The sequence below is a fragment of the Mobula birostris genome, chromosome 16 (assembly GCF_030028105.1).
Source record: "Mobula birostris isolate sMobBir1 chromosome 16, sMobBir1.hap1, whole genome shotgun sequence".
Taxonomy (NCBI): Eukaryota; Metazoa; Chordata; class Chondrichthyes; order Myliobatiformes; family Myliobatidae; genus Mobula; species Mobula birostris.
Genome location: NC_092385.1, coordinates 33,447,856 through 33,519,944, shown reverse-complemented (window position 1 = coordinate 33,519,944; position 72,089 = coordinate 33,447,856). Strand labels below are relative to the sequence as shown.

The 72,089-nt window shown below is 42.4% G+C and overlaps 1 protein-coding gene across 3 annotated transcripts; it reads right to left on the bottom strand.

Annotated features, from left to right (window-relative positions):
• Positions 1-41,720: 41,720 nt before the first annotated feature.
• Positions 41,721-59,047, bottom strand: kbtbd8 (kelch repeat and BTB (POZ) domain containing 8). Of its 3 annotated transcripts, none has more exons than XM_072280531.1 (4): positions 58,950-59,047; positions 55,373-55,580; positions 53,444-54,561; positions 41,721-46,308 (listed from the first exon to the last, which is right to left on the bottom strand). In XM_072280531.1, the coding sequence occupies exons 1-4, from the start codon at positions 58,963-58,965 to the stop codon at positions 45,845-45,847; spliced, it is 1,806 nt and encodes a 601-aa protein (XP_072136632.1). In that variant the 5' UTR covers positions 58,966-59,047; the 3' UTR covers positions 41,721-45,844. The 3 variants fall into 3 exon arrangements, with proteins under 3 accessions (XP_072136632.1, XP_072136633.1, XP_072136634.1); XM_072280532.1 differs by having other exon boundaries at positions 58,784-58,972; XM_072280533.1 differs by lacking the exon at positions 58,950-59,047 and having other exon boundaries at positions 55,479-55,561.
• Positions 59,048-72,089: the final 13,042 nt, after the last annotated feature.

Here is a 72,089-nt window from a genome sequence, read left to right as displayed (position 1 = left end):
GTCTGCGTCAAATCTAAACTTAAGTCGAAATATCCTTAATCTTTTTCTTGCTTTATAAGTAACTTATTTGTATTTTATTGAAGATATATTGAATTTGTGATCACACATGTAGAGCAGTGCCATTGAATACAGTCTAAGGCAGGGGTACCCAATCTTTTTAAGCCATGGATCCCCATCATTAACCAAGGTGTCTGTGGACCGTAGGTTGGGAACCTCTGGTCTAGGGAGAAATCCTCAAACATATATGAAAAATAGAATTCAGTTAGAACCCAATGTACAGTTTAATGCCATGAAACAAAAAGATGGACCAAAATAGAAGTCACTAAGCTATGGGGCTGCTCCATCTGGTCCGGGTTTCGTGTCTGTTGAATCATTTTCATTCTTGGATGTTTCCATTGCTTACATGATTTGTGTTTTCTTCCTCTCTCTGTGCATTGGACGTTGTCCTTTTTTTAAATTGGGTTCTTTCTGGTTTCTTGTTTTGTGGCTGCCTGTAAACAGACAAATCTCAGGGTTGTATAACTTATACGTAATTGATAATAGGTATACTTTGAACTTTGAACTTCTTGAACTGTTCCGTTCAGCTATGCTACAACAACAGAATTTTCAATAATCTTGGTGTATGAGACTTCGTAAAATCAGATTAGGAAACAGAGACTCTAATTTCCAATATGCACAAATGGATGAACTCAAAGTCAGGCAGCATCTATGGAGGGAATTAAATAGAGGATGTTTCAGGCTAAGACCTTTCATCGGGACTGGAAAGGAAGCCAGAATAAAAAGGTGGGAGAAGGGGGAGGAGCACAAGCTGGCAGGTGAGAGCTGAGTTGAAGTGAGGGGGAAGGTAGGCATATGAGGAAAGAGGGATGAAAGGAAAAGATGTAAGTAGGAAGTGACAGGTGGAAGAGGTAAAGGGCTAAGGAAGGAATCTGATAGGAGGGGAGTGGAAAGGAGAGGAGTGCTTACTTGAAGTTAGAGAAATCAGTGTTCATGCCATCAGGATGGAGACCTCTAAGGTGGAATATAAGATGTTGTTACTCCAGCCTGCATTTCCCTTCATAGGTGCTGCCTGACCCATTGAGTTTCTCCAGCATTTTGTGTGTTGCTCAAGGTCTCTAGCATCTGCAGAATCTCTTGTGATTCTTATTTCCAGCCTGTGCAAGAGATACAACAAAAAAAACACAAAGACAGAAAATCATTCATTTTAATTTGTGATAAATAAGTTAAAGGGGAGTGTGGAAAAGGAGGATGACCAATTGGAATGAGTAGATCAAAGGTTATAGAAGTGAAATATGGAGAAAAAAGCAGCAAGGAAGGAATAGAAGCAGAAGACGTAAGATAAAGATTTACATAAAGTCACCAAACACAAGGGCAATAATCTTCAAATTTTATCTTTAAACCCTATGATAGTGCCTGTTTAAAACTTTCATCTCCTAATATAAAGCTGTGTTCTACAATGAACTAGAAACCTGTTCTCCAAAACAAAAAATTAAAAAAGGATCCTTTAATAACCAGTTGAAAATAAAAGATTTAAACACAAAGCTGCCATAAAGAGAAATGGTTATTGCACCTTAATTGGTAATTTCTAGAACGGTCGGGATAAAAAAAGCAACCTTGTTATTACAAAATAACGAACTCACACATAGTTGGACTAGAGAAATCAGTTTGTAAAATAATCAGGCCAAGAGCCAATAACCAAGGTTATCATAAAGAATGAAGTCTTGGTTGTTTAAACCATGGAAGTGATGGTCTAAGGAACATGCTAAAATATGCATGTGTCACCAAGCTTTAACTTGCTTCAAACAACCTTGGTGGCAAAACTTGTTAACAAATAGAACCTGCTGTAGTTTTAAGTCAACAGCACAAGCTCAAATTAAACTTTACAAAAAAAATTAATTTCAGTAATGAAGGTCACCAGTATTTTCATTGTCATATAATAGGGTTTAAATAAAAATTGCTAGTTTCCATAATTATTTGTAGACAATTATCTCAGTGGTTCAATGGAGATTGCCTGCCTAGGCTCACTGAAAGCACCTCCACATTCTTTCCAATCAGTAAGAAATGTTTGTTTTTCTTTACGTCATGTCCTACGATGAAGGTATTTAGAATATTTACAATCACCTGTCCTCAATCAATATCATTAAATCAGACAGTCACCAATTGCTGCTTGTCAAATCTTATGGTTTGTATATAAATAATAATAACCTCACAGGTAAAATATTTCATTGGCTGTGGTGTGCATGGGAACAATCTGAGGTTGTGAAATGCATTTTATAAATCCAATTCTTTCTTCCATTAATTCTTTTAACATCTCTAGCACTACTCAGCTCTGGAATTGATGTTTAATAATTTCACAAGTGTCATTGTTGCTTACTGAATTAGAATAATTTATTTCAATTTCCAAATCGTTGCCTTCGTCTAAAAATACGGAGTGCGACTCTTTCACAGAACTAGTGTTTTTATGATGAGGCTATGTATCAGAACACAGGAACTGGGAGCATGAGTAGATCATGCAGTAGGGTCTGTGGAAATCCTGCAAAGACAATCCCTGAGGTTAGAATGCAACATGGGTACCTGGAACTTTGAGACAACAGTACTAATTGCTGCATCACAGTGCTACCCATAGGTTATCTGTGGGACAAGTAGACAGAACATAGAAAGGTTCAGTCATAAATTAAATAAAGGCTGTGAAAAACTAAATAACTCATTAGAAAAATAAATAAGACTATCTTTGAGACAGAATAGTCAATTAAAATAAATGCAATATCATAATGCAAATACATGGAACTAGGGCAACCAAATTACAAAACTGTAAAAGTATTTTTAAGATATTTTTGAGTAACATCTGAAGCTTTCATTGTTGTATTCATAATCTGCAAGTTTAACATATTGTACAGAACTACTTTGTCTCAATCAGGGGCTATACGTGCAGTTTATCTGGGTACGTATATTGTACTCCACTTCCAAAACTAATTTCTATTTCAAAGTCAATAGAGTGAATTTTCAGAAACAGAATATAGGAATTACTTTGCAGTGCTACTGCAGTGCATGCAAATGACATGCTTGTCCACTTGAGCTAGTTGTGAGTGATTAGAAACTCGATGCTTAGAATCTTAGCTCAGCAAAGGATGTAGACATCCTCCTATTCTGCCAATCAGTATGGAGGATTTTGCAATGAAAGCACTGGAAGTATTCCTCAAGCAGTTTAAAATGCTTCTTATAGGTTGACCTTGTGTCATAAGGGGGTGGCTGGGAACGGACCCAAGTGCAAGACACAGACACTGAAGTACTAGGGACAGGACTAGGATACAGAGCGATGGCAAGGACATGGGCAGGAAAACCAGGAACCTGGAACAGGACTGGACAAAAGAGCTAGGAGCCCGGGCTTGGACTCTGAGCCAGAGACTGGACAAGGACCCAATACCTGGGTCTTGCCTCTGGCTCAGACCCCAGAACCAGGCAAGGACAAGGCTGGAGTCTTAGAGAATTGAGGTGAGGCTTGGCTGGAGGCTGGAGGCAGGAGACTTGAGGTGAGGCTTGGCTGGAGGCTGGAGGCAGGAGACTTGAGGTGAGGCTTGGCTGGAGGCTGGAGGCAGGAGACTTGAGGTGAGGCTTGGCTGGAGGCTGGAGGCAGGAGACTTGAGGCGAGGCTGGGCAGGAGGCTGCCGTCCTCAGGCTTGAGGCTGGGCAGGAGGCTGCCGTCCTCAGGCTTGAGGCTGGGCAGGAGGCTGCCGTCCTCAGGCTTGAGGCTGGGCAGGCTCCTCTGGGGCAGGGCACGGATCACCTGGGCAGGGCGCGGATCACCACCCAACGGAGGCATGGGACAGGAAGGGACAGAACCAACCGCAGGTAACGGCGAGACGGCCTGGCTTACCCGACAGAGGGAAGGGACAGGAAGGGATAGAACCAACCACAGGTAATGGCGAGACGGCCTGGCTTACCTGACGGAGGCAAGGGACAGGAAGGGACGGAACCAACCGTAGGTAACGGCGAGATGGCCTGGCTTACCTGGGCAGAGGCAAGGGACAGGAAGGGAGCTAGGTACAGGGTGGCTCCAGGACAAGACTGCAGGCGAGACGAGGCGAGAGTTACCAGCAAGACAAGGCAAGGCTTCAGGCAATGCAAGGCGAGAGTTACCGGCAAGACAAGGCAGGGCTTCAGGCGACGAAACAGAAGGCAGAGGAAGGGATACAAGGAGTAAGGACAAGAACAATCCAGCAGCCACACCCTGGTCTCTGAAGGTATTTATGCAGCCAGCCCCTATGAGCATCAGCTGACTCAATTAGAGCTCAACAAGCCAGAAACAGGGTAGACAGGAAAACCTGGAGCAAGGGTCGATGGACCGGACCGTGAACCGGAATACAGACTTCACAGACCGGACCTTGACACCTTGATTGTAAAGTTTATAAAGTAGGAGGTCAGGGATAATTGCTACATGGTAAACAACAAGCAAAATCTATTGGAACAAATTAACACATTGGAGAGCATCTGTGGAGGGAAATATTGATATTTTTCATCTCTTGCTTGAAGAGTGCCATCGAACATTTTCCCTAACACAGATGATAAGCTCATTGACTGTCATTCCCTCCGTTCTAACTCCATCTTGTTTTGAGTATGAGAGTTATATTTTCTGTTTTCCAGCTTCATAGGATCTTCCTTGAATTGAGAGAATTTTAAAAATCAATTAAGTCTAAAGCATCATCTATCACACTAGCTGTAACTTGAAGTTCATCAGGATCCCAAGTCTTGTCAGTACACAGCTCAAATAAATTGCTTAGCACTAATATCTTTACTATACACCAAACTGTTGGAGCTGACTGATGATATTTCAGCAAGGACGGCCACTGTACGGAAGGCTCTTGGAATGAGGACTCTATATTGAACTCCATCACGGGAAGAGATCAAAAATTTGCTTCAGATGTTTCTTTTGAAAAAGTGATTTATGGGGTCTCTGGCTGCTGAAAATGAAGGAGAGAAATCTGAAAAGCAGCAAGCACTTTGAACTTCAATGATGGGAGTATAACAATACCCCAAAAAACCTTACCTCATACATAGGGAGCTTCAGATCATGCAGGTTAGGAAGAACTTGGCAAGGACCTATATTTTAAAAAAGTTAGGTTTAAGTGGATGAGCTATTGTGAGAGTGGCCATTGTGTGAGTGGGCCAGAGTTAGAGTATGGAGCTGAGGTTTTTGCTCAAGAGGCTTTGGCGAGAGAGGCAGAAGCTAAGTTAAATCTCTTTCTTTATTTCTTTCCTGCTGCATAGTTAGAGCAGTGGGAATGACAGTTAGGACAGTGCAGTGCTCACTTGCAGGATGTGGGAAGACGGGGAGATGTCCAGTATCCCTAATGACTACACCGTCAATAAATGCATCCAAATGCAGCTTCTTACAGACCCTGTTAGGGAAATGGAGCTGGGGCCGGATGACCTTCAGATCATTTGGGCAATGAAAAGTTGATTGACAGGAGATACAGGGCGGTAGTTACACCTAAACTGCAGGACACGGATAACTGGGAGTGTCAGGAGTGGGAAAGGGGATAGGCAGCAAGTACAGGATACCACTGTGGCCATTCCCCTCAATAACAAATATATTGTTTTGCATACTTTGTGGGGAGATGATCTAGCAGAGGGAAGCCACAGCTGTCAGATCTTTGGCACTAAGTCTAGCTCTGTGACTCAGAAAGGAAGTGGGTGGTAAGAGGTAGCAGAAGTGGCATTGGTTAGGGGGACAGATAGGATATTCTTTAGACAAGAACTAAATTCCCAGATCGTATGTTGTCTTTCAGGAGCCAGAGTGAGGGACATCTTCAGTTGAGTCCAAGCATTCTTAAGGGGAGGGTGAGCAGCCAGAGGTCTTGATCCACAATGGTACTAATGATATAGGTAGGAAGGGTAACAAAGTTCTGAAATGTGAGTTTGGAGAGCTAGATGCTAAGCTAAAAGACAAGACCTCTAATGTGGTGATCTCAGGATTGCTACCTGTGCCACATACTAGTGAGGCTAGAAATAAGAAGATAATAGATTTTAAAATGTGGCTAAGGAGATGCTGCAGGATAGGCTTCAGATTTTTGGATCATTGGACTCTCTTGCAGGGAGTTGGGACCAGTACAAATGGGATGGCTTGCACCTGAACTGGAGGAGGACCAATATTCTTGTCAAACATTTGCTAGTGCTGCTCTGGATGTTTTAAACTAGAGTTGCAAGGAAAGAGAACTAAAGCTATAGAGCAACTAGTGGAGTGGTTGTGGGGAAAGTAGATGTTGAGCCTACATACAAAGACAGGAACCAAAAGCTTGAACAAGGTGAACATGATACTGGATCTCCTTTTAGTGAACAAGATAGGGCAGGTGACAAAAGTGTATGTAGGCGAGCACTTTGGATCTAGTGATCATCAAATCTTTTCTGGCCTACCTGGGAAGTTTAAAGCCTGGGTGTATCAGCATGGCATTCTTCCCAGAATCCCGTAGCCCCTCCTCGTCTATGCAGTTCCGATATCGACAGTTGAAACCTTAGAGAGGAGGGTTAGCGACCACCTCAGGAGATGGATGGGGCTGCTAAAGAGCCTGAGCAGCATCGCACTCTATGGACACCACAACAAACTGCAACTGCCCTTCAAATCCTTGGAGGAAGAATTCAAGGTAACAAGAGCCAGAGAAGTGCTACAGTATAGGGATTCAAGTGACCCGAAGGTGGCTAGAGCAGGGATCCAAGTAAGTACTGGCAGGAAGTGGAGGGCAGAGGAAGCTGTTCAGGAGGCAGAAGCGAGGCTGTTTTTTCTCAGGAGGCTGATGGGAGTGGTCACACGAAGCTGAGCTGGGCTAGGATCCTTTCCAACTCCCCAAATGGACACCAGAGGGAAGGAAAGGCGTTGTCTAGTTCAGGAGGAGATGAGAGCAATAGTGGAGGAGATGAGAGCCTGCAAGGCGGTGGGAATGAAACAACAGGGAGCTTGGACAAGATGGGAGAATGCGGTTGAGAGGAAAGTGACCTGGGCTGATCTTTGGAAAGCTGAACCACACCGCATCCAATTTCTCATCCAAGCAGTGTACGATGTGCTTCCAAGCCCTTCAAACCTGCACACATGGGGCAAGGCAGAGTCATCTGCGTGCCCACTGTGCTCCAAGCGAGGAACCCAGGAGCACATCCTCAGCGGCTGTGCAAGGGCACTTGGTGAGGGACAGTACAAGTGGAGGCATGATCAGGTCCTGAAGGCCATCGCTGAAGCCGTCAGCACAGGAGTTGAGTGGGCGAAGCGGTCCCGACCCTCCAAGCAGACCATTGCCTTTGTCAGAGCTGGGGAGCAGCCAATACCTGCCAAAAGAACATCTGCAGGCATTCTGACCTCCGCAAGGGACTGGCAGCTGTTGGTGGACCTCGAAGGGCAGCTGAAGTTCCCCAACCATATCGCAGCCACCACCCTGCGACCAGACATTGTCCTAGTGTCTGAGTCGACTAAGCAAGTGGTGCTGCTGGAGCTGACAGTCCCATGGGAAGATAGCTTTGAAAAGGCCTTTGAAGGGAAGCTCTCCAAGTACGCAGGATTGGTCAGCAACTGTCAGCAGGCTGGATGGAGAGCGAGGTGTCTCCCAGTGGAGTTTGGTTGTAGGGGATTCATAGCCCGTTCTTTAGTTAGAGCCTTCAGCATTTTGGGCATCGATGGAGAGAGGAAGAGGAGAGCCATCCGCAGTACCACCGATGCGGCAGAGAGGGCCTCAAGATGGCTGTGGCTCAAAAGAGGGGAGCCATGGAGTCACAAGTAGCTAGCCATCTGGACACAAGCTGGGGTCTGATCAGCCCCGGTTGGGTCACCTGGAGGAGGTTGCATGATGTTGAAAGACCCAAAACACCCAATGATTCCAGGAACATCACTGAAGATGTGTCCAGAAGCATCAATAGATGTATGTACACAGCAGTTTCAAAGTAATAATTGAGAAGGATAGGACTAGTCCTCGGATTGAGATTCTAATTTGGAGAAAGGTCATTTGTGATGACAGATGTGGATGTGGCCAGGAGATCTTGGTAAGTGGGAAGCCTTCAAAAGTGAAACACTGAGAGTACAGAATTTGTATGTTCCTGCTAGAAAAAAAGGCAGGGATAACTGGTTTAGGGAACCTTGGTTTTCAAGGGATATTAATGCCCTGGTTAAGAAGAAGAATGAGATGCATAGCAGGTATAGGCTGCAAGGAACTAAAAAGGTACTTGAGGAGTATAAGAAAGACAAGAGAACACAGAAAAGGGAAATTAAGAAGGTTAAAAGAAGGTGTGCTGCTGCCCTGGCAGACAAGGTGAAGGAGAATCCTAAGGGCTTCAAAAATATATTAAGAACAAAAGGATAGCAGTAGGTCCTTTTGAAGAACAGCATGGTTATCTATGCATATTCAAGAAAGTCTCTAAGAATAAGTCAGAAAATTATAGACCATTGAGTCTGACATCAGTTATGGGTAAATTATTGGAAGGTATCCTAAGGGTCCGGATATATTAGCTTTCGGGTAGATAGTGCCTGATTAGGCAGGCAACATGTCTTAGTGTATGGTGGATTGTCTCTAACCAATCTTATAGAGTTTTCGAGGAAGTTACCAGAACAGTAGATGAAGAAAAGGTAGTGAACATTGTCTGCATGGAATTTAGAAAGGTCTATGACACAGTCCAGCATAGGAGGCTGGTCAAAAATGTTCAATCGCTTGGCAATCAGGATGAAGTACTGTGGTAAATCAGATTCAATATTGGATTAGCAGAAAAAATGCAGAGAGCGGTAAGAGATGGTTGTCTGGAGGCCTGTAACTAGTGTTGTGCCGCAAGGATCAGTGCTGGGTCTGTTGTTGTTTGTCATCACTATTAATGATTTGGATGGTAGTGTGGTAAATTGGATCAGTAAATTTGTGGATGACACCAAGACTGGAGGTGAAGTGGACAGAAAGAAAAGCTATCACTTGGAGTGCTGTGCTCAGTTCTGGTCGCCTCACTACAGGAAGGATGTGGAAACTATAGAAAGGATGCAGAGGAGATTTACAAGGATGTTGCCTGGATTGGGGAGCATGCCTTATGAAAACAGGTTGAGTGAACTCAGCCTTTTCTCCTTGCAGCGATGGAGGATGAGAAGTGACCTGATAGAGGTGTATAAGATGATGGGAGACATTGATAGTGTGGATAGTCAGAGGCTTTTTCCCAGGGCTGAAATGGCTGCCACAAGAGGGCACAGGTTTATGGTACTTGGGGGTAGGTACAGGGGAGATGTCAGGGGTAAATTTGTTATGCAGAGAATGGTGAGTGCATGGAATGGGCTGCCAGCAATGGTGGTGGAGGCAGATACGACAGGGTCTTCTAAGAGACTTTTGGATAGGTACATGGAGCTTAGAAAAATAGAGGGCTATGGGTAACCCTAGTAATTTCTAAGGTAGGGACATGCTTGGCACAACTTTGTGGGCCGAAGGACCTATATTAAACTGTAGGTTCTCTGTTTCTATGTTTCTAAGTGTGCAGGACGATCTGGACCAGCTGAAAAAATGGGTTGAAAAATGGCAGATGTAATTTAATGCAGACAAGTGTGAGGTGTTGTACTTTGGAAGGACAGACTAGAGTAGGACATGCACAGTGAACGGTAGGACACTGAGGAGTGCAGTAGAACAAAGGGATCTGGGAATATATATCCATAACTCCTTGCAAGTGGCACCACAGATAGGTAGGTTATAAAGAAAGTTTTTTGGCATATGGGCTTTCAAAAGTCAAAGTATTCAGTACCAGAGTTAGGATATTATGTTGAAGTTGTATAAGAAGTTTGTGAGGGCTAATTTGGAGCATTGTGTTCATTTCTGGTAACGTAACTACAAGAGAGATATCAATAAGATTGAAAGGGTACAGAGACATTTTACAAGGATGTTGCTGGGACTTGAGGACCTGAATTATAAGGAAAGGTTGAATAGATTAGGACATTATTCCCTGGAGCAGAGGAGAACAAGGGGAAATTTGGTAGAGGTATATAAAATTATGGGGGCAGGGGTGTACATGTAAGCAGGCTTTTTCCTCTAAGGTTGGGTGAGACTTGAAATAGGGGTCAAAGATTAAGGATGCATGGTGAAATATTTAAGGAAAACCTTACAGGAAACGTCTTCACTCAGAGGGAAGAGCAAGTGTGGAACAAGCTGTTGGCAGAAATGGTGAATATGAGTTTGAATGCAGCATTTAAGAAAAGTTTGGATGAGTGCATTGATGCGAGGGGTATAAAGGGTTATGGTTGAGGTGTGGGTCGATGGGACTAGGCAGGGTAACAGTTTAGCATAGACTAGATGGGCTGAAGGACCTGTTTCTGTGCAGTAGTGTTCTGTGACCTTATTACCTTTTAAACATCACCTGCTTCACCTGTGACACGTACTAAAGACCTCACATTGGACTCATCAGCCATATCAAAATCCACAGAACTAAACTGAAAACAAGTCTGGTAGCCCACAGCCCATGAGTTCTCCCACCACACTCACCCAAATCCATCTACCTATCTTGCTTTTCCATCTGATTCCTCCTATGATCGATCAGCTTCTAATTCATTCCCACCCCACGTAAGCTATATGCTAACAATTTGTCCTCTTCTCTCTGAGTCCTGATTTGAAATGTCAACCTATGCAGATGCTGCTTGATTGGGTACATCCAGTGCTCTGGTTGTTGTTCCAAATTCTAGCTTCTGCATTTATTGGAAGCAAGTCATCCTGAAGTTTGCCTAAGATGGAAGCGAGACTCTAACCTCTCGCTGAGGAAGGAGTGATATCTGTCTCTCCCTTGTTGGTGAGAGAGAGAGCCTGAGGGGTGTTGAAATGTTGGAGAGAACAGTTAGTTTTTGATGCACTGTAGACTATGGTCTCTCTTTGGGGACTTTGCCGTCACTTGCATGGTGGATGGTGTGAATGCTGAGGCATTATGGGGGGAGTGTTGATGCAACTAGTGCATGGAGTGGGCTTTGGTGTACTTACATTTCTTTTCTGTCATTCATTCTTTGGGGCTGTTTCTTCTGTTTCGAAGATGTCTGTGGAGAGTGAGAATTTCAGGTTGTATACTATATACATTCTCTGATATCAAATGGAAACATTGAACCATTGAGAATAAACTGTATAGCTGCTACCCACTACTTTATTGAGCATTTAAGAGATGTGATTGAGGATGAATCTCCTGGTGTTTTTATTCTCAGAAGATGTTAAATCAAGCTTTCACCAAATTCATTCAATTTAATTCATTAAGTTCCACAATTTATAATAACTACAGTACACAAACAAGATATTTAATTTCGCACAAAGGCTAGATACATGGGTAATGTTGGTTTTAGATAAAATGGATGCAATGGCCCAAAAGGACTATAAGCTTAGATGATTCATGTTGGATACATAGTTATCCTATTTGAATTAATGAATCAATTAGGCATTTGCTATTGCCCATGTTAAATCTGCTCCAAGTCCTCTCTGCTCCAGTGGAAATAATCTCTGTTTCTTGATCCTCTCATTCACTTTGATTTCCCCAGCAGAGGTTTACATCCCCCACTGGTGACATGATTAATATCAAGTGTCTGTACGATGAAGTAAGGAAAGATTTATGGGGCATACCACAGGAGAACATGGCTGTCATTATTTATTACAAATTAAATCAATAACCTACATTAACTATGCAAGATAAAAGATAAGCTCTGACCTTGACTACAAAATTATCACTGTTACCAAACATTTCTTTTCTATTTCATCTTGTTTAACAGTATATTTCAGAAGAACTACCATCGCATGCATTTCAAAGAGTCGTTGCTCTTGAACACCATATATCCAAAGGCAAAATTTTGCAGATGCTGGAAATCTGAAATAAAGCAGAAATTGCTGAAAATCGCATTTGTGAAGAAAGGAAAAAAATCATTTCAGGTAGATAGACTTTCATTAAAGGGAAACTCAGTTTCTTCTTTCCATAGATGCTGCCTAATCCTTTTGAGTATTTTCTATGTTGCTATGTAAATCAGAATATGATAAAGACCATTGTATCTTCACCGCTGAAGTAATAATCTGGTTTTATTTCTAAATATAAAAGTAGAGAATAAATTTTTCCAGGCAACAAATAGCACTTTTTAATTAACTGATGTTCTTTAACCCCAGTTATAGAAATGGTTCTTATATAATATCCTGACCTGCTTAAGGTTTAATTACAAGTTTGCTTGTTCCATTTGTTTTGACTATTCATTAGGACAACTGTACTAATCATATGGTAGTGTTCGAAGAAAACAGCAAATGCCTATCTGTTTCCCTGGAGCTGTAGATCACCTTTCAATGTTGTATCAAAAGGGAAGATGTCATGCAAAAAAAGAAATTGGAGAACTCGGGAAATGATCTAGTTAAAAAGATGTCAGGGTGGTTTACACCTGAATCACTTTGGTAAACTTTACCCTTATTCCTCCCACAGTAGCTGCCTACTCAGGTGGTATTGCAATACTAGTTGATGGAAAAAGAATCAGCTCTCTGTGACAGCATGAAGCGTTCTTAGGGGCTGAGGGAAAATGGTGGGTGTAGAGGTTTTGCAGTCGGGTGTGAGGGAAATGAGAAGAAGTTCTCTCTTGCGTGGCTGGGCATTTCCCACATTGCTAAATCCACTCCTACCACTTGTGAGTCACAGACTCCTTAAGGGACCGGTGACTGCGACATCATGCTCTGAAGTGCAGATATGCTGCTGTGCTCTCTATTAGTGATTCATGTGGACAAAATTGTAGTTCAGTGAACTGAGTCCAGCAGGGGTTCTGGGCAGAATACTGACGGTTCAGTGAGGAATAACTTATATTACTTTTCTGGTTTGCTGTTAGGCTCACTCCTTGTTTCAAATGCAGTAACAGCTCCTACTGTCTGGTTAACTTCATGCTCCTGGTGTCAGGCAAATTTCAGATATGCACAGTGAGTCACATCTGGAGAGATCTGGGCCTCATTCCCAATGTTAGCTCATCGACCTGAAAAGAATTGCGAGTATAATCTAATGTGCATTAATTGACTTTTTTGTACTTAACATGTTGACAATAAAAATATGTACTTACCGGTCCAATTTGTTGCCAAAAGTGATGGATGCCCTATTTATTATGTTCTACCAACCTAAACTTGGCGTAAAGTACAGTAAGTATGCTGTTCTATAATGATACTTTTCTTCAGCTAATCTTCCATTACTTGCGCTTTCACAGTTCCTTTAACCCACCTTTCAAACTCTCAGCATAGTGAATTAGAGTGGGTGGATGGGTGATACTTAGGGCTACCATTTGCATGAATATGCCAGTTCATTGTATTTATTCAAAAATAAATTACTGCCCAGCACACATTAGTGTTCTATACTGAAACATTTCAGTAAATTGCCAAACTGTCTTCTCCTTACCTTTTAAATAACAATGTTTTACACTGCAATTCTATATTTTAAAACTGATCAGTAATAATGTAAAGGCCAGCAAAAATAAATCAAATGAATGACTCTGACATTTGTATAAATGAATGATTGTACTTACCATCACATGGTGTCAAATCTTCAAAGAGGATCTTGCTGCTAATCAGTTTACAATCACACTGATCTCATGTGAAAAGTTATTTTTAGTTGTGATGCATTTATTTTGCATAACACTTGAAATAAAATTCACTGCTTGAGCAGTTTATAAAATTAACTAAATATTTTTAGAAATGTTTGCCAGATGAATGAGAATTTTGGTTGTGTAAATACCAGATAAATGAGAAATTTAGTAATATTGCGCATAGAGTGAGTCTGAATACTTAGATCACTTCACTACCTCTTCCATTACTCTAAAATTCTTTTTCCTATGTTTAATACTAGTCAATCACCTTCATTAAGACCTCTGATTCCTCAGGCAGAACCTTGTCAGCAAATTTGGAACTTGCACATTAGCATAACCATATTTAAACTGGGTAATTCTGAGCAATTTGTCATGGTGGTAAAGAGAGTTGATTTTATTGGTCTTGAGGAGATAGACTGAATCAGTAGGAGTCGACCTATCACACTAAACTCCTGAGGGTTCTATTTTGACATTTAAGAGAAATTTTGATAAGTACATGGATGGAAAGGGTTTGGACAATTTAAATTCAACCTGTTGAGTAGCGACAGGACAGTACTAAGCATCGTAGCAGAGTGCTTCTCTCACTGCCCTGTCCTCACTTGGATCTCTGACACCAGTATTTTGCCAATGACCAAGGATGCGCTGACAGCTGATTCAGAAAAGTGTCCAATTAAGAATTTGTAAACTGGGATTTGGTGGTCTATAGTAAACAAACAGCAATTTGGTAAAAACCCCTCAATTTAGTGTGATGGAAGGTGTAGAAGCTTACCAACAATACTAAACAGTACCATTAGAGGCTGTTCATTAGATAACTACCAGATTTCTTTGAGTGAATCAAGAAGAATAAGATGGTTTTGGACACCTTATCTAAGAAAGGATGTGCATTGGAGAGGGTCCAAAGTGTGTTCATGACAATGATCCTGGGAATGAAAGAGTTAACGTATGATGAGCGTTTGAAGGCTCTAAGTCTCTGCTCGCTGGAGTTTAGGAGAATGAGGAGAGAGCTCATTGAAACCTATCAAATATCAAAAGGCCTAGATAGAGTGGACAAGAAAAGGTTATTTCTTATAGAGGGTGAGCCTAGGACCAGGGAGACTGAGACTAGAGGGCACAGCCTCAGAACAGAAGGGTGTATCTGTAGGACATAGATGAGAAGGAATTTCTTTACCCAGAAAGTGATGAATCTATGGAATCCGTTGCCGTAGGTGGCTGTAAAGACCAAGTCTTTGGGTATATGTAAAGCAGAGGTTGATAGATTCTTGATTAGTCAGTGTGTCAGAGTTTACAGACAAAAAACAGGAGAATGGGGTTGAGAGGGAAGATAAATCAGCCATTATGGAATGGCAGAGTGCTCGATGGGCCAAACGGCCTAATTCTGCTCCAATGTCTTATGATCTTGTGTTCTACCTAGGTTTATAAAATGAATTAGGGCTAGTGCTAGATCAGGTGTTCCTCCTTTCCCATGAGCCCTGACTATCTTCTGGCACATGTCAGAAAGCCTGTCCTTATTCCTAATCAGTTTCATCCCTTCTTTTACAACCTTACATACCTGAAAAGGGCATCTGGAGTTCCTCATATTAATTGCCATCCCCTTCTCATACTCTTGCTTTGTTCATTTTATTTTCCTTTTCTCTTGCCCTGTACACTTACTATATTACCTGTTTCTCACTGTAATAAAAATCATAAAATTCTAACAAATTTCACCTTAAAAAATTGTTATGAGCTGCAGTGGTGATGGTATACAGATTAGTTGATATTGTGTGGACAGATTTTGGCTTCATAACTGGTTAAGTCAACATTACAGCATTTTACTATTGACATTCTCCGCTGAATGTTCTTAGAGATCCCATTAAGATTCCATGCTGTGGCATGTTGTCTGCTACAGTGAGCATCCAACTAAGATGCTGTTACATTCACCCGTGTTTTGTCCTTAAGCAAAGAGCAGGGCTTTGATTTGAACATTAGTGTTTAGCAGAAGACTTCCTGCCAAGGCAGTCTTGGGGAGAGAGTCATTAGTTCATCCTAGAACACATCAGATTCTTATCTGTTAAAATGCATCCTCTGTATTTTAAGCTAATCTATACCTTCAGAAAAACAGTAGCAATGGCATGAGTTGTGTTAAAACACTAGGCACTTATTGATATTGTATGCAGAAACGTCTAGAATTGACAATTATAGTGCTGTGCCCTAAAGCAATTAAGGCAAGACACATGGAAGTATGCGAATTTCTGAATACTTATACGTAACTCATCACAAATATTATTTGTCTAATTTAATAGGTCATATAATGAGTATATAAGCCTCAAAATATTTACTTCCTACTCCTAATAGTGTAAGTGTTCAACCCTCCAAAAGGCACACTCCCAGATTTGGAAAGCAGATCAACTATGTATTATGTACTTCGTTTACTCCAAACATCAACACCTAACAATTGGCTATTCCTATTATATTATAAAGCAATTGACTATCATTTATTTATGTTTATTGACAGGCTGAAAGCAAAGATGAAATAATGGACACTCTTCAAACAGGGCTTCCACCAAAAAAATTAATTCTTGAAAAACTTTTCGATGGATGTTTTCTCTGATGGATAGCACCTCAGTTTTTGAGTTTCTTTGTTTTACAAAAGAAAATTCTGATCTCAAACCTCCATTGCTTTGCAGCTATACCCACTCATGGGGAAGGCTTTGGGAGTAAACACTGAGGGGAAAATCCAGAGCTGGGCTCCCTAAGACAGTCCTACATTGAGTTCAACACCGACTAGCAACTCCTGCAATGCTGCTGGCGCCAAACGGTATCGATCTCTGCCATTCTTTTGGGTTCATCAGCTTGTGGAGAGGGGGAGCTTGCTATATGGGCATCAGCTTGCTCTCCATATTGTGCTGCCCTGGCTTGCATATCTAGACAGCTGAGACAGAACATCCATGGCCGGCCCTGACCAATCGAGGCATTTGCCATTTTATAAAACATAGAAACATTCAAAGGTTAATCATCAGAATATCAGGTATAAATTTAGTGGTGCTTTGTGCTATGTAATCATGTCAAGAAATAAATAATAGCACAATTTACAAGTTTATTCCCTAATGCAACTTTACATAACAACTTATGGTATACCTCCCACTTTTTCCATTCATGGAGATGTAACACCTAATTTAAAATTATCAATCAGTAATTTCAAAGCAATGCCCAACAGTAAACACACCGGTAATGTAATATTAAACCCAAGGGCTTTGCCTCTTGATTTGAGCCATATTGGTTAATCTCTGCCATAAAGTATCAAAGCCTCCTTGGAAAAAAAATGCAACATTCACACTTCCTCTTGGCAATCCGTGCTCCATGACCACCCAAAGTGAAGCAGCACTGAAATACTCGAGAACCTTGCTGACGTGTTGGGAGCACAAGGAAGCTCTGTGTAGAGTTCCTTTGCAAGTTACCCACCAAGCCTCCTTTTCCCCATTAGTGAAAGATTCTGTGGTTAGAATACGGCCTCATTATTTCCCACAGAAGCTACTGAATAAGAATTGAGCAAGTCCTGCACGATCATAAGCTGTTGCCTAAGAAGAATTCTTGCTATGCTATAAGTTAGAGAACATAATCATATCTCAGAAAAGTCCAGCAGTGATCCATGCCACAAAGTGTAGATATTGTATAGTAATAGTTCCCACAGGATGCTGGTAATTCTTGCTCATGGGTAACATGAGCTGATGGACTGGCAACCAGGCAGATATATACAAGAATCACATATTACAGGGCAGATGAGAAAGGTATGCACAATTTATAAAGACTGTACATAGTTTTGATATTTCACCAGCAAAATTGAAGATGAAGCAACTTTACGGAGAATTCTTCTAAAATGTAAACTCAAAAATGTTCAATGTATCTTTTTTTTTGAAAACTTAACTTACATCATTATTATTAACAAATACTACTGGTTAGCTTGGTCTCAAAAATAAAATGGGAGTCCAATTTTAGCAGGAGTGTTATTTTTTATTGCTTGCCAAGTACAATTCCCCTGATGTTTAGCAGAACTCTGACAGCCAATTTGGTAGCTATGATTGTGTCAGCAACCCAGAAAGCCTTCTGAGATATTATTAGAAATCAATCCATATTCCAGTAAGAATTATGGGGTCTTTTGTGAAAATGTTGGTAATCTTACCATGAATTACTGTCAAGGTGAAAATGGCATAGAACAATAAAGCCCATTTTGCTATTTATAAGGGTGTGCATATCATCTGATATGAAAGAAAGTTCAATGATGAAAGGAGATACAGTGTTAGGGGTCAGCTCAACTAGCTAATAAATCTGCCACTTTCTAGTACTTGAAGTGCAGAGTGGGCCTGACAATATAAGTAACAGTTGAAGGAGATTTTGTTTCACTTGCTAACTTGTTTAATCTACTGAAAGAAGTTACAATGTAATACACATAGATGCTAAGTAATACATTTTTTATAAAACAAATGATTGAAAAGCTTTCTGAGTTATTTGTAACTAAGTTGTACAGCTGTTTGTTAAAAGGTTTCACATAATCTTTTACGCAAAGTGCTCACTTTTTTTTAAAACAGCTTTACAGATTTTGCTAATTTACTAGCAACAGTCAATCAGCTGGAAGAACTCAGCAGGGCAGGGAGCATCTGTGAGGTGGTAGGGAGAAATTGTCTATATTTTTTGGTTGAAATCCATTTTTGACCAGATTGCAGCATCTGCATTCTCCTGATAATTTATCAGTTATGTATACCAGACCTTGAGTTCACAGTTTACATTTCACATCTCCTACATTCTTTTGACTGTTCCTATCTGTAAATCGATCAGAAAATGTAGTTTACAGTTTACCCCCAAGGTGTCATAAGGGGGTGGCTAGGAACGGACCCAAGTGCAAGACACAGACGCTGAAGGACTAGGGACAGGACTAGGATACAGGGTGATGGCAAGGACGAGGCTGGAGTCTTCAGGCTAGAAGCCAGAGGCTAGAGACATGGCTTGGCATGAGGCTGGAGGCTGGAGACTTGAGGCGAGGCGAGGTTGGAGACTTGAAGTGAGGCTGGAGGCTCAAGGCAGGAGGCGAGGCTGGAGGCAGGAGGTGAGGTTGGAGGCTCGAGGCGGGGGGCGAGGCGAGGCTCGAGGCTCGAGGCGGGGGGTGAGGCGAGGCTGGAGGCTGGAGGCTGGAGGCTCGAGGCGGGAGGCTCGAGGCGGGAGGCGGGAGGCGGGAACCTGGAGGCTGGAGGCTCGAGGCTGGAGGCTCGAGGCTGGAGGCTCGAGGCGGGAGGCGAGGCTGGAGACTCGAGGCGGGAGGCGAGGCTGGAGACTCGAGGCGGGGGTGAGGCAAGGCTCGAGGCTCGAGGGGGGCGAGGCGAGGCTCGAGGCTCGAGGCGGGGGGCGAAGCGAGGCTCGATGCTCGAGGCGGGGGGCAAAGCGAGGCTCGATGCTCGAGGCGGGGGGCGAGGCGAGGCTCGAGGCTCGAGGCGGGGGCGAGGCGAGGCTCGAGGCTCGAGGCGGGGGGGAGAGGCGAGGCTGGAGGCTCGAGGCGGGGGGCGAGGCGAGGCTCGAGGCTCGAGGCGGGAGGCGAGGTCAGGCTGGAGGCTCGAGGCGGGAGGCTTGAGGCGGGAGGCGGGAGGCGAGGCTGGAGGCTCGAGGTGGGAGGCGGGAGGCGGGAGGCGAGGCTGGAGGCTCGAGGTGGGAGGTGAGGTGAGGCTGGAGGCTCGAGGCGGGAGGCTCGAGGCGGGAGACGGGGGGGGCAAGAGGCGAGGCGAGGCTGGAGGCTCGAGGCGGGAGGCGAGGCTGGAGGCTCGAGGCGGGATGCTCGAAGCGGGAGGCTCGAGGCGGGAGGCGAGGCTGGAGGCTCGAGGCAGGAGGCGAGGCGATGCTGGAGGCTGGCGGAAGGCGAGGCGAGGCTGGAGGATCGAGGCGGGGGGGCGAGGCTCGAGGTTCGAGGCGGGGGGCGAGGCGAGGCTGGAGGCTCGAGGCGGGATACGAGGCGAGGCTGGAGGCTGGAGGCTCGAAGCGGGAGGCTCGAGGCGGGAGGTGAGGCGGGAGGCTCGAGGGGGGAGGCTCGAGGCGGGAGGCGAGGCTGGAGGCTCGAGGCGGGAGGCGAGGTGCGCTGGAGGCTGGCGGAAGGCGAGGCGAGGCGAGGCTGGAGGCTCGAGGCGGGGGGGCGAGGCAAGGCTGGAGGCTCGAGGCGGGGGGGCGAGGCGAGGCTGGAGGCTCGAGGCGGGAGGCGAGGTGAGGCTGGAGGCTCGAGGCGGGGGTGAGGCGAGGCTCGAGGTTCGAGGCGGGGGCGAGGTGAGGCTCGAGGCTCGAGGCGGGGGCGAGGCGAGGCTCGAGGCTCGAGGCGGGGGGCGAGGCGAGGCTGGAGGCTCGAGGCGGGAGGCGAGGCGAGGCTGGAGGCTCGAGGCGGGAGGCGGGAGGCAGGAGGCTTGAGGCGGGAGGCGAGGCGAGGCTGGAGGCTCGAGGCGGGAGGCGGGGCGAGGCGGGAGGCTCGAGGCGGGAGGCGGGAAGCGGGAGGCGAGGCTGGAGGCTCGAGGCGGGAGGTTCGAGGCGGGAGGCGAGGCTGGAGGCTCGAGGCGGGAGGCGAGGCGAGGCAAGGCTGGAGGCTCGAGGCGGGAGGCGAGGCGAGGCTCGAGGCTCGAGGCAGGAGGCGAGGCACGCTGGAGGCTGGCGGAAGGCGAGGCGTGGCGAGGCTGGAGGCTCGAGACGGGGGGCGAGGCGAGGCTCGAGGCTCGAGGCGGGAGTCGAAGCGAGGATGGAGGCTGGAGGCAGGGCTTCAGGTGAGGAAACAGAAGGCAGAGGAAGGGATCCAAGGAGTAAGGACAAGTACAATCCAGCAACCACACGCTGGTCTCTGGAGGTATTTATGCAGCCAGCCCCAACTAGCATTAGCTGCCTCAATTAGATCAACAAGGACAGAAACATGGTAGATAGAAAAACCTGGAGCAAGGGTCGATGGACCGGACCGTGAACCGGAATATGGACTTCATGGACTGGACTATGACACAAGGTTACATTAGTTTTACCTGATCATAAACATCCCATCACCCTCCCTGCAATTTGACTACTATATAACAGAAGTGGAAAACATAAAGGGTAGTAAATTTACAAATGCAAATGCAGGGAACGAGACAGGGTGTCAGGCCTGCAAAGGCAGGCACATCCCAGTCTTCACCCAGCCACTCATTTCCAACTCATCAGCTGCAGCCTATCTGAACCCAGCTCTCATCCCTAGTCATTGTTCACTCACCAAACCAGCCAGCCTCAACCAATTGCTCCTACCCTTCAGTTCCCTTGTTGCTTGTGCTGCAGAGTCACAGTTCTGTCTTATTTTGTGGCCCGTCGTGTCTTGTTAATTTTGCTGTGTACTATTAAAATGTTTGTTCATTGCTGAATTGACTCCACTAGCCTGCTTTTGGGTCAAGCCTCCTCTACATTTCCTGTCAGGATGATGGAACCACCAAATGACCCAGCAGACTTTGCTTGCCTAAAGGAACGTGTCCATCAACAGGAGCACATGATCCTGAAGTAGCTGGAAACCATTGAACAACTGCTCACCACTCTCTTCCAACTTCCTGTCTCGATACAGCAACTTGCACCAGTCAACTACCACCCTCTGAGCCCTGGATTCCAGTGACCGAACTCCTCGACGAATCCTCAACCCAATGCCGTAACTTCCTGTCGCAGTGCATCTTACACTTCAAGCTCCAGCCATCTTTATATTCTGCGAACTGAGCCAAGATTGCCTTCATCGTTCCTCTCGACTGGGTGAGCTCTGACCTGGGCCACCACTATCTGGGACGATAAAACCAATATTCGCAATAATTATGAGGAATTCACAGCTGAGATGCACCTGGTTTTTGATCATCTGGGAGGTGGAAAAGAGGCAGCAGATTGGACACTTTGCCTGCATCAAAGCTCATGCTCAGTGCTAGATTACACCCTGGAATTCAGGACCCTTGCAGCAGAGCACAGCTGGAATGCGAAAGTACTGCTGCCCATTAACATCGCGGAGCACTTGAAAGACAAACTGTCTGCCTGGGAGATGCCACTGACCTCAAAAGCCTCATCACTCTGGCCCCCCATATTGACAAGCATCTTACGGAATTACCCTCCAGATTGCCACCAGAAGCCCCGTTCCATTCCCAGAACCATTTTGGGCCACAGGACCCTCATGAGCAACACCTCCAGAATCAAAGCAGTTAGGGAGAGTTCCTCTAACCCCCAAGAGCATGAGCAATGGTGGACAAACAACTCGTTCTCTTGCTGCAGAGTAGCATCTAATACCCACTGCGTCCAGGAAATGGCGCTACCAGGTCAAGATGAGGGGTCATCTCTCTGGTAAACTTCTGCTGGCCCCTCGTTCCAGCACCACAGTCCAACTCACTCTCTCTGTCCTGCTCCACAACTGAGTGCTCTATGCACACAAGAGGCTCTGGTGGATTCCAGCACAGCATGCAACTTGGACCAGACTCTATGTGTGCAGCTTGGATTCCCTACCAAGTCTATCTCACACTCTTCAGCACCTCTGCCAATGATTAATGTCCCTTGAGGTCTGGGATGGTCACACGACCTGCGCACATGAACATCAAAAAGCACCAGGAGCCCATGCCATTTCTCTTGAACGACTTGCTCAACATTCCCCTCATTTGGGTTACTCCTGGCTCTCTACTCATCATCCTCACTTCATCTGGTCATCCGCTTCATTGCTGAGTTGGAGACTCACTTACCATACCACCTGTCTTCAATCTCAGTTGACATCACCTCATAAATCTGTGGAGATGGAGAAAACCCTGAACCTCACCAAAGACCCACAGGAAAAGTAAGACTTAGCCATCACCTTCAGTGAATTGGAAGCTAGCGCCCTGCTACCTCACTGGCCACACGACTGCATGATTGATCTCCTCCTGGGCACCACCCCTCATCGAGGTCATCCCTGTTCTCCCTCTCCCCTCCTGACATCCAAGCCATGAACAACCACATTGCAAATGCTGTACAGCACGGCTTCATTCGACTATCCCAGTCTCCAGTCAGTGCAGGGTTCTTGCTTGTCACAAAAAAATATGGGGGTCTATGTCCCTACCTTGAACTCAACAAAATCACCATTAAGAACCGCAAACCCTTCCCCCCCCCCCACCCCCATGGATAGCACATTCGAAACATTCGTGGGTCCCAGGTCTTCACCAAATTGGATCTACAGCGAACGCAGAAGCTGATCCACATCCGCCAGGAGGGTGAATGAAAGACCACGTTCATAACATCCACTGGCCACTATGAATACCTGTAGTCCTTTCAGACTTTCCAGCAGTCCAGCCATTATCCAAGCCTCCGTTCCTGAGTTCCTTCAAGATATGCTAGTCAGTTATGTTTTTGTTGACCTTGACAATAATCTCATCATCTTCAGGAACTCGCAAAGGTTCTGCCAAGTCCATTCAGACATTCAGCATCTGCTGAAAAACCAAATGTCTTGCAAATTAGAGAAATACCAGTTCTACACCCAAGTCATTTCCTTCCTGGGTTATGTCCTTTCACCCCAAGGTGTAACCATGGACCCAGAGAAAGTGTGTGCCATCATTGAATGGCCCCAGCTATGTTCCCTCATACAGCTACAGTGCTTCTTGGGCTTCTCCAACTTCTACAGCCATTTCATCGGGGACTACAGCTAAATTGCCGCTTCTCTCAACTCCCTCACCTCATGGATAATATAGGCTGCTGCCACAGACCATGCTTTTGAGGAGCTCAAGAGCTGCTTCATCACTCCCAGCCTCTGCTATCCGACCCCTCCAGACCTTTTGTGGTAGAGCTGGACACATTTGAGGACCGAATGAGAAGACACACCCTTGTGCCTTCTTCTCATGAAAGTTTATCTCTATGTAATGCTGTTATGAAGCAGGAGACAGGGAGCTACTCGCCATTAAATGGGCCTTTGAGGAATGGAAGCAACACCTGATGGGAAGCACCCATCATGGCTTCATAGCTAAGCACCTCCATTGTTTCCCACTGAGGAGACAACGGTAGAGGTCCTGTACACCAGGGCCCTGGTTTGCCAATGCTGGAATGCTTGGAAGATGGCAAGGAGAGCTATGTTATCCGCTAACTGTGCCTACTGCTGCCGGGCTAGCTAGCCACTGTTGCTGCCCAACCAGACTACTCCCACCTGGGGACCATGCCTGGCTGGCTGCCCACTCAAGGTCTACCCCTGTGCACTGACTCTTTCAAACTTTCGCCCCAGTTCTTTGGTCCCTTCAAGATTGCATATCACATCGATCCAGTCATTTAACATGTCCAGCTGGCACTGTAACTCAGGATCACACCTACCTTCCACGTGTCCTGCCTCAAGCCCATTTTCCATGGACCACTCAACACCTCCAGAACCTAGGATGGCAGAAAGTGGTCCAGTACACAGGGTTTGCTGATGGATGGATCCACATCATTGTGGACAGTATGTGCCGCACCCGGTCAATTGTGGAGGTATAGCCTGGAGGAAAGGTCTTGGATGCTGTCCAGTTTTATCTTGGATCTGTTGCTCATTTTCATCGGACCCATCCAGATTGTCCTGGACCACTGGATGCCAGGTGTGGCAGGAGAGGTGTCCCATCAGTCCAGCATACGTAGGCACGTCCCAGTCCCCACCCAGCTAACAGGAGTCACCTGCCAATTACTTCAAACTCATCACCTGCTGCTTATTTAAACCCATTTCTCATCCACAGTCACTCATCGGACCAGCCAGCCTCAACCAGTTACTCCTAGCCTTCAGTTACCTTGTTGGCAGTGGTGTTTAGTATCAGTTCTCTCTTGTTTGAGGCCCCTTGTGGCTTGTTATTTTTGCAGTCTATTATTAAAGGGATCATTCATCTCTGAATCATCTCCACCATTCTGCTTTTGGGTCAAGCCTCATCTACATTACCTGACTCGGGGAGGGAGGAAATGATGGAAGGAAAGTCTGTTAAGAGGCAGGTAAAAAAGATAAAAGACATACGAGGGGTGATTGATAAGTTCATGGCCTAAGGCAGAAGGAGTCAATTTTAGAAAGCCTAGCACATCTATTTTTCAACATAGTCCCCTCCTACATTTACACACTTAGTCCAGCGGTCGTGGAGCATACGGATCTTGGACCTCTAGAAGGTGTTCTCAGCAGGGGTGATTGATAAGTTTGTGGCTTAAGGTAGAAGGACATGAGTTATACAGCTCTCGTTACATGCACATGCAGGTCTTTGAGTGATTATGCAGAAAGTTTAAAGTTAATAACTCAGTTTCTTAGGTCACGAACTTATCAATCACCCCGATGTCTTTTTTGGATCGGGACAAGCAGAGCGGTGTGGGAGCTGAATTCTGAAGGAAGGCAGTTTTTTAAAAGACTTCTTCTAGTGCAAGAAGGATAAGACTGCGCAGGTGCGTGACGTAACAGGACAGCGTGGAGAGTTTAGAAAGGAGATCACCCTATACAGCGGGCAGATGTTGCAGTGGGCAGCGGAGTGAGTGGTAGCAGAGTGTAGGGCTTTAACTTCGACAGGTTTTGGCGGTAACGGAAAGAGGCGAGAACGAGGCACCAACTCTTCCCCCTCTCTCCCCTTGGCGAATCGGCCCGGACAGACAGGAACAGCAGGGCTCACACAGCTAACGGTACGAGCTAACGGTTTAAAAAGTTCATCTGTTTGGCGAGGTAAGTGGGTGAGTAGACTTATTTTTCCTGTTTCATTCCATTAGAATTAGATAGCATGCCTGCAGGGTTAGTGTTTTGTTCAGGGTGTCAGATGTGGGAATCCTGGGAGACCTCCAGCCTCCCTGATGGCCACATCTGCGCCAGGTGCACCGAGATGCAGCTCCTCAGAGACCGTGTTAGGGATCTGGAGCTGCAGCTTGATGACTTATTGCTTATCAGGGGAAGTGAAGAGATGATAGACACTTCTACAGTGTCTATCACCTCTGTAGAAGTGACAGGGAGGTAGTCGTCCCTAGGCTACAGGAGTCAGAAAACTGGGTGACTGTTAGGAGAGGAAAGGAAAATGCCCAGATAGTGGAGAGCACCCCTGTGGCTGCCCTCCTCAGCAACAAGTATCTTATTTTGGATGCTGTTGAGGGGGATGACCTGGCAGGGGCACCCACAGTGACCGGGTCTCTGGCACTGAGCCTGGCGCTGTTGTTCAGGAGGGAAGGAGGGAGAAGAGAAATGCGGTAGTCGTAGGGGATTCCATAGTCAGGGGAACAGACAGGAGATTCTGTGAGCCTGATAGAGATACCCGCATGGTGTGTTGCCTCCCAGGTGCCAGGGTACAGGATGTCTCGGATCGGGTCCGAAATATTCTGAAGGGAGAGGGCGAGCAGCCAGTTGTCTTGGTACATGTTGGTACCAATGACACAGATAGGATAAGGGAGGAGGTCCTGAAGAGATATTTCCAGGAGTTAGGAAGGAAGCTGAGAAGCAGGACCTCCAGGGTAGTAATCTTTGGATTGCTACCTGTGCCACATGCTAGCGAGGGCAAGAATAGTAGGATCAGGCAGATGAATGCGTGGCTGAGAGACTGGTGCAAGGGGCAGAGCTTCAGATTCTTGGATCACTGGGATCTCTTCTGGGGGCAGTATGACCTGTTCAAAATGGACAGGTTACACCTGAACCCGAAGGGGACCAATATCCTGGCGGGAAGGTTTAATAGAGCTGGTAGGGAGGGTTTAAACTAATTTGGCAGGGGTATGGGAACCAGAATGATAGAGCGGAGGAAGGGGAAAACAGAAATAAATCTAAGATAGTGAGCAGTAAAGATGTCGGGAAAGACAGGCAGGTGATGGGGCAAATTTGTAGCCATTGGGATGAGTTGCAGTGCAATAAATTTGCAGTGGAATCAAAGCGAAAATTACCAAATACTGCTCTTAAGGTGTTATACTTAAATGCACGCAGCATAAGGAATAAGGTAGATGATCTTGTCGTACAGCTACAGATTGGCAGGTATGATATTCTGGCCATCACTGAGACGTGGCTAAAGGATGCATGTCTCTGGGAGCTGAACATTCAAGGATATACGGTGTATCGGAAGGATAGGAAGGTAGGCAGAGGGGGAGGTGTGGCTTTATTGGTAAGAAATGATATTAAATCATTAGAAAGAGGTGATATAGGATTGGAAGGTGCAGAATCTTTATGGGTTGAGCTAAGAAATCGCAGGGGTAAAAGGACCCTGATGGCAGTTATTTATAGGCCTCCAAACACCTGCAGTGATGTGGACTACAAATTACAACAGGAAATAGAAAAGGCTTGTCAGAAGGGCATTGTTATAGTTGTGGGGGATTTTAACATGAGTGGATTGGGAAAATCAGGTCGGCACTGGATCTCAAGAAAGAGATTTTGTAGAATGTCTGCGAGGTGGCTTTTTAGAACAGCTTGTTGTTGAGCCCAGTAGGGGATCGGCTGTACTGGATTGGGTATTGTGTAATGAACCAGAGGTGATTAGAGAGATTGAGGTGAAGGAACCCTTAGGAGGCAGTGATCATAACATGATTGAGTTCACTGTGAAATTTGAAAAACAGAAGCCGAAATCTGATGTGTCGGTATTTCAGTGGAGTAAAGGAAATTACAGTGGCATAAGAGAGGAACTGGCCAAAGTTGACTGGAAAGGGACACTAGCAGGAAGGACGGCAGAGCAGCAGTGACTGGAGTTTATGTGAGAAGTGAGGAAGGTGTAAGACAGGTATATTCCAAGAAAGGAGAAATTTTCAAATGGAAAAAGGATGCAACTGTGGCTGACAAGAGAAGTCAAAGCCAAAGTTAAAGCAAAGGAGAGGGCATACAAGGAAGCAAAAATTAGTGGGAAGACAGAGGATTGGGAAGTTTTTAAAAGCTTACAAAAGGAAACTAAGAAGATCATTAAGAGGGAAAAGATTAACTATGAAAAGAAGCTAGCAAATTATATCAAAGAGGATACTAAAAGCTTTTTCAAGTATATAAAGAGTAAAAGACAGGTGAGAGTAGATATAGGACCGATAGAAAATGATGCTGGAGAAATTGTAATGGGAGATAAGGAGATGGCGGAGGAACTGAATGAGTATTATGCATCAGTCTTCACTGAGGAAGACATCAGCAGTATACCGGACACTCAAGGGTGGCAGGGAAGAGAAGTGTGCGCAGTCACAGTTATGACAGAGAAAGTACTCAGGAAGCTGAATGGTCTAAATGTAGATAAATCTCCTGGACCAGGTGGAATGCACCCTTGTTTTCTGAAGGAAGTAGCTGTGTAGATTGCGGAGGCATTAGCGATGATCTTTCAAAAGTCGATAGATTCTGGCATGGTTCCGGAGGACTGGAAGACTGCAAATGTCACTCCGCTATTTAGGAAGGGGGCAAGGAAGCAAAAAGGAAATTATAGGCCCGTTCGCTTGACATCGGTGGTTGGGAAGTTGTTGGAGTCGATTGGCAAGGATGAAGTTACGGAGTACCTGGAGGCATATGACAAGATAGGCAGAACTCAGAATGGATTTCTTAAAGGAAAATCCTGCCTGACAAACCTATTACAATTTTTTGAAGAAATTACAAGTAGGCTAAACAAGGGAGATGCAGTGCATGTTATATATTTGGATTTTCAGAAGGCCTTTGACAAGGTGCCACACATGAGGCTACTTAACAAGATAAGAGCCCATGAAATCATGGGAAAGTTACATATTTGGAAAGAGCATTGGTTGATTGGCAGGAAACAGAGAGTGGAAATAAAGGGATCCTATTCTGGTTGGCTGCCGGTTACCAGTGGTTTTCCACAGGGGTCCGTATTGGGGCCGCTTCTTTTTACATTGTACATCAACGATTTGGATTATGGAATAGATGGCTTTGTGGCTAAGTTTGCTGATGATACGAAGATAGCTGGAGGGGCCGGTAGTGCTGAGGAAACAGTCTGCAGAGAGACTTGGATAGATTGGAAGAATGGGCAAAGAATTGGCAAGTGAAATACAATGTTGGAAAGTCATAGTCATAGTCATAGTCATACTTTATTGATCGCAGGGAAAACTGGTTTTCGTTAGAGTTGCACCATAAATAATAAATAGTAATAGAACCATAAACAGTTAAATAGTAATATGTAAATTATGCCAGTAAATTATGAAATAAGTCCAGGACCAGCCTATTGGCTCAGGGTGTCTGACCCTCCAAGGGAGGAGTTGTAAAATTTGATGGCCACAGGCAGGAATGTCTTCCTATGATGCTCTGTGCTGCATCTCGGTGGAATGAGTCTCTGGCTAAATGTACTCCTGTGCCCACTCAGTACATTATGTAGTGGATGGGAGACATTGACCAAGATGGCATGCAACTTAGACAGCATCCTCTTTTCAGACACCACTGTGAGAGAGTCCAGTTCCATCCCCACAACATCACTGGCCTTACGAATGAGTTTGTTGATTCTGTTGATGTCTGCTACCCTCAGCCTGCTGCCCCAACACACAACAGCAAACATGATAGCAATGGCCACCACAGAATCGTAGAACATCCTCAGCATCGTCTGGCAGATGTTAGAAGACCTCAGTCTCCTCAGGAAATAGAGACGGCTCTGACCCTTCTTGTAGACAGCCTCAATGTTCTTTGACCAGTGTATGGTTATGCACTTTGGCAGAAGAAATAAACAGGCAGACTATTATTTAAGTAGGGAGGGAATTCAAAGTTCTGAGATGCAACGGGACTTGGGAGTCCTCATACAGGATACCTTTAAGGTTAACCTTTAGGTTGAGTCAGTAGTGAAGAAGGCGAATGCAATGTTGGCACTCATTTCTAGAGGAATAGAGTATAGGAGCAGGGATGTGATGTTGAGGCTCTATAAGGTGCTGGTGAGACCTCACTTGGAGTACTGTGGGCAGTTTTGGTCTCCTTATTTAAGAAAGAATGTGCTAACGTTGGAGAGGGTACAGAGAAGATTCACTAGAATGATTCCGGGAATGAGAGGGTTAACATATGAGGAATGTTTGTCCGCTCTTGGACTGTATCCCTTGGAGTTTAGAAGAATGAGGGGAGACCTCATAGAAACATTTCGAATGTTGAAAGGCATGGACAGAGTGGATGTGGCAAAGTTGTTTCTCATGATGGGGAGGCTAGTACGAGAGGGCATGACTTAAGCATTGAAGGGCACTCATTCAGAACAGAGATGCGAAGAAATTTTTTTTAGCCAGAGGGTGGTGAATCTATGGAATTTTTTGCCACGGGTGGTAGTGAAGGCCAAGTCATTGTGTGTATTTAAGGCAGAGATTTATAGGTACCTGAGTAGCCAGGGCATCAAAGGTTATAGTGAGAAGGCGGGGGGGGGGGGGCGGGTGGGACTAAATGGGAGAATGGATCAGCTCATGATAAAATGGCGGAGCAGACTCATGGGCCGAATGGCCGACGTCTGCTCCTTTGTCTTATGGTCTTGTGGTCTTATGGTCATTTAAATGTGCAAATGTGCAATCATAGTAATTTATCATAATTTATAATAAATAGAACAGTCAACATAACATAGAAATACGCTCACATCAGCATGAATTAATCAGTCTGATGGGCTGGTGGAAGAAGCTGTCCCGGAGCCTGTTGGTCCTGGCTATTATGCTGCAGTACCATTTCTTGGAATGTAGCAGCTGGAATAGATTGTGGTTGGGGTGATTCGGGTCACCAATGATTCTTTGGGCTGTTTTCTCACATCTGTCTTTGTAAATGTCCTGAATCATGGGAAGTTCACAACTACAGATGCGCTGGGCTGTCCGCACCACCCTCTGCAGAATCCTGCGATTAAGGTAGGTACAGTTCCCATACCAGACAGTGATGCAGCCAGTCAGGCCTCCCTCAAAGTGATCATCTGTCTAATCTTTCCAATAGCACCATGGGACATTGCAGAATGAAATTAGTACACTAGTTAAAAGCTACAAGTAAATTGCAGTTTCACAAGGAAAGCATTTCAGCCCTGAGATATTAAAAGGGTCATTATTACATTTACTTTGCTTGCATTGTTACGTACCCCGTAACTGGGTTGCCAAACCAGCAGAAATGGATCACTCAGTTGGAGTCTGGATTACTAGAACTAAGAAAGTTTTATTAAAGAAACAAGCAACACAGTACTCTAATCAAAATGATAATAAATGCAACAGTTCAGCAATGATAAACACACATGTACACAGAATTAGGATAACAGGATCAATCAAGCTCTATCGTCGTCTAGGGGTAAATGACCAGTTTCAAAGTGACGTAAAGTTCAGTTCAGTTCACAGTAATCACTGCCGTGGGAGATGGACAGTGGGGGGAAGGAGAGAGAGAGCAAGAACGAATGAATATTCAAACGGCTTCCACACAGACCTTCGATATTCTTCGCAGTCAGCTTTCGGGCGAGCCCTTTGTGATGTCTTCTGAGGTCACCGACTGTGATCCCTCCGTTTCCAGATACGATCGTTTCTCTGCGGTGAACCTGGCACCCAGACAAGGGCGGACACACACCAGGTTCCCGCCGATCATACCTTTCCACCCTGTGCGTCTATGGCTTGGTCCCGCGACCAGCCCTCCAAAACCTCGTGGTGTCGTGTGTGTCCTGCCTTAGCGAACCTGTCCCTTTTTATCCCCCTGCTGGGGTATCGCCTGTCCATCACTTCAAACAGTTCAGGGTTCAAAGGGGGAGCCGATCTTGACAGCTCTCCTTCCGTTAAACTCCCATTCCTTCATTAATATCTCCAAATGCTGCTCCATTGTTTTCCTTATCTCTCTTTCTCCTGAAGATAGGTGGCAGACCAACTGCTGATCCCACTGGTGCCAGCACAGGACAGCTAACATCTTAATCTATGTGTATTCTCGTCACAGCATCAAAAGCTGATGCAATGAGGAACAGAAGAATAGAGAAAATGTAAGTGGCTTCATCAGAGCAACAGGGAAGGGAAACTGAAATGAAGATATACTGTGAAGTTATGTATATTGGAAGGTAAGGAAGTAACCCTACTGTAGTTCTGGGAGAGAGGGACGAGGGGAACGGGGGTGAAAGTAGTAAAGAAAATAAAAGGGAAATGGTTGATTCTTTCATCTACGATGGAGCAAAATCCCAAATGAAGGAAATGGGAAACTACATCAGAAGTATTAGAATGGAAGGAAGCACGACAAGAAGTATGCAATGGAGAATGAGAAACTGAAGAACTTGTTGGATTGGAATAATTTGCAGGAATCAGCACTGTTAGTGGGAATAGAGTACGAAATGATTCTGATACAGCCAGCAATATTAGAAAAAGGTGAAGGCTTGGGCCAAAAAAGGTTAGAAAATTACACCTAAAGATGTAGCATCAATGTATATCTGACAATATGAATCTTTGAATCATTGAAGAAAACTGACCTTTTGAACAGAACACGAATTCCATTATCTCGATCTAGTGATGATTCTTCTTTGTCAATTGACTTTTGATTGCATTACATCACTATTAAACTTTTCTTAAATGTCAACTTCTGTTAAAGTCTAGTCTTTTCTAATAAAAGGACACAACTCAGAGGTAAGAGTCTTAATGCTGGTCAAAATGGCAAAGCAAAAGAAAAGACTTGATATGCTAGGTTCTCTACATAATCATTCCTTCCTATCTCTGAAATAGATAAAATCAGGTAAGGCTTCTTGGTTGGCAGGAAGTTTTGATGTAATCTGGTACTACAAGCCTGAATGGAAACAAAATATGATATCAGTGAAACAAGTTTCATTGTAATTCTAATCTCCGATCTACTAACTGACAAGCACCAAATGGATCACTGAAAGTTATGTTTTAAGAGTTAATCTGTTTTTAATATCCATAAAACCATAAATCATAGGGGTAGAATTAGGCCATCTGTTCTGCTATTCCATCATGGCTGAGTTATTATCACTCTCAACCCCATTCTCCTGCCCTTTTCCCATAACCTTTGACCCCTTAATAATGACGAACCTATCAACCTCTGCGTTAAATATACAATAACTTGACCTCTACAGCTGACTGTTGTAATGAATTCCACAGATTCACCATCCTCTGGCTAAAGAAATTCCTCATCATCTTTGTTCTAAAGGGACATTTCTCTATTCTGAGTCTGTGCCTTCTGGAAACATCCTCTCCACATCCACTCTGTCTAGGCCATTCATCATTCAATAGGTTTCAATCAGATCCCTCCTCATTCTCCTAACTCCAGCCAGTAGAGGTCCAGAGCCAACAAACACTCCTCATACAGTAACCTTTTCATTCCTAGAATTATTCTTGTGAACCTCCTCTGGACCTTCTCCAATGCTAGTCCATCTTTTCTATGATAAGGGGGTCAAACGGATTCCTGTCACAGTATGTGGACAGGCCGACTAGGGGGAATGCCATACTAGATCTAGTACTAGGTAATGAACCGGGTCAGGTCACAGATCTCTCAGTGGGTGAGCATCTGGGGGTTAGTGACCACCGCTCCCTGGCCTTTAGCATTATCATGGAAAAGGATAGAATCAGACAGCACAGGAAAATTTTTAATTGGGGAAAGGCAAATTATGAGGCTATAAGGCTAGAACTTGCGGGTGTGAATTGGGATGATGTTTTTGCAGGGAAATGTACTATGGACATGTGGTCGATGTTTAGAGATCTCTTGCAGGATGTTAGGGATAAATTTGTCCCAATGAGGAAGATCAAGAATGGTAGGGTGAAGGAACCATGGATGACAATTGAGGTGGAAAATCTAGTCAGGTGGAAGAAGGCAGCATACATGAGGTTTAGGAAGCAAGGATCAGATGGGTCTATTGAGGAATATAGGGAAGCAAGAAAGGAGCTTAAGAAGGGGCTGAGAAGAGCAAGAAGGGGGCATGAGAATGTCTTGGCAAGTAGGGTAAAGGAAAACCCCAAGGCATTCTTCAATTATGTGAAGAAAAAAAGGATGACAGGAGTGAAGGTAGGACCGATTAGAGATAAAGGTGGGAAGATGTGCCTGGAGGCTGTGGAAGTGAGCGAGGTCCTCAATGAATACTTCTCTTCGGTATTCACCAATGAGAGGGAACTTGATGATGGTGAGGACAATATGAGTGAGGTTGATGTTCTGGAGCATGTTGATATTAAGGGAGAGGAGGTGTTGGAGTTGTTAAAATACATTAGGACAGATAAGTCCCCGGGGCCTGACGGAATATTCCCCAGGCTGCTCCACGAGGTGAGAGAAGAGGTTGCTGAGCCTCTGGCTAGGATCTTTATGTCCTCGTTGTCCACGGGAATGGTACCAGAGGATTGGAGGGAGGCGAATGTTGTCCCCTTGTTCAAAAAAGGTAGTAGGGATAGTCCGGGTAATTATAGACCGGTGAATCTTACGTCTGTGGTGGGAAAGCTGTTGGAAAAGATTCTTAGAGATAGGATCTATAGGCATTTAGAGAATCATGGTCTGATCAGGGACAGTCAGCATGGCTTTGTGAAGGGCAGATCGTGTCTAACAAGCCTGATAGAGTTCTTTGAGGAGGTGACCAGGCATATAGATGAGGGTAGTGCAGTGGATGTGATCTATATGGATTTTAGTAAGGCATTTGACAAGGTTCCACACGGTAGGCTTATTCAGAAAATTAGAAGGCATGGGATCCAGGGAAGTTTGGCCAGGTGGATTCAGAATTGGCTTGCCTGCAGAAGGCAGAGGGTGTTGGTGGAGGGAGTACATTCAGATTGGCAGATTGTGACTAGTGGTGTCCCACAAGGATCTGTTCTGGGACCTCTACTTTTCGTGATTTTTATTAACGACCTGGATGTGGGGGTAGAAGGGTGGGTTGGCAAGTTTGCAGACGACACAAAGGTTGGTGGTGTTGTAGATAGTGTAGAGGATTGTCAAGGATTGCAAAGAGACATTGATAGGATGCAGAAGTGGGCTGAGAAGTGGCAGATGGAGTTCAACCCTGAGAAGTGTGAGGTGGTATACTTTGGAAGGACAAACTCCAAGGCAAAGTACAAAGTAAATGGCAGGATACTTGGTAGTGTGGAGGAGCAGAGGGATCTCGGGGTACATGTCCACAGATCCCTGAAAGTTCCCTCATAGGTGGATAGGGTAATTAAGAAAGCTTATGGGGTGTTAGCTTTCATAAGTCGAGGGATAGAGTTTAAGAGTCGCGATGTAATGATGCAGCTCTATAAAACTCTGGTTAGGCCACACTTGGAGTACTGTGTCCAGTTCTGGTCACCTCACTATAGGAAGGATGTGGAAGCATTGGAAAGGGTACAGAGGAGATTTACCAGGATGCTGCCCGGTTTAGAGAGTATGGATTATGATCAGAGATTATGGGAGCTAGGGCTTTACTCTTTGGAGAGAAGGAGGATGAGAGGAGACATGATAGAGCATGATAATAAGAGGAATAGATAGAGTGGATAGCCAGTGCCTCTTCCCCAGGGCACCACTGCTCAATACAAGAGGACATGGCTTTAAGGTAAGGGGTGGGAAGTTCAAGGGGGATATTAGAGGAAGATTTTTTACTCAGAGAGTGGTTCGTGCATGGAATGCACTGCCTGAGTCAGTGGTGCAGGCAGATACACTAGTGGAGTTTAAGAGACTACTAGACAGGTATATGGAAGAATTTAAGGTGGGGGCTTATATGGAAGGCAGGGTTTGAGGGTCGGCACAACATTGTGGGCCAAAGGGCCTGTACTGTGCTGTACTATTCTATGTTCTATGTAAACCTGCTCACTATACTCCAATTGTGGCTTGACCAATGTCTTATAAAGCTTCAGCATTACATTCTTGCTTTTATATTCAATTCCTCTTGAAATTAATGCCAAGATTGCATTAGCCTTCCTTACCTCTGACTCACACTGAAGCCTAAAGAGATACACTCAACAGTTCAGGAACTGCTTTATCTCCTCTGCCATCAGATTTCTGAATGGACAATGAATCCACGAGCACTACCAGACCAATTTTATACTTTTACCTTTGCCCTATTTATTTAATTTAACTATTTAACACACACACACACACACACATACTGTGTGTGTGTATAAATATCTTACTGTAATTCATATTTTTCTCTGTTATTATGTATTGTATTGTACTACTGTCACAAAGACAACAAATTTCATGATATATGCCAGTGAATTAAATGAGATTCTGATTCTGAACTGCATTATATCATTCCATATTGTACTAAATTATGGAATTTGCATTAGGGTTGATAAAGTCACATTCTCTGCTTACTGTAAAGAATTCTATCTACAAGGATCTAGCAGTCTTTAAAATAAGGATTTCACTTTCTCTGCCAATAATTGCTATCAGCCCCTTTTATGAAAACTCTCTGGTGTCCAAAAGAGAAGTCATCAGGCATGTTGCTCAGCCAATTTTACTGAAGAATATTCAGGTAGCAATTCAAGTAACACAAGTAAAAAAAAACACTTTCAATATTTTGTAGAGGGTGAAATCAAGATTGCAATATACAAATGATTAAGTGGAAACAGAAGTATCAGTTCATAAGAGATTACTTTTTATTGTAAACAGGAATGCAATTTTGGCTTATTTACTTTCCAGCCTGATTCATATATACAGGAGCTCCCAGATTACCAATGACCTGTCGACAGAAATCCAACATTACACAAATTTTCCCGCACATTTTCAAAGCATTTTTAAAGATGATAGTAGTACAATAATAAAATGCTTTGTGGATACTGTATATATGTCATTAGTTTAATTAAAGGTAGTGTTGTGATTAATACTCGTTGAAATGACAAGATTTTAGCAAGTGTATATGGAGATATTCAGTATGAGCATCTATTTCTGACATGGAGAGTTCGCAGGAATGGAACCCTGGGAACTGAACCCCCTGACCATATCTACATATTTTTATGAATTGAGTTGCTACCACATGATTGGCTGATTAGATATTTGCATTCATGTGCTGGTGAACAGGTGTGCATAATAATGTGGCCACTGAGTGTATATAAAATATCACATCATTTTCAGCTATATTTTTTTATAAACAATAGATTTTTATAGATATCTTTTTTTCATATGTTCTCTGATTTGTGTAGCAAGTGCTGGATAAGATTAGTAAATAAGGCTGTGATGGTGTGGCAAATCATTGATAGCAACTTCTGATCTTCAGAACATTTTGCATGCCACATTTGATTTAATCAACCAGAATGGTATGAAAAGAGCAAGTGTAAAATAGTGTAAGTGACGTCTTTGGATTTCAGTAAGGCGTTGATTAGAGTCAAAAATCCACTTCTAACCGCATGAATGCAAACTGCAGATTTTATCATCAAGTTTTTCTCTTACAGTGAAAATTATTGTTAAGGCAAATTCCAGGGTATTGTTTATAGTTCTATTGATTGACATTTTACTACAAACTGTCTGGGTTACAAACTCTCATCTAATGGACACCCATGGAGCTCCCATAATAACATGAATTTCTTAAGTCCTACATGCAGACATGTGTTCATTTAAGTAACCCAGTGAATTTCCATGCTCTCCCCACTTTCAGTAATTGTTCTTGTTTATGTATTTTGTTTATAATGCCATTTGTTATAAAACTGTGGAGGAATAGTTACCATAGTGTGATTGTTTTGTGTATTTTCCAATTTATGGACAAGGAAGTTTAGTAAAAACAGAATCCATCTGTTACCCAAGTTCTGTTTGGTCAGTTATCTTTTGAACAGATTTGTAAGTTCACTTGCACCTTTTGTGTGCCTTTGTTGGTAATTAGACCTTTACTGGAATTGAGACACAATGAACTTCAAAAACATCTCCTCCACCACTCGGAGCCCTTTCTCTTTTCTTACTAGTGCAGAATGTTGCAATGTTATGAAGGTCATGAAACTAGATCACATCCAAATCTATGAAGCTTAGTGTCACTCTAAGAGCCACCTAAATTTTGTTGCATCAAGTATAGTCAATTGCAATAAAGATTAAAGTTTTTCCATTGACGTATTCTGCTGCCAACACTGATGTATGTGTCATATGAAATGTTCGTTCAGCTTCCAAATATAGTGAATTCTGGCCAATTGGGACATATCTGCCCAATTAGCCAAACTTTCATGGAAATCATTAAAATGTTTAAAAAGTGACAAATTACCATTTAACTGAGTAACAAATTATGTATTTAAATGAGATACAGAACAAAGTAGAGTAACAGTACCAGTGTAGTACCATGAAACTGTGGTTCCTAATCGTTATCGATGGAGGAATTCACCTACAGTGTATGCTGCTGCCTCCTTTTGGCTGACTGGATTGCCTACATACAATGCGTTTGACAATTGCATTATCCAGATCCTCATTTTCATTGTAACATTCAAGGTGATTGTTGAAACCTTCTAATTCTTTGCAGTTCCTAACTTGTGAAATTATCTCATTCTCACACCCAGCCATTTCTGGCATCTCCAAGCATGAAGGTGAGAAACTACAGTGAGCAAGACAGTTTTGAATTGACTTGCTGTTTATTTCATGCCAACTATCAGTGATCAAAATCGCTTTTTGAACACAAACACACACAACTGACATTATTTTAAAACTGTTCACTCTAAGTGCAGTGTAGCGTTTAGCAGCCACACAAGTGCACGTGACTGACACTAGTTAGAAACTTCGGCAAATGTCCCGGTCCAATTAAGCGGCATAGTGCCCGAACTAAACAAAGAGAAACCCAGCAATTTTCTCAATCCATTTTTGTTCTTTAGGAATTGCCTCAAATATGCGGCTATCCCAATTAATAGATGGCCCAATTAACCAGGATCTACTGTATACAATTAGCTCCACAGTAAATGTACAAGGGCTGGATTTCTCTAAACTGGTTTGTTAGAAGTCAATAAATTTTTCATTCAATAGGTAGGTTTATTTCACAGGAAATTCTTGGCCCAAATAAATTAATTTATTTTTTGAAATTTTAATCATGCATCTGTCTCCTAACATAGGTGAAAACAGAACTTCCTTTATATTTTATACAAAACTGAATCTATATAATTTAGTTCTATATAAAAACCTAACATGTCATTTTCAATAATCCTGATTATGCTAACCTTTACTGGGAAGTCTATTTCAAATAAAGAAATACAATGAATACGGGAAATAACAAGTAAATACTACACCATTGCTTGAATTTAGATATAGACAAAGTGACATCAGAATCGGCTACATGCTACTTTTCAAGTACATGGTAAATGAAGTAGTTTCAGTAGACACATTTACCTACAGTTCCTTTCTGGTCAAGATGGCACCTATGTACAATGCTTCTTCAGTTGACATCTTCTAGATGGACTACATATTTCACTGCTTTTCTGTCTTTTACAGTTGATTTTCATCTTTAATATGATCCTGGAGCTGTTGGAGCCCGTGATTTCCTGTTTGGAGATCATTCGGGTGCTCCAGCACTCTGCAGTCCCTGAGAGGGTTCAGGGAGGCAGAGGCAGTGAGAGCAAACCACATGGCGGGCAAGCTGCAGGACCGGGTGGAAGCCAATGTTTGACTCCATTTCTCCAATTAAAACTTCCATTGTTTGCCAATTAAAGCAACGACAGAGATTGAAACATCAAGGTGAATGTGAAAGTTTGGAAATCATTTGGGTGTTTCAGCACCTGCAATCTCCGAGAAGATTCCAGGAGACAGAGGCAGCTTGCACAAATCTTGCAGTAGGCAGGCTGCAGCATAGGGCTCTAGCTGATGTTTGACTCCATTTCACAATTAAAGCTTCCATTATGCATCAATTAAAGCAACAAGGGAGATTGAAGCATTAAGGCAAGTGTGGAGGGTGAGTGCTGGCTGCCTGTTTTTTGATCACTCTGTGTAGGGGGTAGGGTGTGGGAGAGCACCTGCAGCTGTGCCCAGAGAGTGTTGCTCAGGATTTCTGCGTTTTGGATGTGGACTTGGACTCTAGACTTTTTTTTTCCCCAGTCTTATAGTTTTTTTTAATATTCTGTGTTTTCGCCCGATCTTCCTCTTTTTTTTGTGTGGGAAGAGGATTTGGTGGGGGGGGGGGTTCAATGTGCCTGTTCCATTTTGTTCAGTTTTTGCGTGGGGAGGTGGGATTTGGGATTTGGGATTGATGATCATGCTGTCTTTCTTTTCTTTCTTGCTTTCATGGCTATACTGAGAGCAAGAATTTCAGAGTTGTATACTTTGATAATAAATGTACCTTTGAAGTACACTTAAGCAAATCTCAAAGAAAACAAATGCCTGCAAATGACCTCAATTACCATAAAACATCTTGTAGGCAATGGAGTACCTTAAACATTCTCCACTCTCTATTAAAAACAGCAGCTAACTTGCTCATATCAAAGTCCTAATTCGAGCAAAATTTGTAATGTTTCATGTTTCTTTTGAGGAATATTGCCCATGATGCAAGAGAAAGTACTGCCAGTTCTAGAGTCAAGTTCTTACAAGCACAGCTAAAGTAATAAATATTTCTATTAATGTCTCATTTGAAAAAAGACACTTCCAACAGAACTATACTATACCATCATTCTCAATTTTGTTCCTAACTCATGGAGTTAAGAAAAATTGGGGGGGGGGGCATATTTCATTGAAACCTACTAAATATTAAGAGGCCTAGATATGGTGGACATGGAGGTGATGTTTTCAATAGTGGGAGAGTCTAGGATCAGTGGACACAGCCTCAGAATAGAAGGACATCCCTTTACAACAGAGATGATGAGGAACTTGTTTAGCCAAAGGATGGTGAATCTGTAGAATTCATTTCCAAGATGGCTGTGGAGGCCGATTTATGGGGTATATTTAAAGCACAGGTTGATAAGTTCTTGATTAGTAAGGTTATCAAAGTTTACAGGGAGAAGGCAGGAGAGGGGGTTTCAGAAGGAAAAATAGATCAGTCATGATCGAATGGTGCAGCAGATTCGAAGGGCCGACTGGTCTAATTCCACTGTTTCTGATCTTTGAAGTGCAGTGAAAGTTGGGACTTGCATTAACTTAGTTGCTTCTTCGGGGTGCAAAATACCATTAATAGTGCACCTGCAACCTTTCTTGTACTCTCCAGTAATCAGCACCCTACAAGAGCATTGCTCAACTTGCTTGCAGGCACCAGAAAATGCTTTGGCAAGATGCCTTGTGCTTTGAGGCCGTGAACCTTAGCATAGCATACAACTGAATGCAAAATGAGCTCCTCAGATAGTGGTTGTGCTGTTAACAGTCTCTCCTAGCTCCATCAAAATAACTTTGAAGTAAGGTAAATGAATATACCAATATGCTAAGTAGTTTAGGGTTGAGAATAAGTGAGCAAATAAAACAGTCTGGTACAAAAGGTCTAGCACCTGTATTTGAAACACTTGTACAGGCTTCTAAAAGAATTCAATTTACAGTTAGCCCTGATGATTCAGGTAAAAACAGGCACTCATCACCAGCAAATTGTTGCTTATACATATTACTATTTTGAACACTCTCAAACAAAATGCACGAAATGTAGAATACTGCAATTGGTTGTTAAAATTCTTGAAGGACACAAAGTCATTTGAGTCTTAGAGAAAAACATTCTTTTTGGCCCATTGAAATCAGCCTAACCATCCACCACCCATTTGCATTAAAACTACATTAAACCCACTACCTTGGTCTTCCCACATTCTCATAAACCTCCCCCAAGTTCTACCACTCTCCCACACAAAGGTAATTTTGCAGTGGCCAATTAACTTACCAACCAACAAACCACCTTTAAAATCTTGTAGCACGCTGGCCTTCATCAATCAGAGCACTGTGTAGGAGTTGCGACAGCACATTACAGTAGTACAAGTCATTGGTGTGACCACACATGGAGTACTGTGTAGTGTTTTGGTCACACTGTTATAGGAAAAGATAAACTGTAAATTCGAAAGCATGTTAAGCTGGATCTTTATTCCTTGGAAAGCAGGACCGGGGGACAATGATAGGTGGATGAATACTCCATGCACCTCCTCCATCCAACTTTGTTTACTGCACGTGAATCAGTGCCCGACCTTGACCCTAGGTGTAGGGGCAGGCATCATACCTTCTACATTTTCAGGGTAAAGTACCTAGCACAGAGGGAGAAGAGGGGAATGATGCTGAAATATGGAGTGATCCCTGCAGAAAGCTTGAGGAGGAAAGACGAAACCGATGGTGTGATTGTGTTGTTTCAGATTCCAGCACCTGCAGTCTCTTGTGTCAACACACTATTGATATACACACTAAACTCCATTTTTGATATTTTTAATATTTATATAATATCCATTTTTATTACTATGGCAGACAAAAGATCTGAAGTAGTTAAGGAATAAAAAAAACCGTATACAGAATTGTATTTTAAAAACAAGACAAACGTCATCCTTTAATCAATTTATTTCAAGAATATAGTCTCATTTCATTACAAGTCACAGTACTTTAAACTACAGTACATGTATCAAGTAAATCAGCTTATCCTGTCTGAACACCAATTCCAAAGCATCCAAATCATGTGCAAGTACAGCTAGATGCCATTTTACATCTCAGAATTCAAGTCATAAACCTGAACAGACATTTCAAGTCACAAAAAAGTTTAACTATAGCTAAATCTTTGCACACAATGGAATGAGTAGCTTTGACAACTTAACAAAAACTACAACTACAGGGCAAATTTCTAAATTCTACAGGTGTTTTACAAAAACGCAGTATTCAACTTCACAAAATCAGAAATCAGCTTTGTAATTTTACAACGCAAGCTAGATAGGTTGAATATCATATGGTGCAATAAGCATCACTTGCTGAACCAATTTTAGTTAACTGCAGGTTAATTTAATTCTCTTCCCCCCCAGCCCCAATGTTGATATCCTCTATAAATAAAGATTGTCCTAAACAGCAGCAATTTTTTTTAATTTAGAACAAATTTCTGAAAATTAAATATTTCACTGTATACTAGTTTCTTACACTTAATGCAAAACTACCTGGAAAGGTGCTTTAAAAAGTTTGCAGTTACCAAGTTGTACAGTGGTTAGAATACACAAGATTCAAGCTAAGCAACCCTATAATGAAAATTTTATGAATCAAAGGAAATAAAGGAGTTTGAAATCTCAGGATTTCTGTGGTACTGTGCATTTTCAGAGTTGTGGTCAACTTCATCTACAACTTCTGTACACAATGTTATACATAGAATGTTGCTACCAACAATCATTTTTCCAGGACCTTCATTATTGCTATTAATCTAATGTTAAATGTAGCACTAAGTTTATCTAATGCTGAATGTGGGGAATATACTAAGTTTTGACATTTTAATTTCAAAATGTAGCTGCCATTTTTATATTTCTGTCCAAAGAAGCAATTCATATTTCCTTCTTTAAGATGTGGTTTAATTAAAAATACAGACAGGACCACACTTATAAGAGCTTCAAATAATTGAAGCCCTAGAGTAGAAACTGATAGCAGTATTCAGAAGTTGTGTAACTTGAAAAATATACATATCAACTACAAGGTATTATTCCCTTTTAAGATGCATAACCAAAAATATTATCTTGGTGGCCCATGTAGTCACTTATACCATGTCAATTTGAAATAACTTCTGAGACTAATCAGGGGCTAGTTTACTAAAAGTATGAATGCTTCACGTCCAATTGTCTGACAATTGGCACTAGTTGTGCACAGTCAAACATTATATCTACCATTCAAAAGCAAGATTTTGTTAAATCTATCTTTGCCATAGCTCTGGAATTCACAGTTAATACCAAGATAATAAAAATTGAATGTATTCCTGCCAACACAAAATAAATTCAAAATTTCACTGTAGATGAAATATTAATTCCACTTTGGAAAAATTTGTACCATATGGACTTAACTTCAAATTTGCCATTTAAGCTGGAGCTGTTCCCATGACCACTGTACTTCTAAGGTTGGAATCTATCACACCTGCAACTTGATTTCATGCTGCATACTTTGAGCTTAAAAAGGAAGTCTACACTGTATATCAGATTTCAAGTACCTACCCAAGAGTGTGCACATCATCTAAAATGAAATTATATTTGTACACCTTATTCAGTAAACAATAGGCAAAAACATGTCAACTGCTCAGAAATTTTCAGTTTAATTGCAAATGATTGCATTTTTCAAACTAAACTGTAGAGGATGCTTTCTGGGCAATTGGGTGGAAGATATAATTGGTTGGAAGAGATAACTGGATTTCATTTCCTGATGCATTTAATTGCTTTCATCAGATTGCGTTGAGTTATCTGGCGTTCTCATTATTTTAGGTGATTTTGCCTTTGCACTTCAGCCATGAAGAATTTACCGCTAACTGAATTTAAAGATTCTTGAAAGCTTAGACGCTACAAGTTGACAAATTGAGATTCCTGTACACTAGAACTTTCTTCCCAAAATATCTAGTCCGTTAGAAATCAATCATTTATGACAAATGCAATATGCAAAATCTCTACCAAGAAAGTTCAAAACAGTGTGGTTTCTCAGAATTTGAAAGCCCAGGAGTTAAGTACCTTTTTGAAATAAATTTGAGACTGAAGAGCAAGGGTAGAATTTGGAACCAGTTGTGCAGTTTCTGCAACTCCAACATGCTTCCTTGGAAGATATTAGTGGCATTTATTGGGTGCAGTCTATTTGTAAACTACATACACGCTTTTCCATTAAGTTTTAAAGATTTTGCATGTTTTGTGAAGTACAAAAAACATTGTTACAGGTGCACTGACCTCCACTTTAGACTGTACAAGTTGGTTATAGTGATTCAACCAAATGAAGGAAAGTTTTCATAATTTACTTGTAAGCACAGCTTGTTAGAAATCACCTATTTTTTGAAGGAATAATGTTGAAGCAGGCAAGATTTAAAACTTAACATCTAAGAATGAACTGTGCTAAAATAGTGCAGGTGACATCTAAAGGTGGTTGACATTTGCAGACTCAATTGCATAAGAAACAGTTCAACCAAATTCACATTTCACTCCTTCAGTAATTGAAAGATTAGTAAAGGATTATTTTTCCCCATAGTATCTACTGACTTTTAGATTAAATAGTCATGGTCTTATTACATAAAAGGTTTCTAAAAAAATACAAATTGGGTTCTGCCTAGAGTTAAGTTGTAAAATGCATATTGGGCCACTTATCTCCCAATACATATATCTGCTTTTCCTAAATGCCCAGTGACATGCAGATTCAAGGGGCATCACCAGGTAAAATTTAATTTCAAAGAATGAAGTTAGAACCAATTTAATAATCTTTTAGAAAACATTTTTAGAAAAATGGGAAGGGTACCTTGTTATTTGTACCCATTAAATAGAAATGTGTGTTATATGTATTGATGAGCAGAAAGCAGATGGAATTAAAATAAGAGCAAAGTAAACTATTAAGACAAAATAATCAATATGAAATCAAATCAAGGGAGGAATGATTTATGCAAGAGCCAGTTCATTGAAATTAGATGGCATAGTTCAGAAAAAATTTCAAGTGTACCAGACAGGAAAAAGATGCACTGCAAGCACAATATAAAAAATACACTGCTCCGTGGAGGTTCCTTTTTTTTTAAAGATTCTGCAGTAGCCGAGGTGGATTGAATATTTTGGGGAACAAAGAAAAAACTATTTTATTCAATTTTACTTTATTCCAGCTAACAAATGAACCATATTGAATGCCTTGGCATAAATCTAATTGCTGCAGTTCCATTCTGCTACAGCAAAAATGATCACAACACACAGAAACCATTTATATCTGAAATACATTTGATAGTCCTTTTTCCAAAACGATCTTCACCTTCCTACTCTCCTAGAACTACATACTGTTACGGCAAATGGTAAATACAGAGTAGTTATTTTCGCTTCAAAAGTAGCTAGGAACTGTCACTTGTTAACTGAACATTTTTAGTCTTCAAAGTGTCAAGATATGAAATTTTCATTTCTTAGACTATGAAAGGGCAGGATGAGAAGAAACATGATCGCTATTCTCTGCGTGGATGCAGACTTCAAGGTTTGACCTCAATAGCTATAAAGATTTTTCTATTAATGCAGAAACCATTCCTTCCTATTAAGATCCAGCCAAACTATCTTCACTTTCATGTCAAGTAACTAAATGCAAAGCACTCAATTCACAAATACAGATACAAAATTAACAGCATCTGTATATCTTTAAATTTATACCCGTATCTTAAAGGCTTTAGTTTTTCCATACCATTGGGCAAAGCAAATTCTTACTGACAAGCTGAATTTTGCCTGTTAAGTCTGCATAGTTTTAAGATTGCCAGACAATGGACAACTGCTATACAATAAGAAATGCCATTGAAAAAGCCAGATTTAAAAAAAAATAATCCAAGTAATTGCACTTTTATATTCCCCAGCACCAGTGAAGTTAGTAAAATTGATTAGAAAACTAAACTTTTGAACCAGTTCAAAAATCACTGCTACTTTCAAAAGCACCCATCCGGTTTCATCAGTGCTTTTAAAACAGCCATTTTCCTTACACATTATTTCATGCAAGCTGCCAAAAGTAAATCAAAAAACTTTCTGAAGACATTGTGGATAAAGTTTGGCAACAACACATTCAAAATGGCGGCCAAGGTCCCACAGTTTATCAGGTGACTCATACACTTTCTTCCACTGATCAGATTCTTCATCATACTGGTACAGAGAGTTCTTGCGACTTGTACGGAAAACATGCTCCTCCACCACGACTTGTGTTGCTCGCACAAAGAGATGCAGTTTATTAAGGAGCAAGAAGAGTTTAATGTAGGGATTGGTGGACTGATCTAATGGGAGATCCTTCTTCCGTATCCATTTATTAAGTTGGATGTCATAAGCTTCTACTGTAAGCATCCGCTGATGTGCTTTACAAATTCCTGCTACATAGTAGATTAAATCATTGCAGACAGCTGATAATCCTGCAGATCTAGGCACACTCATTGGTGTCAGACAACCCCAGTAGTCTTTGTGAGGGTCATAACACAGAAAAAATTCCCCTAAAACAAAACAAATTAAATTGTTTAAACTTCATGTCAAATTCATGTTTCTCACAAAATTGAAGGTAAATATTCAGTTGAATGAGGCTGTCTGACTCTTAGTGTATTACCCTCCATCAGAAACTATACAACATTAGGAAGGATATGGAAGCATTGGAAAGGGTACAGAGGAGATTTACCAGGATGCTGCCTGGTTTAGAGAGTATGCATTATCATCAGAGGTTAAGGGAGCTAGAGCTTTACTCTTTGGAGAAGAGGAGGATGAGAGGAGACATGATAGAGGTGTACAAGATAATAAGAGGAATAGATAGAGTGGATAGCCAGCGCCCCTTCCCCAGGGCACTACTGCTCAATACAAGAGGACATGGCTTTAAGGTAAGGGGTGGGAAGTTCAAGGGGGATATTAAAAGAAGGTTTTTTACTCAGAGTGGTTGGTGCGTGGAAGGCACTGCCTGAGTCAGTGGTGGAGGCAGATACACTAGTGAAGTTTAAGAGACTACTAGACAGGTATATGGAGGAATTTAAGGTGGGGGCTTATATGGGAGGCAGGGTTTGAGGGTCGGCACAACATTGTGGGCCGAAGGGCCTGTACTGTGCTGTACTATTCTATTACTAATCAGCCTAATGCACGAATAAAGAAATTTAACTAAAAACTGCACTGCTGTGGTGATAGCACAAATGTTTAATCCCAAACTCCTGAATCAACGGTGCTGTCGAGCTCATGCGATGTGAACTCTATATTCTGGGCATTTATTTCCTAGTGTCTAATTTCAAAGATGTGGGAGGCAGTCATTAAGCACCTGGCAGCAGCTCATTAAGTTTCAGTTGGGTGACAGAGGACGTTGGGGGTGGGGTGTGGTAGCAGGGCAAGAAAAGCCATTCATTGTGAACTATGTTTAGGTTTTTAAATATGCAACATACCAATTCACAAAAATCCTATCCCAACGTTCTAATAACAACTAGCACCCAGTATCTCAGTCCTGCACCACAAGAAGTATTCACATCACCATGTTGGTCAATTTAATAAGCAGATTTGTTGCAGAGAAAATATGAGGGTTAAGTTTTTCCAACTAAATATATAGCACAAGGATGAGTTACAGATAACCATAAAAGATCAACGCCTCCAATAAGTGACATTTTGGCATCAGGTTATTCAATAAAGTACTGTATGATAATCAAAAATCCTGCGTGTTAAAAGTTTGCAGAATACTGCTAGTTCAGTTGTCTGCTCCATTAGCTAATTTACATCACAGCCTATTGGTAAAGTAAGTGTGCCCTCACCAGTCACATTTTTGTGCTCTTATTTTTAAAATGTTACTGAGAGTTTCAATTTCTATTAACTGCAAAAGTTGAAATGCAAAAAGTCAAATGATAAAAATTAACCTTTAACAAGAGTGGGAGATGGAATGAAACAAATGAACAGTCATTCTTAAGTGATCCAAATTTTTGCACGAAATCAAAGTAATATATGTAATTATGAATTAAGCTTTTAAAGCCATCCACTAAAATTTACTAGAAAACGAGAGACTTTCTGTATCAAATCAAAGCAGTAAATGGGAATAGAAAGAAAATCTCATTCCTTCAGGCTACATCAGGAAATGAAGAAAATAGGGTAACATTAAACACAAAGGTAGCATACACAAATGATTTCAAAGTAACACTCTCCTATCTTCCAAGTCCCACAAAATTGCTAATTATGTAATTAGTAGCTCACTGATGCTTCAACCAAGAAAAATAATTCTGAATTCTGTTATAAACACTGACAGACATCTCACCTCTCACGGAAGTTCCGGGAGTCTCCCGCATATTAATAGTGGCTCCCTGATGCCCGCAAATTATATACAGTATCACAGAAATCAATTTTGTTGAGAGCGAGCGCAAGTGCGCCATGACAGAGTGTTCCAAAAAAATATAAAACATACATCACCCCAGACTGAAGTGTACCCCTGCCTAATAGGGGTCAAAAATAATGACAGTGTTGCTCACTGCACTGTTTGCAACCGTGACTTTTCTATTGCCCATGGTGGGTTAAGACTGTAAAAGACATGTTGAGGTGAGTTTAACAGGTGTCATATGTTCACTAGCATAGCTAACGTTATTTAAACTAGCTGGCCAGCTGCTCAGGAGCTACTCTGTTGCAGACATCCCACCTCTCCCAGAAGTCTCCCACAAATTGATGGTGCTACCTCCCTGAAATGAGTTTTTGCAGGGTAGGATGTCTGCACTGATATTCTGAGTGTCACTACATAGGTAACCAGAGATAATAAAAGTATGTGTCAATAATGGTATTGACTGAGGTGTCAGTCACCAATGAATAAAGACTCATGAAATTATGACATTGTAGCCATTAGTGAGACTTGGTTGCAGGAGGGGCAAGGCTGGCACCTCAGTATTCCAGAGTTTTGCTGTTTTAGATCCAACAGAGCAGGAGGGATTGAAGGGAGTGGAATGGCATTACTAGTCAGGGAAAATGTCACGGCGGTGCTCAGGACAAACTGAAGAACTTGTCTAGTGAGGCTTTATAGGTGGACTTGAGGAGTAAGAAAGGTATGATCATGTTCATTGGGCTATATTACAAACCATTTAGAGGAACAAATTTGTAGAGACTGCAAATTTTTGCAAGAAACACAAGGTTGCCATAGTAGGTGATTTTTAACTTTCTACCTATTGACTGGGACTCTCAAACTGTAAAAGGGCTGGATGGGACTGAGTTAGTCAAATGTATTCAGGAAAGTTTCCTTAATCAGTAAAAAGAAGTCTCAATGAAAGAGTGTGCGACACTCGATCTGCTATTAGGGGATGAGGCAAGGCAGGCGATGTAAGTTTGTGTATGGGAATATTTTGCATCTAGCAATCACAATGCCATTAGTTTCAAGGTACATAAATGGAAAAGGTAGGTCTGGTCCACGGGTTGAGATTCTAAATTGGAGAAAGGCCAATTTGATGGTATCAGAAAGGATCTGCAAAGTGTGGATTGCAACAGGCCATTTTCTGGCAAAGGTGTACTTAGTACCTTGGAAGCCTTCAAAAGTGAAATTTTGAGTACAAAGCTTGTATGTGCCTCTCAGAATAAAAGATATGATAACAGGTTTAGGGAACCTTAGTTTTCAAGAGATATTGAGGCATTGGTTAAGAAAAAAAAGTGCATAGCAGCTATAGGCAGATAGAAATAAATGAGATATTTAGAAGGAATGCAAGAAAACACTTTAGTAAAAGGAGGGCTAAAAGAAGGCATGAGGTTGCCCTAGCAGACAAGGTGAAGGAGAACCATAAGAGATTCTACAGATACATTAGAGGCAAAGCATTGCAGGGGACAAAATTGGTCCACTGGAAGATCAAATGGTAACCTACATGCGGAGCCAAGAGACGAAGGAGATCTTAAATGGTTTTTTTGCATCTGTAATTACTCAGGAGACAGTCTATAGAAGTTAGGCAAAGCAGCAAAAAGGTCATGGACTCTATACAGATTACAGAGGAGGTGGTGTTTGTTGTCTTGAGGCAAATTAAAGGGGATAAATCCCCAGGACATGACGAGGTGTTCCCTTGGATCCTGTGGGAGGCAAGTGCAGAGATTGTAGAGGCCCTAGCAGGGATACTTAAATCATCCTTAGTGACAAGTGAGGTGTAGGAGGATTGGAGGATAGTTAACGTTTTTCCACTGTTTAATAAAGGCTCTAAAGAATTCACAGGCCAGTGAGCCTGACACAAGTAGTTGAAAAGTTACTGGAAGGTCATCTAAGGGACTGGATATGAGCATTTGCATAAACATGGACTAAATAGGGATAGTCAGCATGGCTTTCTGTGCAGCAAGTCACGTCCAATCAGGAAAATTGAGGAACGCAAGGCAGGGGATGCTGTCAACAAGGCATTTAACAAGAACGCAAGGCATTTAACAAGGAAGGTTGGTCAAGAAGGTTCAATCACATGGCATTCAAGGTGAGGTAGTAAATTAGACTAGACATTGGCTTTGTGGGAGAAACCAGAGTGTGGTAGTAGAGGCCTACAGTTCACAGCAGGATCTGGACTAGCTGGAAAAATGGGATGAAAGTTGGCCGATGGACTTTTAACGTAGACAAGTGCAAGGTGTTGCACTTTGGTAGGACCAACCAGGGTAAGTCTTACACAGTAGGGCTCCATATAGCGTACTGAGAAGTGCAGTAGAACAAAGGGATCTGGGGATACAGGTGCATAATTCATTGGAAGTGGCATCACAAGTAGGTAAGACATAAAGAAAGCTTTTGGCATACTGGCCTTCATAAATCAAAGTATGGGATGATACAAGAGATGGGATGTTATGTTGAAGTTACACAAGACGTTGGTGAGGCTTAATTTGTAGTATCTTGTGTAGTTCATCTACCTACAGAAAAGATGCAAATAAGGTTGAAAGCACAGAGAAAATTTACAAGGACGTTGCAGGGACTGGAGGGCCTGTGTCATAAGGAAAGATTAAACAGGATTAGAACTTTATTCCTTAGTTCATAGAAGATTGAGGGGAGATTTGGGTGGGACAACAACTAGAGGTCATGGATTACGGGCAAAAGGCAAAAAGTTTAATGGGAACACGAGAGAAAACTTCTTCACTCAGAGCATAGCGAGTGTGGAATGAGATGTCGCACAAGCTCAAATTCAGTGTTTAAGAGCGGTCTGGATAAGTACATGGACAGTAGGGGTATGGAAGGCTGCGAGTCCAGTTGGAGGTCAATGGGAATAGGCAGTTTAAAGATTGGCAGAGACGAACTGTTTCTGTGCTGCAGTTTTCTATGATTGACTCTCACTGACTAGCAAGAACAGCTTTAACAGTCACGTTGATACAGTGCAGCACCACAGCACTGAGTTGGCTTGGAAAATTTAGTTCACCTTAGAGGATATATACTCAATAGCCAGCTTGTTAGACACAGAAGTAAATCTGGTGAGGTCTTCTGCTGCTGCTGCTGTTTTGTAGCCCATCCACTTCGAGGTTTGATGTGTTGTGTGTTCAGAGATGCTCTTCTGCACATCACTGTGGTTATTTAACTTGCTGTTGCCTTCAAGACAGCTTGAACAGTCAAGCCATTCTTTTCTTACCTTTCATTAACAAGGAATTTTGTCCACAAAACTGCTGCTCACTGGATTTTTTTTTATATATACCATTCTCTATAAACCCTAGAGCCATGGACCAATACCATTCAGCAAGGAGTCTGGGATCCCAGGTTGGGGAACCCCTGTTCTAGAGATCGTTGTGCGTGAAAATCCTTCCAAGGTACTCAAACCACCCCGACTAGCACCAACAATGATTCCATGGTCAAAGTCAGTTAGATTACTTCTTTTCCCTATTCTGATGTTTGATTTGAACAACAACTGAGGCTACGTCCACACTAGACCAGATAAATCCATAACCGAAGCTTTTTCTCTTCGTTTTGACCCTCCGTCCACACTGAAACAGCATTTTCCTCCCCCGAAAACGGAGCTTTTCAAAAATGCTCTCGAGTGAATAAATCTGAAAATGCCTAATGGCCGGTGTAGTGTGTACGGGGTAACTGGCATTTTTTTCCAAAAACGCTGTCATGACGTGCTGGAACAGATGGTGGTGGCAGCGCGGCATTTCATTGTTTTCTTGAATGCAACCTCCTACACCACAACAACAATGGCGGACGACTTCATACGTGTGTTGTTTACTTTGTCTATGTTAATTTCAACCCCCCACACAACCTAGTAATTTCAGACCAGACGGCAACGAGACTGAAGCCAGAAGAGTTAAAAATGTACTCACCAAGTACTTTGACCCATAACTTACTGAATAAATAAGTATACTCACTTTGCCCTGTTTTCTGTCCTTGCTTGTATGGAGGTGGTTTACCTATTTATGCAAGTACTTCTCTGACAATAGATGTGTAACAGTCTAATGTAACATTGTGTGGAAATACAAGACAACATTGATGCAGACATGTTTTATACATTTAACAAGGTGCTTTATTAATGTATTGCTTGTGCAAACATTCAAAAGATGCAATTGTCACTACTTCCAAAATGTCATTTTTAAGTAGTAGCTTATGTTTGGCATAGTCGTGAAAATGTTAAGGCCAAAAAAGGAAAATTGTAAATTTCACTTTTACTCAGGTAAAAATAAAATCACTTTTGCCCAGTAACTCGTTTTATTGCACATGTTAAATACAGCAAAGTAATACAGAAAGACATGGCAAAAGTAAAGGCAAACAAATGAGGTAATACTTTTGCCCAGTAACAAGCCTTACTGCATTTAGTTGTAACTGTCATCCCTTTCATCGGTGAGGAGACTATGGCTGCAGGAAATGTTTCCAGGGTGACCCCTCTGTGGGAGTGGGGAAGATGTTGGTGGGGCCAAGTGGCTGTGAGGCTGGTATTGTGGTGGTGAAAAGTACTGGGCGGGGGGGCATCATATTCCTCATCATTGCAAATCCCTCTGCAACAGAGTTAGTCAGTTTTTCAATGTTCGTCGTTAGCCGGGTCATACTGTCCGTGAACTCCCTGTCGGTTGCCTCCTTATGCTCCAGTATTTGTTTTTTTAGTTTTAAAGTCCTCCTGCACAAGAGCCAACAGCTGTCCGTCAGTTGGCAATTTCCTTTTAAGTTTTTCTAGTCTGTAACTGGACAGATGTACACCAAGTCCTTCACGGCGAGATTCCACACCAAACATGTCGCAGCCATCACCTGTTGCTTGGTCCAAACTGTCAGAGTCGGGCGTACTCGTCGAAGCGGGTGAATTCTGTAGATGTGTCCTGCGCATGCCCAGTAGGAGGAGATTCGCCCAAATACCCGTTTTAATGTGGACGGAGGTATTTTCAAAAACGCCTGGTGTGGGCACCTATTGTTTTTACGTGAAACCGGCGTTTTCAAAATTATCTGGTCTAGTGTGGACATAGCCTGAACCTCTTGACCATGTCAGTATGACTTTTATGCAGAGTTGCTACCATATGATTGGTTGATTAGATATTTGCATTAATGAGGCACACAACTGTGCCTAATAAAATGGCCATTGAATGCATTTCTACCAGCTGGCAAAAGGAAAATACAAATCAAAACAACCCACTACAGTAATCATAATTATTGGAACATAGTACACTACATATTGAATGGTGATATTAATACAAGAGCACAATAAACAAAACACTCAACCTTACCTTGTAATACATAGATATTATCCTGATGTGCCACAGCAGTGTGAAATTCCATAGCAATAGGCATTGGGCAGACAGCTGTCCAGCAATTGTCTCTGCTATCATAGCACTCCACTGATTTTAATGCATTCCGTCCATCACCTTCATACACCCGACCTCCAATTGCATATATTTTGTTACAACAATAAACTAACTTGCATCCTATTCGCGCCCTTAGCAATGAAGCTCTCGGTAGCCATCTATTTGCTGCATGGTCATGCATCCAGAAATCACTTTCTGCTTTATGATCTATAGAAACATCACTGTTACTTGGTCTGTAACCTCCTGCTATGTAAATGTCATTATCAGGTGATACCAGGATTCCCACCTCCCTCAAGTCATTGGGAGGTTTGCATAATTTGAAGACTTCTCCTGTGACAATATCTAAACAAGGCACAGTTTGTTTCTTTCCTGAGTGTTTGTTGGCAGCTTCAAAGCAGATAATCATCTGTGAAGCAGTCATACCAAGTCTTGGCCTACAGCCATCAGCTCCTTCGCTATTTCCATCTTCCGGGGAGTTTCTAGCCATAGCCTGTGCAAAAGTGCAAGGAATTTTCTTTAAAAAATTCTCATCCATCAGAGGTACACGTATACATTTGGCAAAAATGTCTGCAAGATCTGGCTCTCTTTTGTTCCTATTATGATTGAGCCACAGAATTATGCTTTCAAAAACATGCTCTTCCTTTTCTACATTTAAGTCATCGCTGTTTAGGATGCTCATGAGCTGGTCTTTAGTCAAATGGAGGAATTCTTGCTCTTTGGCAACGCACAAAATTTTCTTTCTAATGTAATCTTGGGATTTCTCTTTTAACTCCTTGTGTCCATAAGCATCAGCAAACATGAAAACCCCAATAGAATTCTGCGGATCCAGTCGGCTGATCATATACTGGGCACACTGGTCCTGCAAAGATGGAATTTGGAAGAGACTAGCAGCTGTGAAAAGAGCTTGTACATTGATCTCTGTTAATAATATTCGGGAAGTATAGGCATAGTCCAACACCAGCCTCATTGCATCTTCTTCCACTCCCACAATTCGCACTCTTTTCTGTGTGCTCTCTGTAAGGCCACTTGTGAACATAGACCTATAAAATTGAAGGTCAAACAAATTGAACTCATTTTAAAACAAGTTTTATCTACATGATATTAAGCATTATAATGCCATATTTTCATACAATACCTAGCAATTAGGTAATTTGTGGAAAATCAAAGCAAGAAACCATAGGTAGCAAAGATCTGATCAATGTTATTTATTACTTGGGCACTGAAGGATTTAAGATGCCCAATGTGTTTAGCTCTTTTGAACTATTTGAGAATTGGGAAACTAAAAATAGATCTGAAAGAGTTTCAGTGTTACACTGGGATAGCTTAACATAGGTAATTATGTGCCAGTGAGCCTCTTTAATAACAAAATATTAACCAATAATAAAAATTGACAGCTAAAATTCCAAGTCTTAACCATCTTACTCAAAAACTTTATGAACGCACCCAGAATTATATAGAACCAACATGATCAATGATTACTGTAAGCAAAGAACTTTCAAACTTCTAGTTTGATCAACAAGTTGAAGATTCCAGTGAAGCAAATTAAACTTTTCCATTGATTATAGCATAGCATGATTACAGTACAGCAAGACGAATGAATCTTTGTAACTATGCTCCAATTTAGCTCCTTATAATATTTAACTTGGAAACTCGAACAACTTGTTCATTCGCTTGCATATCACTGGAACACATTACACCAGCTCCAAAATTATCTTTAATTAAAACTTAAACTTTTCACAACTTAGCTCGGATTGAATAAAGTTTCACTACTCTTTTGCCACTGCTTTGATACGCCATAAGCTGATGTGCAATATTAGTATGCAACTAGCTACCAAAACAGCAAAAGCGTACCTAAAGTAAGGACTAATTGCAGCGAGAACATTTCGGTGACAGGAAAACGTTTTTCCATGATCTACCTCCACCACAATGTCTGTCAGCTGCTGTTCATCGTACATACGTTTAAGCTGCTGCAGTATGCAACATGCATGAGAAGGGTCCATCCCGACATTCTGGCTTGGACTTGAAATTCCATTGTGTCCCAATAAAAACTTGTTCAATTCTGTAAAAAGACACACATACTCATTGCTTATCAGAAAAAGTTATAAAAACAATCAGCCTCCGATTTAAACCCCTAGAAATACATTTAAATATCAAACAATCTACAGTGTACCCAAAATATTAACCTGTTTTTATAAAATTCTGACAAAGATAGATATGCATTTCAGCTGCTTTTGTTTAATTCCAGAACACAGGCAGAAAGAATGTTACAATTAATACATTTTCCTCAAGCCTCAGCACAAAATCAAAACCCAGCTGAGCCAAGCCAATACTCAATAGTAAAAAAAGTAGAAAATGTTCAACTCAAAAGTTTAGTCTTAACCTCATTCTTAGAAGTTGCTGTACATTAAAGATCACCAGAATAAAATACACTTCCATGACATCACCCATGTAAGAAATGCCAAGGTAAAAGATCTTTACTGTGCTGCAGCAATAGCTATGTGACAACCAAGTATTTCAGTACAGTTTAAATTCAAGGCATACACTGTTCTGATCTGTATGCAAAGTAAAAAGAAGTTTGATTTGCAAATACTTTATAGGGAGCCACATTAAATGTTGATTTTACTTTAAAAATAAGACAACAAATCAAAATATTGCATATTTAGGGACCCATCACTTAGGTAAGGAATGTTGCATTGATTGAATTAATGCTGAAAATGAGTTGATTAAATAGCATAAATAATTTTAGGATTATTGCTTTGCAATTTGTAATTCAAAAAGTATCACAAAAGGGAGGAGATTTTACTACTGAATCAAATGCTGAATTCAAAACTAGAAATGGAACAGATTGCACACATTTCAACCTCAAAACATTGCTAAAGATCAATACTTTTAAATGAAGATATACATAGCAACAATTTTGCCTATAGCCAAGCATCACAATTCACTAAGTCATGACCAGGTGTAGTTTTGTTTTGACATGGTTGAGCTAGAAATACTGACAACATTAAGGAAGTTTCTCTGCATATATGGACTATCCCTCTTTGTGGAACAAAACCTAATCATTTAACAAATGTCACATACTGTACCAGTCATACAGAATCATGTGCCAGAGATTTGAATCTGCAATGACTGAAATAGCAAACCAAAGACTAATTTCTTCCAAAGATCTGCTTCAAATACAAATATGTCCAAGAATCAAGACCAATGTTCATTATTCTGGTCAAAGACAAGCAAACATTCTGTTGATCAAAAACTTCAATGCTTATGTCCCATCTCTCAAGAACATAATTTCCGGATTCTATCTGGGGGAAAAAGACAAGTTTCAGTGCTTGGACTTCAAATTCATTAACCTTGCACCAGTCTTCCTTATTCCTGCCACAAATTATTTCCAAATCTGACACAAATACATCCAATTTCTTTTCACCGTGCTTCAATTTAAACAAGATATTGAACAGTCAGACAAAAGGTGTCTAAATTTCATGACAAATTATGAAAGACTCAATTTTATTTAAAGATGACTATTTCAGCTTTTAACGTTAAAGCAAATATTTACAGGACCTATATAAAAATCCAATTCATATTGCTTAAGCATCCAAATCTTTTACGCAGAAAGCAGGTAAAGGGTAAAAAAAACAAAAGATTTGGAAATCAGAAGGAGTTTATATAGATGTGGAAAGGGAGGCTAATAGAATATCCAGTAGTGCTAGAAACAGAAGCCACAGCAAACCACTTCCCATCAACTTGAGAATATTTCCACCTTTTTCTTTTCTGTTGGTAGAATCAAGTTGTAAGAACATAAAAGCATTAATAGGGATAGCAATTCAGTCAGACTGTGACAGATCCTGCATCTACTCTACTTTACTGCTCAATTCCATAAGCGTACAATAATCTATTAGTGGAAATAAATTTTTGGGTACTTAAGGAGTGTCAATACATTAAAGATGACTATACAACTGCACAGGTGTGTTTGCAACACCAAGGACAATGATTTTGCACCCTCAATGGTGCATGGGGGGGGATTTCTGCTTTTCCAATATTTGCCATCAAACAATGTAAAGAATGGAAAGATCAAGACGGTAATAAAATGGAACCAAGCACTGTTCATGTACCAGTCCAAACTGAGTTTTGTCTCAAATAGTCATGAAGGAGCAGAATGCAGATGAGAAATATAAGCATCAAATATAAATCTTTTGAGGAGACCAAAAGTTATAATGAAATAAAAGTTAATACAGGTTAAGATACCCAAGTCTGAATCTGGTCCTGTGTTGAGATTATAGGAGTTAGGCAAGGTTAATAAACATTTTGTATAGTTTTCTGAAGTGAACATTTAGAGGTATGATCAAATGAATGCAGAACCATGTAATAGAAAATACTGGGTTATGAAATAAAAGTACTTAAAATACAAGCACCTGTGACAAGAAATCAAGATCAAACAGAAAGAATGCATAAAATTTGAGAAAAGTGCTTTGTTATAACTAGTCTTGTGAAAGGATAAGAAATTCAGGCCTGGAGTTAACTGAAAGAATCTTTCAATATTTAGGAAATGATTAGATCAGTGGATAAAACTGATAAGGAAATACACTAACGTCAACCTAATTTTTCAACCAGAGTTGAATGCTACAATTCTTATAAATGAGCTGACCAAAATAAAGTATTTAAAGATATAGTATGCTCCATTAACCACAATTCTTTCTATAACGTCTCAAACATTCTCAGGACAACTGCTAACAATATCCAAAGCAAATGAATCCCATTCAATATGGAGTCAGTTAGTGCCCATCTTGTAAACATTGATCTTGGAGCTGCAGTACACGTTCTTGAATTAACACGGAGCTCACCAAATTAAAGATGAATTACAGTTTACATCTTCCGCGAAATATAACCTGCTGCTCACACAGACATCCTTCTGATCATTTTCAAATTACTTGATTATTTGGGAAGTTATCGGGTTATTTTTAATTGCTAAACTTCACATTTTAAAATCAGAGTGAAAGAACTAACACTCTCTAGCAAATGAACTAATGAAGTTTAAAGTTGGTCACTATTTAGTGTAATACAAAAGAAACCCTGAACAAAACACACTAATCCTCGAAGTAAAGGGACAGACAAAAGGTGGAAGACTCCACAAAAACAAGGGTAGCGCCAGTGAAGTGATTGAGTAATGAAAGGCAAAAGTCCCCAAGACGTTTCATCTGGAGCCCAGATCTCGGACCCCTGGCATGGGGCCTACAAACCCTCACCCTAGCCCCTCACTGACCCCACCTCTGTTTCCAAGCTTGCCCCCGCCTCTACCACATAGACACCGCGATCGCGCTTCGGCACCGGCTCCCAACACGGAGAACGACGACACCCAGTCTCCCCCCGGCGTCCGCCGCACAGCCTCCTGCGCCCACAGCACAAGAAACAGCAGCAACACCACAACACTAACCCGCTGCTGCAGCCATTCTACCAGCTCGAATGACGGCAGCAGCCGCCCCTTAACCTTTTGTGGCGACCCAGCCGCAGCCAATCACTTGCTGCCGCCGCCGCGCGTGCCCCGGTTCGCGCACGCCCCTTTCTCGTGCGCGCGCCCCCGCCCAGCCACCCTGCGGTGCACGCCGGGAATCCGGGATCGTACCCTGTCTCGTCGAGGCAGCGTTTTGGACTTCGATGGGAAGGTTGTCTGCGGTCTCCTTAGCTCAGCTTGCTCTCCGAGTACAGCCAGAAATTAAACTTAATTACCGTGAAAAAAACAACAGGGCTAATTATTAACGCAACACACATCAAAGTTGCTGGTGAACGCAGCAGGCCAGGCAGCATCTGTAGGAAGAGGTGCAGTCGACGTTTCAGGCCGAGACCCTTCGTCAGGACTAACTTATTAAAAGGGCTAATTATTAAATATCCTCAATCCAAGGTCTTGAGGACAGAGGAAGAGCTCTAAGTGTTGAATGTGAAAAGATTGCATTGCTGGGGATAGGGACCAGAAATATTCTTTTGCAATTTGCACAGAGTTGCGAAAGAATATTCTGACTGTTGGATTTCGGCTCTCTTTGCTGATGAGGGAAAAACTGACAGGGCTGAGTCCACGGTGCTGTGGAGAGAAGAGGAAGAAGGTGTGGAGAAGGCAAACCGGAGAAGCTTTAGTGATCGAATCAAAAACGAGAAAGACTGCAGATGCTGGAAATCCGAACAAAACACAGAAAATGCTGGAGGAACTCAGCAGGCCTGAAACGTCGACTGTACTCTTTTTTTTCCATAGATACTGCCTGGCTGCTGAGTTCCTCCAGCCTTTTGTCTGTGAAGCTTTTGTGATAGGAGGTTCAATAACTGCAGTGGAGTGTAGCCTGTCTTATCTGTTGCCATAGAATGATTCCATGGTGTGTCCATGGTGCTTGAGTCATTTCTATCACTGATAAGACACAGAACATTCTGACAAGAAAGATAAAACAACATGGTGCATTTTGCCACCAGAGTTAAGGACTGAAAAAGATGAATTTCTTAAAAATTTTAGAAACTGAGAAAGAGAATAAGAAGTAAACTCTAGTAAGTAAATTATAAAAGGGTTTGACTGGTTAGATGTGGGTCAGGTGTTTCTCATTGCAGAGTGATGAACGACTAGGGGCACAATTCCAAAATAAACATTAGGCAACATGAGATATGTATGTGTATGTATAAAATAACCAAGAAGTTAGTGAATCTTTGGAGTTATCCAGAGACATCTGGCTCAGTTGATGTCCTCATTCAAAGCAGAGAGTTCTGAACTTTCAGGAGTTTGAAGGATATGAGTACTTTGCATGAAAATAGTGCAGACTTTTATGAATACAAAACAAACGAAGAGCTGGGGATCTAGCTCATGTTCATCTTGTATGTATAGAACAAAGTAAAGTCATTGTCACCATATGCTGTCTTGAGATTCATTTTCTTGCAGCCATTAACAGGAAAACAACAGAATAAAATAGAATCAATTACACATAAAAGCAATGACTCAAACAACAAATGTGCAAAGGAAGACAAACTATTAAAATAAAAAGGCAAATGTCTTAGGGACAGTATTAGCCCATTCAGCCCCTTGAGTCAACTCTGTCATTCCATCATGGCTGATTTATTATCCCTCTCAACTCCATTTGCCTGCGTTCTCTCCATAACCTTGGATCCAATAACTTGGCCTCCACAGCTGTCCATGGTGATGACTTCCACACATTCACTATCTGGCTGAAGAAATTCCTTCTAAAGGGATATTCCTCTAGTCTGAGGCTGTTCCCACTACTCTGACACTCCCCCACTACATGGAGACATCCACTCTGTCTCGGACTTTCAATATTCAATAGGTTTCAATGAGATTATCCTTCATTCTGCTAAACACCAGTGAGTACAGGCCCAGAGTCATCAAGTGCTCATCATACATTAACTCTTTCATTCCTGGAATCATTCTCGTGAATCTCCGGACCTTCCCCAATGATTACACATCTTTTCTTAGATAAGGGGACGAAAATGCTCACCACATTACAAGAGCAGTCTGACCAATGTGTTATAAATCCTCAGCATTACATCCTTGCTTTTATATTCTTGTCCTCTTGAAATGAATGCTAATATTGTATTTTCCTTCTTTACCACCAACTCAACTGGCAAGTTAACCTTTAGGAATCTTTCATGAGGGCTCCCAATTCCCTTTGCAACCTAGATTTTTAAAAAATTTTCCCCCACTCAGAAAATAGTCTATGCCGTGGCGGCTCGCCCACGCGGCAAGCGAACCGACTCCAGCAGTCGTGGGTGAGTCCACAGCCAGCGGCAACCAAGGGGGCTCTGAGTGCGGGGCAGACCTCGGCCCGGAAGCCGACGTCACTTCCGCTCTGCAAAGAGCAGGGGATGCTGGAAGCAGACATTTAAGCACACGCGAATGGAAACAGTCAACAGTTCAACCAGACCCTGCTCGACTCAGTGTGTTGTTTTCACTCATTGCGTATCAGCGCAACTACATTAGTGACCCCGACAGTCCAACGGCATTTGGACCCAGCATGAACAACTCGGCTCTGCAGAATGCAGTTTCCCTTAAACCGCCAACCTTCTGGACCACTCAACCCCTGGTCTGGTTTGAGCAAGCAGAGGCCCAGTTCCAGGTCAGGCAAATTGTCTCAGACGTCTCCAGGTATTACTACGTGGTGGGCGCCCTCAACCAGGAGACAGCGGGCCGCGCTTTCGACTTTCTGCATCAGACCCCAGCAACAGACAGGCACAAGGCACTCAAGGCCCTGTTAATTTGCACATTTGGTCTCTCCTGCCACAAACGAGCTGCGCAGTTACTGCATATGGACGGCCTGGGCGACCGCATGCCATCAGCCCTGATGAGTGACATGCTAGCACTGGCAGATGCCCATAAGCCTTGCTTGCTGTTTGAACAGATCTTCTTGGAGCAAATGCCGGAAGACATCTGCCTCCTGCTAGCAGATGAAGACTTCAGAGACTGCGCAGGGTGGCTGCCCGCGCGGACATGCTTTGGCGCGCCAAACAAAATGGCAGAACCACCATCGAGATTAGTGCTGTGGCACAGCCGAAAGTCCAGCCCTCCCACACCCCAGCAGTGGAACACATAACACCCACAGCAAGGGACGGCACCACTTCTGAGTCTTGGTGTTTTTATCATCAAAGGTTGGGTTCCAGGGCCTGCTGCTGCCGACTGTCATGCTCGTTCCAGGGAAACGCCAGGACCAGCCGTCGCTGATGGCTATGGTGGCTGGTCACCGTGATAGCCTCCTCTACATTTGGGACAAGCACTCCAGGCATAGATACCTGGTGGACACGGGGATGGAAGTCAGTCTCCTACCCCCCTCAAGCCATGATACCTGAACTAGAAGAACAGAACCGGAACTTACGTCAGCCAACAGCAGCACCATCCGCACCTATGGCACAAGAACCATCCCTTTGCAGTTCAGTTCCAACCACTTTACATGGACATTTACGCTGGCCACAGTATCACAGCCATTGCTGGGTGCGGACTTCCTCCGTGCGCACTGCCTGCTCATGGATTCGAAGGGACGACGATTGGTCAATGCAAAGACGTTCCAGACTTTCACCCTCGGTGAGGCCAGGTTACTGGCCCTGCACCTGAACTCCGTCACCTATTCTGACAACGAGTTCGCCAGAGTGTTATCGGAGTTCCCATCTATCATCACACCACAGTTTTCCTCAACAGACCCCAAGCATGGCATGATGCACCACATCCCCACACAGGGACCTCTCCTTCATGCCTGGGCCACCGCCCAACAAGTTCCGCCTCGCAAAAGAGGAATTCAAGAAGATGGAGGAGATGGGGATTGTGCAGCTTTCTGACAGCCCATGGGCCTCCCCACTCTGTATGGTGCCCAAGTCTGCGGGAGGGTGGAGACCACGCAGCGACTATCGGAGGTTGAACGATGCCACCACGTCCGATGGCTATCCGATACCACACATCCAGGACTTTACGGTCAACCTGCACGGGGCGCACATCTTTTCGAAGATTGACCTGGTCCGAGGGTATCATCAGATCCCAGTCCACCCGGACGATGTACCCAAGACGGCCCTCGTTATTCCCTTTGGCCTGTTCAAGTTCCTCAGGGTGCTGTTCGTGCTCAAAAGCACAGCGCAGACTTTCCAGTGCTTGATGGATGCAGTAGGGCGAGATCTGGACTTTCTCTTCATCTACCTGGATGACATACTTATCGCCAGCCGCTCCCGCCAGGAACATCTAGCACATCTATGCCTGCTCCGCCGCCGCCTAAGCGACTACAGCCTGACTATCAACCCCACCAAGTGCCAGTTCGGCCTACCCACCATCGACTTCTTGGGACACCAGATCAACCACCATGGAGCTGTTCTTCTGCCGGCAAAAGTTGAAGCCATCTGCCAATTCGCCAGAACCAGCACTGTTAAAGGCTTGCAGGAATTTGTTGGGATGGTTAACTTTTATCACTGTTTCCTGCCCTCAGCGGCCTGGATCATGCGGCCCCTTTTCGGCTTGATGTCCGGCAAGTTCAAAGAGGTCACCTGGACAGAGGAGGCAATGGCGGCTTTTGAACGAGCCAAGAACATACTAGCAAACACCACACTCCTGGTCCACCCCTGGGTTGACATCCCCACTGCCCTCACTGTGGATGCCTCCGACGTGGCAGTTGGCGGCGTGCTCGAGCAGCTCATCAAAGGTAAGTGGAAGCTGCTCGTCTTCTTCAGCCAGCACCTACGACCCCCGGAACTTAAGTACAGCGCTTTTGACAGGGAGCTGCTGGCCCTGTACCTTGCTATCTGGCACTTCAGGTGCTTCCTGGAGGGGAGGGAGTTCACGGTCTTCACAGACCACAAGCCCCACACTTTCGCGTTTGCCAAACTGTCGGGCCCGTGGTCGGCCGCCAGCAACGCCATCTGTCATACATCTCGGAGTTTACCACCACAATCAAGCACATCTCCGGGAAGAACAACATGGTGGCAGACGCGCTGCCATGCACCTCCATCCAATCAGTGCACTCTCTGTCTCCGGGGGGTGGATTATTCGGCGTTAGCTGAGGCACAACGACTGGACAGCGAGATGCCGGCGTACCGAACCGCAGTCTCAGGACCCCGCCTCGAAGACATACCCATTGGGCCCGAAGGTAATGAGCTCTTTTGCGATGTGTCCACCAGGCAACCTCGGCCCATTGTCCCGACGGCTTGTGAAGAGACTTTTACCATTGACTGTCTCAAACTGGTGCATCTAGACCTTGAACACCCGGTTGCGGTGCCACCCCCACAACAACGAGGCCGGCCACCTAAAAGAGCTGAGAACGTGCAGGCTGTGGACTCTGCATCTCCTATTGCCCGTTCTGGTGGGGGGGTTATGTGGCGGCTTGTCCACGCGGCAAGTGAACTGACTCCAGCAGTTACGGGCGAATCTGCAGCCAGTAGCAACCGAGGGGGCTCTGAGTGCGGGGCAAACTTTGGCCCGGAAGCCGACATCACTTCCACCCTGCAAAGAGCGGGGTATGCTGGGAGCGGGCACTTAAGTGCGCGCGAATGGAAACAGTGAACAGTTCAACCAGACCCTGCTCAACTCAGTGTGTTGTTTTCACTCGTTGCGTATCAGCGTGACTACAATGCCTTTATTCCTTCTACCAAAGTGCATGATCATACACTTCCCTACACTGCCTTCCCCCGCCACTTCTTTACCCATTCTTCTGATCTGTCTAAGTCCTTCTGCAGACTTCCTGCCTCCAGAACACTATTTACCCCTGCACCTATCTTTGTATTATCCCCAAACTTAGCCACAAAGCCATCAGTTCAATCATTCAAATCATTGACATGTGAAAAGAAGCGGTCCCAACACTGACCCTTGTGGAACACCATTAGTCACCAGCATCCAATCAGAAAAGGCTCCCTTTATTCCCACTCTTTGCCTCCTACCAGTCAGCGAAACTTCTATCCATGTTAGTGTCTTTTCTGTAATTCCATGGGCTATATCGTGTTGAGCAGCCTCAAGTGTTACATTTTGTCAAATGCCGTCTGAAAAGCCAAATAAACATTATCCACTAACTCACTTTTTCTATGTCTTTATTTCCTTGAAGAATTCCAACAAATTTATCAAACAAGATTAAGAAAACCATGCTGACTTTGGCTTATTTTGTCATGTGCCTCCAAATAACCCGAAACCTCATCTTCCAATGGACTCCAATGTCTTCCCAACCACTGAAGTCAGGCTAATTGGCCAATAATTTCCTTTCCTTTCCCTTCTTCCCCTCCTAAAGAGTGGAGTGATATTTTCAATTTTCCATTCCCTTGGAACTATTCCAGAATCCAGTGATTCTTGAAAGATCATTACAAGTGCCTCCACGATCTCTTCAGCCACCTCTTTCAGAACCCTGGAATGTGGTCTATCTGGTCTGGTTGACTTATCTACCTTTCGGCTTCCCAAGCACCATCTCCTTAGTATTAGCAACTACAATTACTTCTTCCACAATGAAGACTGACGCAAAACACATTAACTTCTTCGGCCATTTCTTTGCTCTCATTACTACTACTCCAGTGTCACTTTCCAGTGGACCTATATCCACTCTCACCTCTCTTTTACTCTGAAAAAAAAAATCATTTGGCATTCTCTTTTATATTATTGGCTAGGATACCTTCATATTTCATTTATGCTGTTATGTTTTTTTTGGTTGCCTTCTGTTTTTTAAGAAGCTTCTCAATCCTCAATGACTGGAACTGAGAAATAGGAAAGGTATGATCATGTTAATGAGGCTATTTTACAGACCATCCAACAGTCTGAGGGATTTAGAAGAACACATTTGTAGAGAGACTGCAGATTATTGAAAGGAACATAAGGTTCTTATAGCAGGTGATTTTAACTTTCCACATATTGACTGGGACTCCCATACTGTGAAAGGACTAGGTGGGGTAGAGTTTGTCAGATGTGTTCAGGAAAGTTTCCGTAATCAGTACATAGAAGTCCCAATGAGAGTGCGTGCAGTACTTGATCTGCTATTAGGGAATGAGACAGGACAGCTGACAGGAATTTGTGTCAGGGAACACTTTGCATCTAGCGATCATGATGCCATTAGTTTCAAAGTAAATACGGAAAAAGATAGATCTGGTCCACAGGTTAAGATTCTAAATTGGAGAAAGGACAATTTTGATGGTATCAGAAAGGATTTGGCAAATGTGGATTGGGACAGGAGGTTTTCTGGGAACGGTATACTTGATAATGGGAGGCCTTCAAAAGTGAAATTTTGGGAGTACAAAACTCGTATGTGCCTGTCAGAATAAAAGGTCAAGATAACAGGTGTAGGGAACATCGGTTTTGAAGAGATATTGAGGCCCTGATTAAGAAAAAAAAAAGGTGCATAGCAGGTGTATGCAGATAGGAGCAAATGAGGTACTTATGGAGTATAAGAAATACAAGAGAACATTTAAGAAAGAAAGCAGGAAAAGAAGGCATGAAGTTGACCCAGCAGAAATGGTAAAGGAGAATCCTAAGGGATTCTATAGGTATGTTAAGAGAAAGAACTGCTAGAGAAAACATTGGTCCTCCTGAAGATCAAAATGGTAATCCATATATTGAGCAAAAAGAGATGAGGGAGATCTTAAATGAGTTTTTTGCATCTTTATTTACTTAGGAGAAGGACACAAAGTTTATAGAAAAGAGGCAAAGCTGCATCAACTTCATGGACCCAACAGAGATTACAAAGGAGGAAATAGTTGCTGCCCTGAGGCAAGTCAAGGTGGATAATCCCCAGGGCCTGACAAGGTGTTCTCGCTGACTCTTTGGGAGGCAAGTGCAGAAACTGCAGCAGCCCTAGCAGAGCTATTTAAACCATTCTTAGCGACAGGTGAGGTACCAGAGGTTTAGAGGATAGCTAAAGTTGTTCCAATGTTGAAGAAAGGCTCTACAAATAAACTAGGAAATAATAGGCCAGTGAGTCAGACATCAGTAGTGGGAAAGTTATTGAAAGGTATTCTGTGGGACTGGATATATAAGTATTTGGGTAGACATGGACTGATTTATGAATAGTCAGCATGGCTTTGCGTGTGGTAAGTCATGTCTAAATGATCTTATAGAGTTTTTGAGGAGGTTACCAGGAAAATTGAAAGCAAGGCAGTTGGATGTTGTCAACATGGGTTTTAACAAGGCTTTTGACAAGGTCCCGCATGGGAGGTTGGTCAAGAAGGTTCAGTTGCTTGGTATCAAGATGAGGTAGCAAATTAGATTAGACATTGGCTTTGTGGGAGAAGCCAGAGAGCGATAGTAGAAAGCTGCCTCTCTGCCTGGAGGCCTGTGACTAGTGGGTCATTGTTGTTTATCATCTATATCATTGATCTGGAGGATAATGTGGTTAACTGGATCAGCAAATTTGCAGATTACCTCAAGATTGTGGGTGTAGTGGATAGCAAGAAAGGCTATCATGGCTTGCAGCAGGATCTGAACCAGCTGGAAAAATAGATTGAAAAATGGCAGCTGGATTTTAATACAGACAACTGTGAGGTGTTTTACTTCGGTAGAACCAACCAGGGTAGGTCTTGTATAATGAATGGTAGGGCACTGAGTGGTGGAGCAAAACAAAGGGATCTGTAAATACAAGTTCATAATCCATTGAAAGTTGCGTCACAGGTAGGCAGGTCATAAAGAAAGATTCTGACGGATTGGCCTTCAGAAATCAAAGAACTGAATACAGGAGATGGGATGTTATGTTGAAGTTGCCTAAGATATTGGAGAGACCTAATGTGAAGTATTTCATTCAGTTTTGGTCACCTACCTATAGGAAAGATGTAAATGAAGTTGAAAGAGTACAGGGAAAATTTACAAGGACATTGCCAGGTCTGGAGGACCTGAGTTATAAGAAAATATTGAACAGGTTAGGACTTTATTCCTTGGACCGTAGAAAATTGAGATGAGATCTGATAGAGGTATACAAAATTATGAGGAGTGCAACTTAGCTTTTTCCACTGAGATTGGGTAGGTCTACAACCAGAAGTCATGGGTTAAGGGTGAAAAGTGAAAAGTTTAAGGGAAAATTCTTCACTCAGAGGGTCATAAAAGTGTGGGATGAGCTGTCAACAGAAGTGCTGCATGTGAGCTCAACTTCAACATTTAAGAAAAGTTTGGATAGGTACATGGATTGTAGGGGTATGGAGGACTATGGCTCTGGTGCAGGTTGATGGGAGATAGCAGCTTAAATAGTTTGGCATGGAATAGATGGACTGTAGGGCCTGTTTCTGGGCTGTACTTTTATATGACTGTGACTCTATGACTAACTTCCCACCTACTTTTGCTGTATTATATGCGCTCTCCTTTGCTTTTGTGCTGTGTTTAACTTCCTTTGTCAGCCATGGTTGCATCATACTCCCTTTAGAGTACTTCCTCTTTGGGATGCATCTACTTGCACCTTCGGAATTGCTCCCAGAAACTCCAGCCATTGCTGTTCTGCTGTCATCCCTACTAGTGTGCCTTTCCAATCTACTTTGGGCAGCTCCTCTCTCATACCTCTGTAATTCCCTTTACTCCACTGGAATACTGATACATATGACTTTAACATCTCCCTCTCAAACTGCAGTATCTATCCATCAAATTATGATCACTGCCTCCCAAGGGTTCCTTTAAGCTCTTTAATCAAATCTGTTACATTTTACAACACCCAATCCAGAATAGCCTTTTGGCTGAGCTATAAGCCACTCCAAGAAGCCATCCATTAGGTACTCTCAGTATAATTACATAATACTGAGCACACGAGTTGTAGAATCCTTGAAAGTGAGTCCATTGGTTACGGAAATGGTTCAAAGTTGAACTGAGTGAAGTTACCCAATGTTGGTTCGGAAGTCTCATCAGTGTAGGGTAATAATTGTTCCTGAATCTGGTGCTGTGGAAACTAAGGCTCCTGTATCTCTTTCCCAATGGTAGCAGCAAAAAGAGAGCATAGTCTGGAAGCTGTGGGTCCTTGAAGACGGCTGATGATGTTGAATGGTGTGGAGGGTTATGCGGCTGCACTGTTCCTGCGGTAGACTGAGTTATAGATGGTCGTTTGGCTGCATGATTGATTTATGAATATCTGAGGCACTGGAACTAGTTCTGGATTTGCAGAAGCACAAATGATTTCAATTCTTAGTAGCTGTGCCTCTGTCATTGAATGTGTCAGGATAAATTGTGAAATTATTTAGGAAAAACATTTAAGATCTTGGGCTTTATAAACAGTGGGACAGAAAGTAAAAACTACTGTTATACTATAACTAGATTATTAAATCCTTAAACACTACAGTAGGAAGAAGTGATATCTTTGAGAAGTTGCGGAAAAGACATACTAATGTGGTTCCAGGGTTGATCCATTCTTCAGTAGTGGAGAAATTTCCTGGGATATGCAGTATAACTAATATATTCCATCATTAATTATTTTTCTATGTGTATATATTTCTGAAAACTTACTACATCAATACTAAATGTATAATTATACTCTCGCACCATTGCTCTTTCTGCAGTATCTTAGCAGGAGAAAGACATTGGTTATAGAATTTTAGAATTTCCTACAGAATTTCAATAATGCATTTGGAAATACAAATTTGTAATGATGAAATCTGACATGGTCAATGTGTGTTAGAGAAGGACAGAAGTCTAGACACAATAAAGAAGTTACTGCCAATATTGCAATAACTGAGGAGAAAGAACATGTGGATAAAGTAAAAGCAGGTAAAGCTAGATTCTTAGATTGAAGGAAGTATTTAGCCCCTCAGGATTGTGTCAGTCTTTTGAAAGAACAGATGAATGTATTACTACTTTCAGACTCTTAGACCAAAACCCTGTAAGGTGGTCCTCTTTTGGATACTTTGATGGAATGTGCCACACAAGAAGCTGCTAAACAAGATAAGAGCCCATGGTATTACAAGAAAGATACTAGCATGGATAGAAGATGGAAATATTTGTTTAATGATGAACTTTAATAAAAAATAAATTACAAAAAAAAAGAAGATTGGCTGACAGGCAGGAGGCAAAGAGTGGAAATAATGCGGGCCTTTTCTGGTTAACTGCCGGTGTTTAGTGTGTTCCGCAGGAGTTGTTATTGGGACTGTTTCCTTTTCATGTCATATGTCATTGATGATGGGATTGATGGCTTTGTAGCCAGATTTGCAGACGGTTCAAAGATAGGTGGAGGACAGATAATGCTGAGGAAGCAGGGAGTCTGTAGAAGGACTTAGGCAGGTTAGGATGATGGGCAAAAAAGTGGCAGATGGAGTACAATGTAGGGAAGTATATGGTCAGGCACTTTGGTAGAATGAATAAAGTTGTGGCTATTTTCGAAAAATTCAAAAAATCAGAGGTGTAATGGGACTTCGGTGTCCTTGTGCAAGTTTCCCTAAAGAATAGCTTGCTAGTTGAGTCTGTGGTAAGGAAGGCAACCACAATGTTAACTTTCATTTTGAGAGGACTAGAATATAAAAGCAAGAATGTAATGCTGAAGCTTTCTATCTAGGGTATTGGTCAGACTGCAATCGGAATTGAGCAGTTTTGGTCCCCTTATCTAAGAAAGGATGTGCTGACATTGGAGAGGGTCCAGAGGAGGTTCATGAGAATTATCCCGGGAATTAAAGGGTTAATGTATGAGGAGCATTTGATGGCACTGGGCTACCTGCTGTTGTTTAGAATAATAAGGGGCGATCTTATTGAAAACTATCAAATATTAAAAGGCCTAGACAGAGTGGATGTGGGAGAGTCTAGTATCAAAGGGCACTGCCTCAGAATGGAAGGATGTCATTTTACAATAGAGATGTGGAGGAATTTCTTTAGCCAGAGGGTGGTAAATCTGTGGAATTCTTTGTCACAGACTTCTGTCAAGGCCAGGTCATTAAGTGTATTTAAAGCAGAGGTTTATAGGTTTTTGATTAACCAGGTCATCAAAATTTATGCCAAGAAAGCAGGAGAATGGGCTTGAAGGGGATAATAAATCAGCCATGATGGAATTATGGAGCAGATGCGGTGTGCTGACTGGCCTAATTCTGCTCCAATGTCTCATGGTCTTATGGTTTCACAATCCTTTCAATTTGTGCATATTTGGTATTGATACCTGCCTGGATCAAATAAATGCTTTCTCTTTTTCCCACTTTCAGCAGTTATTTAAAATCCATTAACAATGATTACTGATCCACTTGTCTCCCTCTTTACTTACTCTATTAAATCACGTCACTATAGTGAATACCTTTATTTAGATTTCTCTTAACCACCTCTGCTGCAAGAAAACAATGAAGTATTCCACATAATTCTATTGTGCTTGATTTAATCCCAGTAAATTAACTCTATACCCACTCCAAGGTCTTGACATTTTGATAAACAATAGCCAGAATCACGCATAGTACTCCAACTATGAGCTTTTGAAGGATTTCCTGCAATTTCACTTTTAAAAACAACAATTTTTAGGTTTCCTAAATTGATTCAATCAATGTGCATCATTTATCTGCATTAAATTGCATCTATCTATTTCATCTGTCTGTGTCAATATGTAGTTTAGTCATTAGATATGCTTGGGTGATTAAAATGTATTGTTAAACTTTCTAGCTCTTCAAATTAAAAAAAAGCAAGTGAATCAGTAAAAAAATTCACAATAAGAAGGAACTTTATATAATTTTGGAACTCATATAAAAAAACTCTTAAAATATAAGACATTTGTTTCTGTACTAGGTTACTGATTTTGGTTTTGTTGCCAAAAGCAGTGTAAGGGACAATTAGGTTAAGCAACGATTAGGTATTTTCATCATTTAACACCATCAAGTAGACAAATTAGTTGCATAAAAATCAGTAGGATATCAGATGTAAATTAATAATGTTATCGCTGGTTTCTAATGGATAAATTTAATATGTTAATTATTTAAATGGCCATTCATTCATTCATTTGGAATTGAGTATCTTGAGAGTTCCAGCTGTGCTCCACAGCATTGTCTATATTTGAATAACAGAAAGTGACAGCCAGTCTGTGTACATAAAGGGGGTTTTTTAAATACCTTTAAATATATTTTGTTCTCAGTATCATTCATTTACATATTCTTAATTACATAAATAGTCAATTAGTTTAGAACAGGACTACTGCGGTGACAAAATGTATATTTGGTCTCA

What these genes read in the sequence shown, in the direction of transcription:
- kbtbd8 (XM_072280531.1), bottom strand. An exon ending in GCAATTAGTCCTTACTTTAG is followed by an intron (nt 54,562 to 55,372) that starts GTACGCTTTTGC and finishes TCAATTTTATAG; the next exon opens with GTCTATGTTCACAAGTGGCC. An exon ending in TAATATCTATGTATTACAAG is followed by an intron (nt 46,309 to 53,443) that starts GTAAGGTTGAGT and finishes GTTTTGTTTTAG; the next exon opens with GGGAATTTTTTCTGTGTTAT.